This window comes from Tiliqua scincoides, chromosome 5 (genome assembly GCF_035046505.1).
Source record: "Tiliqua scincoides isolate rTilSci1 chromosome 5, rTilSci1.hap2, whole genome shotgun sequence".
Taxonomy (NCBI): Eukaryota; Metazoa; Chordata; class Lepidosauria; order Squamata; family Scincidae; genus Tiliqua; species Tiliqua scincoides.
Window position 1 is genome coordinate 68,645,411 of NC_089825.1, and position 60,948 is coordinate 68,706,358.

Below are 60,948 nucleotides of genomic sequence, written 5' to 3' on the forward strand. Positions count from 1 at the left end.
TATGGCAGCGCCTGTGACAACTTAGTGGGCAGAATTATAAAAATAGTCTGCCCAGTAGTAGTGACTCCATGGCAGAGCAGCTTAATCAGTTTTTGGGCCAGTTTGAGGTGGAGATAGCAGCCACCAACATTCCAGCTGCAGCCACTGATGGTCAGTCACTTGTCCTGCAGCCTGATGATGTAAGACTGGTTATACAGAATATTAACGTCCAGAAAGCAGCTGGCCCGGATGGAATTCTGGGACGGGTCCTTAAAGACTGCGCTGCAGAGCTAACTGAAGTTTTTACAAACATTTTCAATTTATCTCTGTCACAGTGCTCTGTCCCTATTTGCTTGAAGACATCTATTATAGTGCCAGTTCCTAAGCAGACAGTAGTTGCTTCTCTCAATGATTATTGACCTGTGGCTCTAATTTCGGTAATTATGAAGTGTTTTGAGAGGCTGGTGTTGAAACATATTAAGTCTGGTCTTCCACCCACCTTGGATCCTTGTCAATTTGCATACAGGAGTAATAGGTCAACTGATGATGCCATCTCTATTGTTTTACATACAGTCCTTCGTCATTTGGAACAACGGGGTACATACGTACGGCTGTTATTTGTGGATTATAGTTCTGCTTTATGGTCATGGTTCAGGATCACGACCTCCCTGGACTCACCTCCCTGCATTACAATCTCTGAGCATGAACTGGAGGTTGTCCATGACTTTGTGTACCTTGGCTCAACGATCTCCGACACTCTTTCTCTCGATACCGAGCTAAACAAGCGCATCGGTAAAGCAGCTACCACGTTTTCCAGACTCACAAAGAGAGTCTGGTCCAACAAGAAGCTGACGGAACATACCAAGATCCAGGTCTACAGAACTTGCGTCCTGAGTACACTTCTGTACTGCAGCGAGTCATGGACTCTTCGCTCACAACAGGAGAGGAAACTGAACGCTTTCCACATGTGCTGCCTCTGATGCATCCTCGGCATCACCTGGCAGGACAAAGTTCCAAACACCACAGTCCTGGAACGATCTGGAATCCCTAGCATGTATGCACTGCTGACACAGAGACGCCTGCATTGGCTCGGTCATGTTGTGAGAATGGATGATGGCCGGATCCCAAAGGATCTCCTCTAAGGTGAACTCGTGCAAGGAAAGCGCCCTACAGGTAGACCACAGCTGCGATACAAGAACATCTGCAAGAGGGATCTGAAGGCCTTAGGAGTGGACCTCAACAGGTGGGAAACCCTGGCCTCTGAGCGGCCTGCTTGGAGGCAGGCTGTGCAGCATGGCCTTTCCCAGTTTGAAGAGACACTTGGCCAACAGACTGAGGCAGAGAGGCAAAGAAGGAAGGCCCATAGCCAGGGAGACAGACCAGGGACAGACTGCACTTGCTCCCAGTGTGGAAGGGATTGTCACTCCCGGATTGGCCTTTTCAGCCACACTAGACACTGTTCCAGAACCACCTTTCAGAGCGCGATACCATAGTCTTTCGAGACTGAAGGTTGCCAACATGATAGTTCTGCTTTAACACCATTCTAGCTAGCAGGCTGTTTTTTAAAATGACTAGTTTGGGCATACAGCAAGACATTTGTCTGTGGATAAAGGACTATTAACACCAGCATGTTGATTTAAAAAGGCACAAAAGTGGTTATATTTTCTGAGGAAGCTTGGGAGGTTAAATTTGTCACAGCAGCTGCTTGTGTCTTACTATCGTTGCACCATTGAGAGTGTCCTAACCTAAGATATCTCGGTGTGGTACGGAAATTGCTCTACAGGGGACAAAAAAGCTTTGCAGAGAATTATTAAGATCGCGCAGCACATCATCAACCTTCATCTACCAGCTTTGGAGGACAGCTATACATCTCGCTGTCTGCAGAAGTCACATAGTATTCTGAGAGACCCCTTCCATCCGGCTCATAAGTTCTTTGAACTGCCTTTGGGCAGACGATACAGAACTATTAGAGCACGCACCACACGATTCCTGAACAGTTTTTATCCCACAGCCATAATTACGTTGAATAAGGCGATATAGTTGTTATCATGCTCCTGGGCATTATGGTCTATTATACTGTTTTTATATTATGATGCATGTTGTATAGATTGTGTGGGTGAGTGTGTAGAGTGTGATTGTTGGAATTGTAGTATATATTTATGCTTGTATCTCAAAGGTGCATAAATTTTGTTGTGCTGTAGCACAATGGCAATAAAGTTACTACTACTACTACTACTTACTACTAGATGCAGCAGTAGCCATTTTTGCGCTGCTCCACCTGGTGGAACCGCCACCTTCAGGACTCGGCTACCCTTCAATATCCGCTAATTCAATATCTCCTAGGTTTTCCAGGAACCTAACCCTAGTGGATAACGAAAACTGACTGTAACTGAATTCCAGGTGGTTGCACCAAAGACAATATTAGCAAACAATATTAGCAAACAGGCTCAGCTGATTTAGAGGTTACACACAAGCAGGTCACATTATTACTGATGCATAAAAGTACCAAAACAAAGAAGTAGCTGGGTTTCAAATACAGGAGTGAGACGTATGCCCACCACACAAAGCAAATGCTCCTAGGCAATCCAAAGTCTGTACCAAAAAGAAAACAGAATGAATATCACTGCAATGCAAATTTTATTAATGGAAACCATTATCATGTAAAAAGTCGACTAAAATTAAAAGGCAGAATTGTGTGTTTTTCATTTTAAAAATAATTTTAAATTCTGCACAGAGTGAATTATGTGATCTGTCAAAAATTATGCATATATGCTCTATTTGGATACCTTGCATTGGCATATAATTGGTTTTGTGCACAGCAAGGCACAACCCCCACCAACCACTATAATTCTTATTTAGCTACCCCTTTGGCTTCTGATATTTCAGCAGGCATTGTCCAATTCTGAGCTTCTTGTTACGACCTTAAGGACTAAAAACTTGATTGGGTTTTATTGTTTTAATGAAAGCAGATATTCTCAGGAATCTCAGGAGATTCTCAGGAAACTCAGCTGTGTACCAGGCGCCTGATAGCTGCATACCACTTCCTGATAAACTGGGCTGTGATGAGTAGAGGTGTTTGAAAATGGCGTTATTTACCTTACTCAGAAGAAAGCCCATTGTGTTCAGTAAGCCTGTAATCCTATCTTACTGGAAACAAGCACCTCCAGTGATGACACATACACAGGAGTTCACTGGATGTAACAGTGTGCAGGTCTGCAGCCAAGTCTAGGACTTTGCAACCTAGAATTCTTTTATCCTAGAACTGAGTTTTCATTTGAAAATATTTCAATACCAACTTCTACCTCATTTACTGCAAAGTAGATCACCGAGTACCATTTCACAAGCTGTGTTCCAAATGTTACCCAGTATAGATTATCAATCATAATCCACAAGACCACTATGATTTCCACACAAGCAATTTGTTTCGGACCACAAGTGTTATTTTCAGTTTGCATTAAAGCCACAAGAGACTGCCCTGAAAACAACTACCGTATACAAAAAGGCACAAAAAATCTTTTAAAATGCCATAAGAGCAATTGCTGTGAAGGTGACTACGATTTATAAGGAACAACTCTCTTTTGGTATCTTAGCCAGAATCAGATTGTTTACTTCCTAAAAATGTTGGAAAATCTGAACATAGAATCATAGAGTTGGAAGGGGCCTAAATAGGTCATCTAGTTCAACCCCAACATATTAAAAAAGAATAATCTTAAAGTTATCAAACTGTCACTGAATTGTACAAATGTACAAGGGAAATACAAACTTTTGCAAACTATTTTTGCAAAGCATAAGCTCCTTATTTTTGCATATTCCAAAATTTGGGCTTGTTGCATTTCTTCTCGACTTCAGCACTGGTTCCATACAGATGGACTTTGTGGCAGGCCGAGCAGAATCTCCATTCAATATGATTGAAATTGCTGCCTCTCTCTCTCTGCAGGATTCTAAACATTGTTTTCAAGCATGGGATTCCATTCAGTAAAAGGAAAGATCTGACTGTTCTAATTCAATCCTCAGTTTTGTTTTCTTTGACTGCATAAATAGTCCTTTCCCTATCCCTACTTCAGACTGAGTTATTTCTTTGGTGGAAGAACGTTTTGTTCATAGTGACCAGGGTTTACAATGTTGCCAGCAGGCTCATATCTGGCCACCACAAATGTGGAACCATCACTTGCTGCTGCCTTTCCAACTCCCATCTTTTTGGTGTTCTTCCAAACCATTGCTGTAAAGTGTCCTGAAAGAGAAAAAAAAATTATATACAAAAACTGCTTTGAATGATAGATAGGGAGATAACGCTGGGTAGAGATTTAATACATAAACATTAATACATATAAAAATGTGCTTTAAGCTTGGACAAGGGTTTCATGTTAGAATGAGAAAAATCATAAAGATGTTAAATACAGTAACTGTATATATTATATTTGTATCAGATAGTTTTACAGTACAGTAATGCCTATAAATGTGGACAATTTAAATGTTTTAAGGAATGCTCTAGCAAGGCCTTAGTTTGTTCATTTGAGCAGCAGGCTTTTTTATCACTGTTCCATGAAATATTCATGCAAATACTTAAATTTTGAAAATATGGTAAGAAATCAAAAGCTTCCTTTTTATTTGTATATAAATGAAGCTAAATCCACTTACCTGTACCAGAAGAAAACCCTGGACTCTGAAAGTTGTAATTTTTTATTTCACTATACCATCTGTCAGCTACTTCCTTCCCTGCAAGATAAATGAAATATAATTCCAGAGCATCAATGGATGGAGTAAACACTGGTTAAAATATTGTATCCTAATCTTCAGAGCTGTGGATTTCAGGTGCAACCTATTTATCCACGGATTTTTTATCAGCAGATTTGTCTCAATGCAAATGGGGTGGGGGAACTGAAAGTCACACACACCTTTGCCTCCTTTGCCCTGTGCTGGCTTCTCGCTCTGTTTCCAGGTAGCCTAAAACACTGCAAGAAGGCTCTGCCATGCCTAGACAGGGAAATAGCCCTGGAGCCATGGAAGAGGTTCCCCTTGCCAAGGAACAGTAATAATCTTGGAGCCAGCCAGCAAAGAGGCTGAAGAGGGGAAGGGGGGCAGAAAACCCCCAGAGCACATGCAGCAAGGTGGAGCTCTCTCTGTCACTCACTCACACACATACAGGGGCAGGTGCCATAGCAACAGAGGGGATTGCTTTAAAAAACGAAGGGAGTGTTTGCTGAATCCCCCCCCCAGATGGTGCAGGCTCCAGCCTACGGAAACAAAACAGCCCAGCAAGGCTACAATCCTCTCCACACTTTCCTGGGAGTAAGCCCCATTGACTGGAAGCCCTACTTCTGAGTAGAAACGCCTAGGACTGGACTCTTAAAAGCTCAGCATCCAACCTGTGAAAGAAGCAGGGACAGCTGGCAACGGGAGGGCTGAGTATGGTGGAGGGGAGGGGATTGATAACAGCTGCCTTAGTTTCCTTCCATCCGGAGGTGTCAGGCTCTGGAATTTAGCACAATTTTGCACGGTTTTTTGTTAATCACACCAAGTCATGGAACGGAACTAACGCAGATAAATAGGCTCCACCTGTATAGGAATTCTGATCAACAAAACTGGAATTAACATTCAGTAACAGTTCCACTCTATTCTGATTTCACAAAGTCTGGGGCACCATGTTTTTAGAAACCTATGAGGAATGGTTAAAAGAATTTGGTACATTTGGGCTGGAGAAGACTACTGTAAAAGGAAATATGTTTAACATCTTCATGTATCTGAAGGGCTGTCACATGGAACACAGGGACTTGCTCTCTGTAGCTACAGGAAAACAGATATAAGCTAGACCAGGTGGTTCAATACAAGGTCCATGAGACCCTTTTTGGCGGCCACTGAAAAGCCCCGCTGCAGCCACCACCCATCACTTCCTCCTATTTCTCCGGCTTTTCAATCTCCTCCTGTGCTGTCTGGTTTCTCCTTCTTCAAAGCATGCCAGGGAGACTGAAAAGCCCTCTGTCCCCACCACCTTCATCTCTGCCTGCTTCAGCAGCTCATAACCTGAAAGTACCTGGCAGTGAAGTCATCACATCACCACCAATTACTTCCATGTTAGCACACTTTGGGGGTGGGGTAGTGGCTCCAGGGTCCTGTAGCTCCCCACTTGTTAAAATGTAAACTGCCCTGGAGTATACATTAGGCAGAATTTCTTAAATGTAAGAGTTGTCTGGCACTGATAGAATCTGCCTCACGCAGTTACAGATTCTTATTTGAGGTTTTCAAGCAGAGACTGATAGTTGCCTGTAAATGACATTGTAGTAGGTGGCTGCACAGAGAAAGGGGTTGGACTAGTTTGCCTCCAAGACTCCTTCCATCTGTAAAATTTTACAATTCAATTAGTCTGCATCATCAAATGTAAAATGCCTCATAATTTGACCACATATATGGGACCTGAGATTGCAATTCTCACAATTTTTGGAGTAAAATGTTTGAGCACTGTAGCACTGTAAATACCTCCTTTACAGGGAAAAAGACTCATCTTACCTGACTGATCATAAGAAGCCCATGCCAGATTTTCCCCACATTTTCCACTGCTGGATTCAGGACTGTGTTTGAGGATTCTTGTGCTAGCAAGTGCTTCTGAATACCTGGGGGAAGAAAAAGACCACCTTCAGAATAAAACAGTCAACAGATCAAATTTAGCTTTGCATTTATGCAGAAAAAAATGCTTTGGTGGAAGAATAGATTATAGATCAGGGGTGTCAAACATAAAGAACCAAAGGCCAGATATGGCCCATGGAAGCACATTAACTGGCCCAGTGATACTGGTTAACTGGTGATACAAGCATCACCATCAGTTGATCTCGGTTACTAAGCTGCAAAGTGATACCTCACAGAAGTGGTGCTGCTGAAAGGGCAGCCTGCATAATAATTGGGCATTCCAATATCTTGAAAATATGATCAAGATCTGCATTTATTCTCTTCTGCTATTTGCAGCTAAGGAGTTCCTAGGTGAGAACAAAGTGCTTATTTTGGTCATCACCCACTTAACCCATTTTTGCCCAGCCCACAGGTGTACACATTTGGTCCCTGTTGTGTATATACCATGCTGGGTAGAAATGGCAGGCAGCCCAATCCTGAGTTGCCCGGGGTGCCCAGGCTTGGCTACTGCAGGAGGCACCTCGGGAGAAGGGGACTTTCATCTCCTTCCCCCGAGTAAGGTAAGCAGCCCCGCAATGGGGCTACTCACTTTACTCCTGACCAAACGTCAGTGGTGAGCTAAAGGCATTCATGTAGGGCGTGCAGCCCTACATGAGTGCCCTGGATCCTGCAGAGTGGAGCTCCTCAGACCCACCTCCCCCAGGCACGCTCCCCCAGGCACGCCTCCAGCCCGCCCCCTCCCCGCGTTACACCTCCCTGACACGCCTTCTCCCCACCCTCTCTCTGCCCCCGCCAGCCTCCCCCCTCCCCGGAACACCTCCTCCTCACCCCCGCCTACCGTTCTGCAGCTTAGCAGTCCGGGAGACCGCCGAGCCATGGAAGCTGGGCGACTGCACCGCACTAGCTTAGCACTGGCTGGCACTGGGCTAGCACTGGCGGGAGCCTGGAGGTGAGGCTGGTAAACGTGCCATACAGCACATTTGCGACAGTGCTCAGCAGTATGGAGCTGTGCCGCCGAGCACAGGATTGGGCCCTTAATGATGTTACTTTCTGTTTATTTATTTTTCACATTTCTATCTACCCTTCCTCTAAGGAGCTCAGGATGGTAAAGCTTCTCCCCTCCTTTTGTCCTCACAACAATCCTGTGAGGTAGGCAAGACTGAGAGAGTGACTGACCCATGGTCACCCAGCTTTGTAGCTGAGCAGGATTTTGAACCTGAATCTTCCAGGTCTAAATCCAACTTTCAAACCACTACATGAATGCTATCCAGCCCACTGTATAAAATAAATATGACAGTCATACTCTAGATCAGTGTTTCTCAAACTGATTGGGTTGGGACCCAACTGTAGGTTGGGACCCATTAGGTGGGTTGCAAACCAATTTCAGGTGGGTCCCCATTCATTTCAATGTGTATTTTATTTCTAATTTAGCAGACTTGAGGCTACCAAGATATGTGACTGCATTTGTTGAAATCTGGCAGATCTATACTTTTAACAAGCTACTATGTGTATTGGAATCGCAGAAGATCTGGTGAGGATGTAGGATGTGGTGTCAGCAGTGGCCCCTTTAAGGGTGAAGGCCTGGGCATTCAGCAGGGAGTGTGCTGCACAGCTGCAGCCACTTGAAGGCAATAGGGCCCTCAGGCATAAAAGCACCTGATGAAGGGAGAGTTTGGTGTGGGTAGCAGAAGGAGGAAAGCTTGAGGAAGAACAGACTGGATTAATGGACTTTGGAGACTGCTGGAACAGACTGATGGAGACACTGAGATTGGTGTTTGGTTGCCATGCCCAAGATTTGTGGAGACCAACCTGCTGCTGTAGTGACGGGAGGAGCTGCTGGCAGGAGAGGGGAGGAAGGAGGACCACTGCAGGTGGGACAGGCTAGCTACCCTGGTTGTGGGGTCCAGCAGTGCTGCAGGGCAGAACTAGGGTCATTCTTGGGGAAAGAAGGGGAGCTAATTAGCTCAAAGTGGGCATAATTCTCCAGGTGGAGCCTTGGACTGGGAATCTTGCAAAACATTATGTATATGCTTTTAAAAATGACAATCAATGGGGCTTACTCCTGGGTAAATGTGGATAAGATTGCAGCCTTTGGGATGTTTGGGGAATATTTTTTAGATCACAAACTGATTGGGAGGGTTAGGAGGGTTCTTCTTTATTCTAAATAAATATTTAAACTTATACTTTTTGTAAACTTTTAATTTACTTAATTGATTTGATTTTGTTCTGAAGACAGACTAAGCATCACTGAAACCAATGGGATTTAAATTAGTCACAACTAACTTGTCTCACTGATTTGAATAGAGCACAGCAAGGATTTGGATACAACTCCCTGAACGTTCCTCAGTTTCATTCTGGGAGTCTTCATGCCTTAATAGTATAATTACACCAATGATGCTATACTTTATCACTTCACTGGTCATCCAAAAGCCTCACTTAATATTTATTTTCATTTACATATAAAGGCTGCAATCCTATACACACTTCCATGGTGGTAAGTCCCATTTGAACTCACTGGGATTTACTTCTGACCAGCCAAGCATAGGATCATACTATAAAGCCTTTACGTCACCTTTTGAACTAAAATCACTCACATGAAATAAAATTACATCTCCTCTTTCCTAGCCCCTTCAAAAGATCTCTTTCACCAGCAGCGTTTGCTAGATTCTCTTCGCTGTTAATAAGTAAGAAAAGCAAGTGTAATAAACTCTATATTTAAGTTGAAGTGCTCCTTTAATACTCTTGGTCAACAATCATTTAGTATTTATATTTATTTCCCATGTAACTTTCTCAAAGCCACTGTAGCTTAAGCAAAGTTAGATCATTCCAAGGTGTGGTGCATAGCCAGCATTATGTGAGGCAAAGGTTACCACACTGATGTCACACCTAGTCAATGCACTTATATCAGCTGCTTTGTTTTCAGAACCTGGACAAACATCAGAATAATGCTATGCAGCTCTTGCTGGATTGTGCCATGCCAGACTGCAGCTAGGCGACTGCATGCTGATATTTACAAAACACACCTTTCATACACTTGTATGTATTCCCCTACACAGAACATAAGGTCTGCTGCTTGGGTAGCTTGATTCTTAAATTCAGAGGAACTGTTATCCATATAACATTAAAAAGCAGTTTTCTCCTTCCAGCCAAAAGTATAAATGATCATACAGAGAGATGCCTATCTGCTGCTGTTCTACTATTCTTGCACAGAAGATTTGTTAAGGCCAATGTTTGAGGCAACCTTGTGTGTGTGTGTGGTGTGTCATTTGTTATTAGATGAAATAGGTCTATGCAGTGCTTTTTTTGTAAAAAAAATAGGTGCAGGAACTCACAACTTTTTATTTATTTATTTATAAACCATTTTTTATACATGCGCGCGCGTGTGTGCGCGCACACGTCCATTCCGTGTGAGATCCCTGGTAGCAAAAGCACTCCTGCCACAGCTGGAGTGAATCACCCCATTTTTTTTTAGGTGGGGAGGTGCTCCATTGGGCTATAGGAAACTCTCTCCATTGGGCTATAGGAAAGCCTATACAGTAGTTAAAGTGTTCAGAACAAATATATACGGTCTTCAGCCCAGCTGGTGGCCATCAGTGCCTCAAGTGTTAGTTCCAAACACTTTGAACTTAAGACCTCTGGTTGCTCAGTGGTTAAATTATAGATCTGTGGAGCTGGAGGCCTGGGGTTCAAATCCCACTGAGGAATAATTTTTTTTTTTTTAAGGTGGGAAGGTGCTCCATGGCTGCAAAATATAAAGGTTGGTTGCTAGTTGCCAAAAGGGGGGCCAGTTGAGGCTGCAAAACTCCTCAAAGTTCAGTCCCAGGCAGGCTCTTTTTTTAACTTTTTTTTTTTAAGTCCCAGGTAGGACTTAACCCACAGCCTCCAGTAGGGGGCTCACTCCAGGAGCTTAATAAAAAAATTATTCCTCAGTGGGATTTGAACCCCAAGCCTCTGGCTCCAAAGACCTATAATTTAACCACTGAGCCAGCAGAGGTCTTAGGTTCAAAGTGTTTGGAACTAATACTTGAGGCACTGAAAGCCACCAGCTGGGCTGAAGACCTTATATATTAGTTCTGAACACTTTGACAACAGGCTTTCCTATAGCCTAATGGAGAGAGTGCTGGGCTGTGGAGCACAAGGTTGGAGGTTCGAATCCCTCCCTAGTCAGCAGTGCAGAGTGGGGTGGTGCAGGCAGGGGAAAAAAAGGTGGGGGCAAGGAGGAGGGGAAAAAAGGGGGCGGGGTGGTGCAGGCAGGGGGGAAAAAAGGTGGGGGCAGAGAGGAGGGGGGAAAAAAGGTGCCAAGAGGGGGAAATCTGAGAGAACTCCATCATAGTACAAAAATATTGGCAAACAGGAAATAGCTATACTCACTGCTGTGCTTCTCGGTTTAATTTTTTGCAAAGTTTTAGGGAGGGAACACCATGCTTCTTCCTGTAGTCATTGTGGGTTTGCAAAACCTCTTCAGCAAACTGTTTGGAAGCTAAAACAGTATAAAACATGAGCAGTATTGAAATGTTGCCCGCCTCTGCTGCACACAAAACACAGCCAAAATCCTCATTGCAAAATCCTACATGAATCTTATGTTCTGAAGTTTAAAATAAGAAAACAATCAATTTTATGAACTCATCAGAATAGTTATCAGAGTAGCAGAGCCAGGGATTATTCAGTTATGTGAGTGGGGGGGGGGGGATGAGGCATTTAGGCAATCAACAGTGCAAAGACAGATTTGTACTGCAAACAAAAATATCTACTCAGGTTCAACTCCAACCAATACAACAAATTCACCCTTAGCCAAATTCACCCTTTTTGCAGTGGCGTACCTAGGGGGGCAACCGGGGCAAATGCCCTCGATGCTGCACCTAGAGGGCAGCACCACCAGCCTCAACCTCCACCATCCGTATATCCCCCTCCTGTGGATGCAGGGGACGGCACAGAATTGCACCCAGAGTGGCTGAGAGTTGCAGCCACTCCTGCCATGATTCAGTGCTATTCTGGGTCACTTCCCTCCTCTCCTATAAAGGAAGAGAGGAAAGGGGTGGCTTAGAGCAGCAAGTGCGCTGGGAGTTGCAACTTCCAGCACAATATTACTCTAGGCCACCTCTTTTCTCTCCTCCTATAAACAAGGAGGAGGGTGACCCAGAATGACGCTGAATCTTGGCTGGAGAGGCCATAACACAGCCATTCCAGGTGTAATTCCATGTTGCTCTGGGCCTGGGCTGTGTCATTCATCTCCTTCAAGGAGACGAAAGATGCACCCCAGTGTGGTGCAGAATTGTGCCAGGAGAGGCTTGAACACCTGGCATGATTCTGGAAGTGATTACAGTGATATGATGCTGTCACCAAAATTACTTCAGCAACAGGGGCCAGGGTGGCAAACAGAGTGATGGCACCAGGAGGAAAAAGCTCAGGACTGCCACTGCCTTTTTGACTTACAATTCCAAATGAGTAGTTGTGTTCTGATCTTCAAGGTGCTTCAGAATTCCATGCTATTTTTTTAACCTCTGCAGTTATTTGAACAATTGTGGAAGCAATTCACAATAACTTTTAAAAAATTTTTTCATCTTGACTTGTTTGTATTTGTCACTTATGTGAAGCAAAAAGTTTTTCTACAGCCCAAATCAGAAACTAGTTTTATAAGGGGCCACTTCAAGGAAGGGATAGGACACAAGGTGGCAGACCAGGTCTCTACTATTAGTACGTAGTGTAGTAAAAAAAATCCCTGATTTTCTCCAATTCCCCCCCACCACCACCACCAATTTTGGGCCTATCCCCTAGAATGCTCCTGTATAGAATTCAATATCCTGGAGGGGCTGCTGAGTCATCCAGATGGAATATTCATTGTTTGCAAAGTTACCCAAGTTATCCAGGCTGATGGGATATAATATTCATTGTTTCTTTGTAATTGTTGTTGAGGATGACCTTTTTCAACTTCCCAAACTGGTCAGTAACAAACAGGGGAATTAGTTCATTGGGCCATGAAGCCCAAGAAATTCCCTACTGTGGTAAAATCAACAGCTCAAGTGACTCTGTCCCCCAGTATCCAATCTCACAGGGTAAACCTGGTTAATGCCCAGAGGCTCTGAAAACTAGGGTCACCCATCCCCTTTTTGTCCATTTGCCCTAGTCCAACATCTGGAGCATGTGATACTTTGATGAGCATCACTCTCCCACCTGACACTAAGCATTGTAGCAATAATCAAGATGCTTCACAAGTATGAGTCAAGGGTAGGAAAAGTACCTAAAGTACTAACGTTAGTACAATGATTTGTTTTGTTTTCAGCTTGCATTTTAACATCCTTGTGAAACTTTGCTGCCCCCTTCCCTTTTTTTCTCCTTCTGTTAGATTGCTCATGACTTGGTTTTTATCCTTGCATCTTTTTCTCTCCATGTTTTGATAACTTAAAACAGGCTAGGAATGGGTGCACTTTGCTAGGCACAGTACCCTCTTCCTAACTACTATGAACAGGTTTATATATACTAAAGTCTTCCACATGTAGGTGTCTGTGGCTGCTGCTATGTGAAAGTTGGTGATATAGTTTATATAGTTGATGGACTCCCATAACTTCCTTTCAGCAATTAGAAGGGGTGAGGTCCATGGAAAATAGTCATTACTTTATGTATTCATGTGAAGAGCTGCCAAGAATCTATATGGACCCATCAATAACTCACTCCAATTTATTTTGGGGTGGCCAAACTTGCTTAACATAAGAGCCACATACAACAAACCTCAAATGTTTGAGAGCTGCACAAGAGATGTTTGAGAGCCATAATATTTAACAGGCATTTATATTATTAAATATACTTACTCACAATGAACATTAGACTAACATTTTAAGCCAGCAGACCCCCAGTTTATACTCACTAAATAATTATAAAGCTTGAAAATTTTTTATTTACCTTCATATTAATTGTAATGTGAAAAGGAGCTCAGCCAACATATTTCCACAAGCCACACATTTTATGTCAAAAAACCACATGTGGCTCATGAGGTTTCGCCACCCCTGATTCATAAGTTACTTCTTCCACACAACTGTGGCCACAGACTTTCTTCAGAAGAAGGATTCAGCATGTATGAAAGAACTGTGACTCCCCCGCCCCCAGGGGGCTACCGCAAGCCCCATGGCTGAAATCACTGGCCTCTACATTATGCCTTTGCATCTTTTTTTTATTTCAGAGGCCAGGTGGTAACTATCAACTGCTTAAATCTAAAACCATCAGGACAATGATCAAGGAATGTTAATATTCCACAAAGCTGCAACTGTCCTAGTATTAGGAAATAATATTCTGTTACTAACAATAAGAGACCAATTCACTTCCTGTCTCTGTTCCCTCTGGAGCCTGAAAGACATGCAAACACAGAGAATGCTTTGTCAGTTTGGTAGTCTCAGCATGATGGATTTCTCGAAGACGGAGGGGGAAAAAAGGATGGGGACAGCTGGACTTTCCAGCAAACTTGAAAGCAGACTTTATGAAAGCTGCTTTAAAAAATACAAGCATTACAGGAAAGGGGCTAAGTGAAATTGAGCCACATTAACAGATATTATATAATGCATATTCACTATAAACTCTAAGAATACAAGCCTAAAACACATTTACTCAGTACTCAGTCCACTCAATTAAGAATTCATTCAGCCCCTCAATATGTTTGTGAAGTGCTTTGAGCACTTCAGAAACCATTGTTATATATCATTTGCCAAAATTCTGCAAGAATGTCTCTTCTTATAACTACTGCTGTATCTTAACTTGAGACAAAAGTATAGTAGATGAAACTTTATCCACTGCCCATCTTCAACCCAGAAAAAGCTTCACATGCTAACTTTCAACTATCTTTCATCCCAGTTTTTGAGATGAACAAACTGTTTATTTTTAAAACTGTGAAAATATTGAAAATAACTGTCCTATGTGCAATCCTCACCTTTGCTTTTTAATCTGTTGATACGAGTATGAAGACTAATTTGGTGTTAGAAACGAGGACAAGTCACCGTTTCTTGTAAGTCAGATGGCTTCCCTTCCTTTGAACTCTGACTCATGCACAGAAATCTATTACACAATCTGAAATGAGTCACTGTAACTTGCTTCTCTGCACTCAGCTTTCAAAATGTTCACATTCACAAAATGTTCACGTCCACAAAAACTAGTAGTTTATACATATTATATATCGGGTAATCAAATGTGTATACCGGGGTCACCAAACTTACTTAATGTAAAAGCCACATACAATAAACTTCAGATGTTTGAGAGCCGCAAGAGAGATGTTTGAGAGCCACAATATTTAAGAAGCATTTACATTCTTAAACATACTTACAAAAAACATTAAACTTACGTTTTAAGCCAGAGGACTCACAGTATACCATTTAAAGCTTGAACATTTTGTGTTTACCTTTTATATTAATTGTGATTGTAAAAAGGAGTTCAGGCAACATATTTCCGCAAGCCACACATTGTATGCCAAAGAGCTACATGTGGCTCTCAAGCTGTGGTTTGGCCACCTTGGTATATTTTAATGATGCAGAGTGAAACAGGGCATGGAGAAGACTTTTAGAAATCAACCCATGAATTTACCATGAAGGATCTTCAAAGACTAAGAGGGTCCAATATACCATGGACCGAGGTACATAAGTTAGCATCCTACTAGAAGCTCAATGTCAACCAACAGCATCAAACTATAACCACTACCATTTTGTCTTCCATCACAAAGACACAGAGCAGACTTAAAAATCCCATTCTTTTCACCATGGTTTTATATGTTACATTTTTATCTACTGCTGGAGCTTTTATGGCTTTTGTGCTGCTGTGCAGTGGTGGACCTCCCCATTCACTTGATGGAGCAAATGCCCCGGACGTGGAGCCTTGTGCACCTTTAGGACCCTGCAGAAGCCTCTCTGAGGCTCCTGATGGGGTTGAAAACTGTGCTTTCGGTTTGACAGAAGCACAGTTTAAAGCATTGGAGAACCTTCAGGAGGCATCCCCAATGCATCCTGAAGTCATTTGAGGCACTAGGCACTCCAAGTAAGTGGGGGGCAGGTGGATTTGCACATGGGGAGGTGGTGGCATCCTGTGGGGGGCACCATTGTGGACCTTTGCTGTGGGGCAGGGGAGGTCTGCCACTGCTGCTGCCTATGAATTTTTTATTGCTGCATTGTTTTTATTTGCCTTCCTGAGCTTTTGTAAACTCACCTGGGAAGGCCAGCCCCCTTTCAATCAGGAAGGAAGGAGGGGGGAGGAGCCAGCCAGGAGTATAAAGCTAGGCGGGCCATCGCATGAGGCTCTCTGCAGACCCGTGTGGCCTCTGGGAACCCAGTGCCTCAGGAACTAAGTGCCAGGTAAGGCACAAGAGTTTAGCATCTGGGCGAGTTCAGCAGCAGGGCAAGGAGGCCAGGGCCCCATACACTGCCCTTCCTCTTCCCTAGAGAAAAGGGCTGCTATCCAGTGTACGGTTTTTAAAAGGACCCCTAGATAAAACAACAACAACAACAAAAAAAGCTATGCAGTCAGACAGCCAGCAGCAGGGTGGGGGCTATCCAGTGTTCTGCATCGAGTGCCACATGTATGATTATATGCCTCTGTGGCATAAGTCATGGGTGTGTCCTCGGTGCAAGGAGCTCCAGGCTCTCAGGGAACGCGTCCGCTCCCTTGAAGCCTTGGTGGCCGACCTGGAGAAGCGCAGGCAGCCAGAGGAGGACCGTGGGGAGACTTCTGGGGACGATCAGGCTTCGTCCCAACCTCAGGTGTGCAGCTCCTCGGCTGCCTGGGTGGGAAGTCTCGGGACTGGAGGACGTCATCCTGGAGAGGAGGGAAACAATCCCCTAGGGGGGATCCCTTCTCCAGGGGATGGGCCCGTATCCGAGCGCACTCGGGATACTCCTCGGCGGGAGGGGGGTCGGGGGCTTCTTGTAGTGGGGGATTCAATTATTAGAAACATAGAGAGGGGGGTTTGCGACGGATGTGAGGACCGCATGGTGACTTGCCTGCCTGGTGCGAAGGTTGCGGACATCACTTCTCGTCTAGACAGGCTAGTAGACAGTGCTGGGGGAGAGGTAGCGGCTGTGGTGCATGTCGGCACCAACGACGTGGGCAAGTGTAGCTGGGAGGTCCTGGAGGCCAAATTTAGGCTTTTAGGCAGGAAGCTGAAAGCCAGGACCTCAAAGGTAGCGTTCTCTGAAGTGCTACCTGTTCCACGCGCAGGGCCAGCTAGGCAGGCGGAGATCAGGGGTCTCAATGCGTGGATGAGACGGTGGTGTAGGGAGGAGGGGTTTAGATTCGTTAGGCACTGGGGAACGTTTTGGGACAAGCGGGGCCTGTACAAGAGGGACGGGCTCCATTTGAACCAGAATGGAACCAGACTGCTGGCGCATAACATTAAAAAGGTGGCAGAGCAGCTTTTAAACTGATCCCTGGGGGAAGGCCGACAGGAGCCGAGGGGCATCCGGTTCAAGACTCCTCATCCCTATGGGATGAGGATGGGGAGGTTAGAGAACAACAAGACAAAGGCAGGGTAGGAGAAGAAATTGGGAAAGGTAGGGTGATGGGATGTGATAGACGGTTTGGCACAATGAGAGGATGCGGGGACAAAGGAGCGAATAAGCAGCCCATCCTGGGGCATTCCGTGTATAAATGCTTTTATGCGAATGCCCGAAGTCTACGAGCAAAGGTGGGAGAACTGGCATGTCTGGTGACAAGGGAAAATATTGACATAGTGGGCATAACGGAAACCTGGTGGAATGCGGAGAATCAGTGGGATACCGCAATCCCGGGCTATAAGCTCTACAGGAGGGACAGGCAGGGGCGTGTTGGAGGTGGGGTGGCTGTTTATGTTAAGGAAGGGATAGAATCCAGCAAAGTAGAGATTGAAGGTGGGTCCGACTCCACCGTAGAATCTCTGTGGGTTAAATTACCAGGCTTGTGCAGCGATGTAATACTGGGGGCGTGCTATCGTCCTCCAGACCAGAAATCTGATGGGGACCTTGAAATGAGGAAACAGATCAGGGAGGTGACAAGGAGGGACAGGGTTGTAATCATGGGGGACTTCAATTATCCTCATATTGACTGGGTCAATTTGTGTTCTGGTCACGATAAGGAAACCGGATTTCTTGACGTGCTAAATGACTGTGGCTTAGATCAGCTAGTCACGGAGCCCACCAGAGGAGAGGTGACTCTGGATTTAATATTGTGCGGTACGCAGGACCTGGTTAGAGATGTAAATGTTACTGAGCCATTGGGGAACAGTGATCATGCTGCGATCCGTTTCGACGTGCACGTTGGGGGAAGAATACCAGGCAAATCTCTAACAAAAACCCTTGACTTCCGACGGGCGGACTTCCCTCAAATGAGGAGGCTGGTTAGAAGGAGGTTGAAAGGGAGGGTAAAAAGAGTCCAGTCTCTCCAGAGTGCATGGAGGCTGCTTAAAACAACAGTAACAGAGGCCCAGCAGAGGTGTATACCGCAAAGAAAGAAGGGTTCCACTAAATCCAGGAGGGTGCCCACATGGCTAACCAGCCAAGTTAGAGAGGCTGTGAAGGGCAAGGAAGCTTCCTTCCGTAAATGGAAGTCTTGCCCTAATGAAGAGAATAAAAAGGAACATAAACTGTGGCAAAAGAAATGTAAGAAGGTGATAGGGGAGGCCAAGCGAGACTATGAGGAATGCATGGCCAGCAACATTAAGGGGAATAATAAAAGCTTCTTCAAATATGTTAGAAGCAGGAAACCCGCCAGAGAAGCGGTTGGCCCTCTGGATGGTGAGGGAGGGAAAGGGGAGATAAAAGGAGACTTAGAGATGGCAGAGAAATTAAATGAGTTCTTTGCATCTATCTTCACGGCAGAAGACCTCGGGTAGATACCGCTGCCCGAACGGCCCCTCCTAACCGAGGAGTTAAGTCAGATAGAGGTTAAAAGAGAAGATGTTTCAGACCTCATTGATAAATTAAAGATCAATAAGTCACCGGGCCCTGATGGCATCCACCCAAGGGTTATTAAGGAATTGAAGAATGAAGTTGCAGATCTCTTGACTAAGGTATGCAACTTGTCCCTCAAAACGGCCACGGTGCCAGAAGATTGGAGGATAGCAAATGTCACGCCTATTTTTAAAAAGGGAAAGAGGGGGGACCCGGGAAACTATAGGCCGGTCAGCCTAACATCCATACCGGGTAAGATGGTGGAATGCCTCATCAAAGATAGGATCTCAAAACACATAGACGAACAGGCCTTGCTGAGGGAGAGTCAGCATGGCTTCTGTAAGGGTAAGTCTTGCCTCACGAACCTTATAGAATTCTTTGAAAAGGTCAACAGGCATGTGGATGCGGGAGAACCCGTGGACATTATATATCTGGACTTTCAGAAGGCGTTTGACACGGTCCCTCACCAAAGGCTACTGAAAAAACTCCACAGTCAGGGAATTAGAGGACAGGTCCTCTCGTGGATTGAGAACTGGTTGGAGGCCAGGAAGCAGAGAGTGGGTGTCAATGGGCAATTTTCACAATGGAGAGAGGTGAAAAGCGGTGTGCCCCAAGGATCTGTCCTGGGACCAGTGCTTTTCAACCTCTTCATAAATGATCTGGAGACAGGGTTGAGCAGTGAAGTGGCTAAGTTTGCAGACGACACCAAACTTTTCCGAGTGGTAAAGACCAGAAGTGATTGTGAGGAGCTCCAGAAGGATCTCTCCAGACTGGCAGAATGGGCAGCAAAATGGCAGATACGCTTCAATGTCAGTAAGTGTAAAGTCATGCACATTGGGGCAAAAAATCAAAACTTTAGATATAGGCTGATGGGTTCTGAGCTGTCTGTGACAGATCAGGAGAGAGATCTTGGGGTGGTGGTGGACAGGTCGATGAAAGTGTCGACCCAATGTGCGGCGGCAGTGAAGAAGGCCAATTCTATGCTTGGGATCATTAGGAAGGGTATTGAGAACAAAAAGGCTAGTATTATAATGCCGTTGTACAAATCAATGGTAAGGCCACACCTGGAGTATTGTGTCCAGTTCTGGTCGCCGCATCTCAAAAAAGACATAGTGGAAATGGAAAAGGTGCAAAAGAGAGCGACTAAGATGATTACGGGGCTGGGGCACCTTCCTTATGAGGAAAGGCTACGGCGTTTGGGCCTCTTCAGCCTAGAAAAGAGACGCTTGAGGGGGGACATGATTGAGACATACAAAATTATGCAGGGGATGGACAGAGTGGATAGGGAGATGCTCTTTACACTCTCACATAATACCAGAACCAGGGGACATCCACTAAAATTGAGTGTTGGGCGGGTTAGGACAGACAAAAGAAAATATTTCTTTACTCAGCGCGTGGTCGGTCTGTGGAACTCCTTGCCACAGGATGTGGTGCTGGTGTCTAGCCTAGACGCCTTTAAAAGGGGATTGGACGAGTTTCTGGAGGAAAAATCCATTATGGGGTACAAGCCATGATGTGCATGCGCAACCTCCTGATTTTAGGAATGGGTTAAGTCAGAATGCCAGATGTAGGGGAGGGCACCAGGATGAGGTCTCTTGTTATCTGGTGTGCTCCCTGGGGCATTTGGTGGGCCGCTGTGAGATACAGGAAGCTGGACTAGATGGGCCTATGGCCTGATCCAGCGGGGCTGTTCTTATGTTCTTATGTTCTTATAACTTTAATTGTTTGAGTTTATGAAAGCTGTCTTAGGTGCTCATGGCAGTCGGGGAAAGGCAGGGTATAAATGTATTAAATTAAATGAATTTAGAGATTGGGATCATGCTGAAGGCTCACACACTCCCTCCTTTCTCCACCATGTGAATTCCTTCTTCTGTGCTTTAACCATGAAGTAGTATTGCTATCTGCATCAGTGATAATCATGATGAACACTACCCAGATTTCCCTTCTTAATCAGAGTTTGAAAGAAGGGTTTGAAGTATGTTTGCAGATCCTGGTTAAGAGGAAATATGGTCAGTGCTAACAGCATGGTCAGCACTGATGTAGATGGAAACTGCTGTTGAGGAGAGAGGAAGGTATTGCAGATGACCCTTTAAAATTTTTGCTAATGTATATTCATATGCATAATAGTTCTTCAGGTTCCCCAGGATCTCTAGAAGGTAAATTTTTTACCAGAAGGTGGTAGATGCATCTGATTCTAGTGCACGTGAATCTAAATGCATGGACATAGTCACAAAATGCCAAGGTATGCCTTCCCACAACTGTCTGTCTAAACAGTTAATGTTTGCTGAATGTGTTTGAGTTGTAGCTATTCTTGTTGGTACAAGCAGATCCATTGTGAGATTATTCTATTAAACATTGTTAAGGCTTTGAGGATTTTTTTAAGGAAACTGCTGTGACCAATTTACCAACACACCCTGCTTCAGAAGACAAATGAACAAAGCCTAAAGAGTCCTCAGCAATGTCTAATTGAGAGGGAACTCAAACAATAATCCTTGGTGTGAGCTATTTACAAACACAGAGAAGTGTCCCTATTTTCACCCATGAAATGCTAGGGGGTCTGGTAGTGGTACACCATGATGGAGAAGGGAATGATGCAACATGCAATTGCAGAACACCAATTTAACAAATTTGGATTGATTGTTTGAATATAGCCAGATTATGCAAAAAGGATGCCAGGAAGCGATCCCACTCCCTGTCAATATGTGCTCTGGTCACTCCAATGCCCTCCTGTGCTAACTTTATTTAATCTCATAGTGTTATGTCATCTTTCTATTTGAAAATGACAGCCTGAGAAAGGAGTTCTAGTAACACCTTTAACTTCCTGTTTCAGAACAAAAACAACAGCTTTATGGCTTTGTTCAAGACTAACACATGTACTGAACCACAACTTTTTCATTTAACTCCATCAGATGTATACTGTGGTCCACAAAAGCTAATAGTACAATAAATGTGATCATCCTTAAAGGGCAAGAAGATCCTTTTTATGTATTTGCATGCAGCTGATGAACATGACTCCCCTCTAAAAGTTATTCTAAGATACAGTACTCTAAATCAGGGGTGCCCAAACCCCGGCCCTGGGGCCACATGCGGCCCTCGAGGCCTCTCAATGCGGCCCTTAGGAAGCCCCCAGTCTCCAATGAGCCTCTGGCCCTCCAGAGATTTGTTGCAGCCCGCACTGGCCCGACACAACTGCTCACAGCGTGAGGGCGACTGTTTGACCTCTCACATGAGCTGTGGGATGAGGGCTCCCTCAACTTCTTGCTGTTTCACATCTTTGATGCAGTAGCAGCAGCAAAGGAAAGGCCAGCCTTGCTTTGTGCAAGGCCTTTTATAGGCCTTGAGCTATTGCAAGACCTTCATTCATTCATATAAGTTCATCTTTAATATATTCATTTATGTAAACTTATGTAAATTTATTCAAATTTTAAATGTAAATTAATTCTTTTTCCCTGGCCCCAGACACAGTGTCAGTGAGCTGATGTGGCCCTCCTGCCAAAAACTTTGGACACCCCTGCTCTAAATGCTTGAGTCAGAAATCATGTTGCTCTCATGGCAGACTATAAATATCCAAGTATGAGGAAATCCAGTCATCTTTTTGGCAAAAGGGAATCCTTCTTAAGGGAACTCCAGGACCATCTTTTAAATGGTTTGATTTGGTATAAAATAAGAAACCAACTTCAAACTGAAATAGCAGATCTATTCTTATTTGCTGGATTCATTTGAGAATATCCAGTTGTCAGGTACATGCATAGAATATTTTAATATCTGAGGCCTTTGAACCTCTCTTATGCTATTTATGGGCACATATGAATATTATCAATGTAAAACTCAGGTATTTGTGAATAAGCAAATGTGAACAAGCATTTTAGTCAATGGATTTAACACAATCACATTAGCAAGTGATTGAAGCAAGCAGCACTATAGAACTCTGTGAGCAATCTGACTGTTGGACCACTGCTTCAGCAGCTACACTGGCTGCCTGTTCAGTTCTGGTCCCAATTCAAGGTGTTGGTTTTGACCTTTAAGCCCTTCGCAATTTGGGTCCAGGCTATCTGAGAGATCACCTTCTCCCATACATTCCAGCTCACTCTCTTAGGACATCTGATGCGGCTCTCGAAGAGCCACCTCTAGGAAGTGGGGTGGTGACTCAGGGGCAAGCCTTCTCAGTAGTGGCACCACAATTCCATTCCAGGGAAACTAAGAACTACTCTCTCCCTCATGGCTTTTCAGTGAGGGATCAAAACATGCCTATTTTGTCTGGCATTTGGTTGATGGGTGGATGTTTGCCCTCTGCAACAGCGCTATGGCTTGACTACTTCCCCTGAATCAATTTATTCTCTCCCCAATGGCTTGCTGTTGTGTGTTGGTCTTGCTTTGTTTTACTTTAAGAACATAAGAAGAGCCCTGCTGGATCAGGCCAAAGGCCCATCTAGTCCAGCTTCCTGTATCTCTCAGTGGCCACCAGATGCCTCAGGGAGCACACAAGACAACAAGAGACCTGCATCCTGGTGCCCTTTCTTGTATCTGGTTTCTTTGTTAATATTTTTATGTTTTAATATATAATGTTAAAAGTAATGTTTTAATGCTTTGCTTTTTTTTACTTATTGTTGCGACACATTGTATATTTATTGTAGAGCTTTGTAAGGTGCCTTGAACATTCGCTTTGGCATGGGGAAAGGTGGGATATAAATTTTTTCAAGTAAACAAATAAACAAACAAACCTCATAGAAAGCCTTCATGGCGGGTAATACCATGCTGGCTAAGATGTGCAAGTTACAAAGATCATCATCCATCGTATTAACTTAGCTAGGGTGTGTGTAATCTGCCTTGGCCCAGAAATGACACAACCAATGTCCTGCTGAATTTTGCTAACACTTGGATATGGGTCAAGACCATCTAGATAAGGGTGCTCCATACCCTTTCCTGTAGGCCGGATCCAGTGCACGGCCAAAGCCATCCCCCGGGTGATCTGAATGCTCTGTTCCTGTGGGGATCCTCCTTATCATGCCACCAATCTCCCCTAAACTGTGCACCGGCCAATCGCTTCTGGGGTCAGTTGCCCCAGCAGGCTTTGTGCCCAGATTTCTGGGCAGATGCAGCTGGCCCACATGCAGTTTGGTGGAGATCGGTGGCACGATAAGGAGGCTTCTCAGCGGAATGGCCTGTTCATGCCAGGGAAGCCTTTCTCGGAACACAGCAGTCTCCAGTTTGCAGACCGTTGATCTAAATGACTATGGCCAAGTGCAGATTCAAAGGGCTGACACCAGACTTCCTGCCTTTGGATGAGCCAATCAGAACATTACCATCTGCTGCCAGGGGTTGTCCATAGAAGGAGCTGGCTAGTTTGAATCTGTGTACTCTGACCTAGCACTCTGCAGGGTTAACTTGGACATTGTTGAAACTGCTCCTTCCTGATATGGAAGCTGAACCACAGAATATCAGAGATGTATCCAAGTATCCCAAATCAATCAGGCTAGACAGAGAAAGTTCAGGAAGTTGCATCAGAATTTATTGTTTTCATTTTGTCTCTAATTCTAAGACCTGTTTTATCTGATTGTGTTTACTGCAGTGCTTCCCAAATTCCTATAAGGGAGTTGGAACACTGTAAATTGTTGAAAGGTGGGGAGGCAGCAGCATGATGGGGATTGTGTTGCTACCTTCCCCCCACCCCTTTAAGGGGCAGGGACAAGTGCTTCCCTGGTTGGTGGGTCATGACTCACCAGTTTGGGGATCACTGGTCTATTCTATTTTTAGCCATTTGCCCTTTCTACAAGACTTTCCTGTGTCTTTCTGCCCTGAGGAAAGAGCTACCTCCCCTCACCCCCTAACAGGCATTCAGAACTATTATCAAGTTAAGTGAGGACACTAATAAGTTGGGGGCATCCTAGTCAGTTGGCTCCCTTGGACCATCCACTAGATCAGTGATTTTCAACTTTTTTTATCTCACAGCAAACTGACAAGGTACTAAAATTGTCAAAGCATGCCATCAGTCTTTTGACAATTGACAAGGCACACCATGCTGTTGGTGGGGGGCTCACATCCTCCAATGGCCCGACTAATAAGTGACCCTCCCCCAAACTCCCATGGCTCACCTCCAGACCATTCGCGGGACACCAGAGTGCCACAGCACTGTGGTTGAAAATGGCTGCACTAGATGCTTGGGACAAGCAACAAACTATAACCGCCACCCTGATGCAGTAGTGTAGCTATAGGGGATGCGAAGTACTAAGTTTTGCATGGTACTGCACCATGGCATGCAAGCAGTCCCTCCCCTTCAGAATCCCTCCCTTTTTTCTTTACAAATAAAAGCCACCAGCCAGAACAGTCAACTTGTGCTTTCAACCTGCAGAGCCAGTATGACCTGTCTATCTAGCCTACAGACATATACAATACATCCAGATCTTGTATACAAACATAACTTCTGATTACCTAACCTCACTGGAATATAACTAACATTTACCATTCCAATGAGACCAAGGATTTAGAGAAGAGATGCTACTTATGTGATAGACAAAGCAAAAATGAGAACATCCTCTGTGTCCCACCTGGAAGCAAGACACAATGGGAGAAAGAGTTCAGGACTCAAGGTCACAGGGCATCTTGAACTGGTGATCCTAAAGACAGTAGGCAAAGCTGCAGCCTATGCTTCATTGCACCCAGCTCAAAAAGTTGCCAGCCAAGGAAGACGCCTTACACCAAAAAGCCAGGGCAGGTATGTTGGTACTCCCCTGATCTCTAGAAGGGCTGACAAGTCAAGCTTACAAGTCAGGCTTACTTGCTGGTCTGAGCAACTGGAAGACTCTGTTCTGGTTGCTCTTTGTTGCTATGGACAATTTTGTCTTGCCTTGCCTTGCCTCATCTTTGGTTCAACAAGAACTGGGTGCATACACACACACATGCATCTGCCACAATTCCTTCATGCGTCTTCTGATTTGGAAGCAGGAAAGATTGGTAATGGAGAACAAGGGAAAGGAAGCACTTCTCCCCCAACACATCTGCTTCTCAAGCAAGAGACATCAGGGGGGATAAGTGTCAGAAATGTCCTACAGTCAAGAGGACTGCACTGTGATCTCTTGTGCAACAGGTAGAATATCACTTCCCAGTCCCTCCCTACAAGGAATTCTAGCACACAAGACCGAGGCACAGAGAACAGAAAATAATGGAGGAAGCAACAGGGATACCACCTGAGAAAGGTGGTTCACTACCCAAAAACCTAGCTATATAGTGATGATATATTCATTGTTAAAGAATTTACAACCCTCCTCTCAATCAAGTATAGGTCTCCAAAGCAATTGCAACACTGATATAGCTACCTCCTATTACCAGATCATAACTAAAATTTATTACTTCTGCAAAACATTTCTGAATTTAGGTTTAAAAATTGTACTTTTACACTCTTGCCTTTATATTATTTTACTGGCATTGCATTTTGTTACATACTATTCTTTAAACTACGGTAGATAGGTATAGTGAAATTTTTGCCAAGTAATCAAGCTCCAATTCTCACTTGCCTGATCTCCGGGTCAATCAGACGGCAGAGCCTTTCAACTCTGAACAGTTTCCTTTCTCAGGCTCCAAAGTTTCTCAAGCAGCAGTCAGGCACCAGGCAGGCAGGGCAGAGATTGTTTCTACTGCAACTGGGAAATTCCAGCCAAAGTTAACCTTTTAATCTCCTTCCTTCTGCTGCAACCTGGTTCTGCTTGGCAAATGCTTGCAAAGCAGGTCTGTTTTTTTGAAACACCAGGATGGGACCCTCCTTCCCAGGCTGCAATTCAGTGCACCATTACTTCAGAACACCACCCATGGAAAGCAGTGGGTCTACTTCTGAGTAAAAAGGGTTGCAAATATATGCAGCTGCATCTCTCTGCTGTGAATTGAATTGCACACTCCCAGTTATGTGTTATATGTTGTATGCAGAGCTTCTGGCTTAACACACCAGACACCTTAAAGGTGGATTTGATTCATGGTTCAACTTTTTTCACTTGCATATCCCTTGGCAGCCCATTTCCATAAATTGTACCCTTCCTATTAGCAAAATGTTTGTAATTAATAATACAAGCCCTCATCTCCCCCATATGAAAACCCATTCTTCATGTATTTATTACAGTGTTTTCTCTTTTCATCTGTTTGAAGAACAGAAGACTCTGCCTTTGCACTGTTTTGCACCAGAAGTGTGCTGAGAAATTCTGGCTGATTGATCACTTTCCATATTATGTTTCAACTTTTTTACTGTGCTGGTTTTCAATCACTGAATTGATGACCAAAAACTAGCTATTGGTGGGGCTTTCACAGTCAACTAGCTACCTTCCTTCCTGCCTTGCTGGCCCTGTAAAGCATTCTGGAGCATTCTGGAGCACAACCTGCCTTTTTCTGCCATTATTCCATTCTTTTTCAAGTACCTCTACAGGTCCTGTTGAGTGTCCCTGGGAGTACATGAATACCAGGTTGGGAACCACTGTTTTACTGGCATGTTGTTTACAGTGCACTTACTCTGATAGTGTTTACAAAAAGGTGGTGAAGACCAGAATTTTAAAAAGAATAAAAAGAATAAAAATGTATCTTATGATCTTTCACTATGTTTTTAATAAATAAGAGACTACAGTTCTTAGGTAACAATTAGTGGTAGGTTATTTTTCAGGATCTGGTAAAATCAGACAAAACTATAGTCAGACACCCCCATAAGTTTAACCCCTGACTTATCCGAGGGTCATAAAAATTCCATGATTGTTGGCTCAAAACCTGCCCTCGGCTTATCTGTGGGGTTGACTTATAGGCGGGTATCAGCGGTATTTCGCGTTGCAAGTCACCTTGTGCCTATTTTTAAAAGGGAAAGGTAAATATAAACATCAACAATAAAATGGCCCAAACTCCGATTATTATTTGTCTGATTATACATCAGGTAGTGTTCAATTGGGCCAAAGTTATTTGGCCACTGGACTTTAAAGTTGCCATCTTTAAAAATGCTTTAACACCAAACAGCTAAAAAATGTAACATGGAACTTTTCCCATCCCATCATGGCATCTGTTATGCTAGAAAAAACTGCAGCTGTTACATTCCTGTTGGTTGTACAGCTTTCAAAGCTACAGAAGCCCTGAAGAAGTCAAGGGTGACAACCAAATGGGACCTGAGCTGGAGGCAGAACCTCCTACTTCCACTTTCAGTAAGATTGCTAGGCAAACTGGATTCTGATCTAGAACAACAATGCTTCAGAAAACAACGGGTGTTCTTTGTTTCAAGGAAACTTCTATACAGTGACACCAACTTCAGAGCTACCCTTCTTACAGAAATTTGAGTTTAACAGTTCGAAAGGGGAGTAAAGTAATGCACATGAGTGATTCAAACCAGTGATACAAATGTATAATATGGAGGTGGAAAGGTTACTCCCTCTCATTTTAGCTTGTACAGCTGTGAAGCCTAAGTTCCGGCATACAGTACAAGCTCTTTGAATTTTTGCCAAATAGTCTGATGCTACTAACTGCTTGCTTCCTGCATACCGTTAATCGCATGCTGCAAGCAAATGAATGTTGAAACCAATGGTAATACACAGTACATACATTAAAGCATCCAGTCACAAAAGGACTGTTTTAAAACCATGTAGCCTTAATAATGATTTTTTGCAAGTGTCTTGCAGATCAACTTTTAGATTACCACATATATTAGCATTCAAACAGCATCCTGTATAAAACAAAACAGTTGAATACTATATTCAGAGAGCCTTAGTTTTCACTGTCACAAAGACACTTCTTAGGACACTATTGAGATAAAGGCAGGCTGACAAGTATTTTTTAAATTTACTATAACATTTATAGAAAGCATCAAAGAATGGAGAAACATTATAGCATAAATTTGTTCACAGACAACACAGAGTACAAGATTCATATATGCATTCACCAACCTGACTTTCCCATAGTCACGTTCTTGACTGTTAACTGAAGAAATGGCTTCTCTAAATGTTGTTTCGGTTTTGCTACAAACAGCCTGCAGTTTCTGATAGTGCTCCGAGCCAGCTGCCTGCATGAAATAGACTGCAGACAATAAAAGTGCAGACACCCATTCACAGTGTGCTCAAATAGCCCAGTGATGCCTTATAAGGAATAAAGCCACATTTTTTCTTCTTCTTGACTAGGTGCCTCTTTGTGGTTAGGGATTATTTATCTTCCATGATAGCTCAGCAACGCAAGAAAACATGTGGTTTCACATACCAATTTAGTAAAGTAATCAAAGAAATCTGTGAACTGGATAGGGGAAAACCTAGTAAAAGCATCAGGACTTGAAACATGCTGGACGCATTTTTAAGACAACAGCTGTTGAAATGTTGGCAAAATGCATATTTCCCAGAAGTGGAAATTTTCTTTTATACTGCAAATCTGAATGAAGTCTTTCTAGGCAGCTGTGGCCACACATCACAATTCTAACCACAAAGGGCTTGTTCACACATGCATGTACGTCTTTTGATTTCTTATTACTCCAATAACAAGCAGCGAACTCCATGGATTTGTAAGCTAACTCCATGGAAAAGTATTGCATTTGAGGTGATATGAAAATGCTAACTACACAGATTCTACAATATCTGCTGTGGCTCACTCACAGATACAAGTTATCACCTTGATGTTGCAATCAGGTTTTGTACTTACGTGAGTTATCTCTCCAGATAAATCTGTCCTTGAGCAAGGTGAGCAAATCTCCTTAAATTTAAGTGAGCTCATATAACTGAAACTCCCTATGAATTGGGCTCTGAAAGAACCTTTAAAGATGTAGCCAGTGGATGAAAGTGAGCAGGTATAGTTAGCTAGTGAGAACTAGCATGAGGTTTACAGATGGCATGGGGGGGGAGAACCACTGTAAGTTTAAGTATTTCAGTAACATGTTAGACTCTGAATGCTGTCAAGGAAGGGTGGGGCAGTACTTAATTTTTAAAAAGGGAAGTATTAGGGGTTAAGTTCCACCATCTGCCTTGCAAGGAAACTCTGCTCTTTCATTCTGAGAGGGTGGCTTGGCTGTACTGCCCAGCAGTGGTGTCCCTAGGGGGTGTACCAGGTGACATGCACAGGGGAAGTGACACCACTACTGGCCAAAATTTTAAAAAAATCTTGATATTTTTGAATAATATTATTATATCAATCAATGCATAATTTCATGCAGAATGCAATGAAATAAACTGCGTTGCAATATCTCTGCATGTTGGCAACCTTCAGTCTCAAAAGACTATGGTATTGCGCTCTGAAAGGTGGTTCTGGCACAGCGTCTAGTGTGGCTGAAAAGGCCAATTCGGGAGTGACAATCCCTTCCACACTGGGAGCAAGTGCAGTCTGTCCCTGGCCTGTCCCCCTGGCTATGGGCCTTCCTTCTTTGCCTCTTAGCCTCAGACTGTTGGCAAAGTGTCTCTTCAAACTGGGAAAGTCCATGTTGCACAGCCTGCCTCCAAGCGGGCCGCTCAGAGGCCAGGGTTTCCCACTTGTTGAGGTCCACTCCTAAGGCCTTCAGATCCCTCTTGCAGATGTCCTTGTATCGCAGCTGTGGTCTACCTGTAGGGCGCTTTCCTTGCACGAGTTCTCCATAGAGGAGATCCTTTGGGATCCGGCCATCATCCATTCTCACGACATGACTGAGCCAACGCAGGCGTCTGTTTCAGCAGTGCATACATGCTAGGGATTCCAGCACGTACCAGGACTGTGTTTGCAATATCTCTATTCTATCAAAAATTATAGTAAAAAAACTAGCAGGGGCAGGGTGATGGTGCATCATCACGCCAACTGCCCAGGGCATTGCCCCATCCACTGCATGGGAGGAAGTTCATCACTGGCCTCCTGCACTAGGTGATGTAAACCCTTGTGATGTAAACCCTTGTGATGTAAACCCTTGTGATGCCACTGCAGCCCAGCAATGAGGGAAAGGCATGCACAGGGATACCTTTCTTAATTTAGTAGTCCTTCATATCTGCTTCTTTCAAAAATGGGGCTATGCTGAATGAGTACAGGAAAAGGTGTGGGACTACAACACCAAAACCCATAAGAGTTTTATTCTACTTAAATCACTGGACACTATCTAATATTTTACTTGCACCATGTGGTAGTTACCATTGATCAGGTCATTAAGGAATACAACAGTTTATCCCTAAATCACACATGCTACAGTATGAACAGTCCAAGCAATTTCGCCTAACTTTGATCATTAAAAACACGTGATTAAAACAAATTTAAGTGCCAGTGAATTACACTACATCATTTAAAGAATTCAGTGTTTCTCTTTACAAAAAGATATGTGTTGGTCATTAGCTACATAATTTTGTAGCAAATGTTGTCTCTTTTATTGACATTTATATGGGCAGCTTCCTGTACTATAAGTTTAATTGGAGGAAATACTCAGGCAAGTCAAGCGTCTTTGAAAATGTAATGCTTGGGAAGATACAGTTATACACAAGCAGCTCTAAACTAAAGGGTGACTTTTCAGGCAAACATACCATGCAGAAAACTATGGTTTGTGGTATCTAAAGGGCTGCATTTATATGACACATTAAATGTACTCCCAGAAAACAACAGATGGGAAGCAGAATTTCTGCATGGCAACTGCAAGCAAGAAGCCATTGTCAAGTGTATACTCAGGGATGGCTCTATTGTTAGGAAGATGAGATGACCCATGCCCATGCAACAGATTTTGGGTAATCAGAAATTGGTTAGTTATTTAGCTCACTGTGTAACTTTTACAAACAAAAAGAGGAACAGACTACCTCTATGGAGGAAGTGCTTTAGAAATTACTGTACTTTGCTGTTGCAAAATACCGTACACTGATTAAACAGAAACTACAGAACAAGTTCAACTTCTATTATGCAAAGTAATGTACTAGTAATGAGAATTTCCAGGACAGGAGCAGCACATTCTACGAAAGCATTTGACCTGGAACACAAGCAAATAGCAAGAAGTTGCAACTCTGTCTACATATCATTGAATACAACTAGACTACAATGTAAGCAGTAGTGATTTAGAATAGGATTAACTGAAGGAAGTGCCTTAAATCCCACAGTACCCACTCACTGAAGTTCTAAGGTTTTTTTTTTAAACTGCAAAAGCAAAAATGTTTTGTGTTTATTTATCACCCTTATTTATCACCATTGCCCTTGGCTGCACAGTTGATTGCCAGGTGAGTTCTAAATTACTTATCACTTGACATTCAAGTCAGAATTATCAGGCTTTGGAATGAGGAGAATAGGGGAAGGTTATGACCTAGTGCAGTTGCAACACTGCATCCCAGCAGGGCATCTAACTGGCTAATGTTGGGAACAGAATGCTGACCGTTTGGACCAACCCAGTAGGGACAGTCCTTACAACTACTTTTGCATGTTTCATCTCTTGTAGAGATCAGCTTTACCCAATATACGGAGAGAAAGCAACACAAGACAGCAGGGCCGGCCCATCCATGAAGTCAACTGAAGCTGTCACCTCATGCAGCAGATTGATGGGGGCACCTACTTGCCTCCGTTGGGCTTCCTTCTCCTTCCACTCCCTGGATTGGAAAAAGGAGAGGCAATGTGTGGCGGGAAGGAGGGTACTGAGTGAGAACAAAGGAGAGTGGGGACTGCCACACGGTGGGGTAAGGGGGCAACATTGGACATGTTGCTCAGGTGTCAGGGGGTCTTGGGAAGGCTTTGCAAACCCTTGCTGGTTTGTGTTGCCTCAGGCACAAGCTGCATCTGGAGACCCTAACCCGTGCTAATTGGGTAAGAGGCACTTTTTCAAGTGGGTGCTCCTCTTTTTAGCAGGGGGAGAGTAACTGGCCCACCTCACCCCAGCAGTGTCTTTTCTAGTGGCTGTCTGCTGGTGTTCTTTTTGCATCTTTTTAGAGTGTGAGGCCTTTTGGGACAGGGAGCCATTTAGCTATTTGATTTTTCTCTGTAAACCGCTTTGTGAACTTTTAGTTGAAAAGCGGTATATAAATACTGTTAATAATAATTAATAATAATGTGTGCGGGGGGGTGAGGAGGCAGGTGAGGCAGCGCCTCCCCACTGGAGTCCTTCGGAAAGCTTCTGCCTCACCTGCCTCCTCACACCCCACCCCCATCCCTGGGAGGCTGCCTTCATCCCATGACCCCTGCAATGCACGCCCAAGAATGTCCTCTTTGGGGGAACCAGAGTTTTCTCCAGAGTGACGTCAACCTTCTCAAGGTAGCTGACTGACTCCAAGTGAAAGGCCCCTCTTAAGAGAAGCCCCAAGCGCTCCCACTCATCCCACTGGCAGGGCAGGGCGCTCCATGAAGACGGTCCCCAAGCGCCTCACACTGAGCCTCTCAGGCCGCGCCCCGCTCCTGGCGAGGGGCAGAGCGGGGCTCGCGCCTCCACTGCGCGCGGGCGGGAGGGCGGCCATGGCGGCGATAACGGCCCCCCAGCAACGCCCGCTGGGCTGCCTGCAGTTGCTCTTGGCGCTCGCCCTCCCGCTGCTCCTCTTCCTCCCCTCGGGGGCAGCCAGTGAGTAGCGAGCGAGCGAGGGAGGGCGGGGTGCTGTGTGGAGGGAGCCCCCCGCTTACCTCTCAGTGGCCCTCGGGGGATGCGCGGGGCTGGAGGCGCCTCCGTCTTGCTCAGCCCCTTCGGAGCCAGCGCCGTCCCGCCCAGCTGGCCAGCAGCAGCAGCAGCAGCCTGGAAATGGAAAGCTGGCTGGTGCTGCTGCAGAAGGGCTGCTCGTGGGCGGGGTTGTCGCCCTCCCGGAAAAGAGAAAGAGAAACCCCCGTGGTTTCTGCAAGGGAGGCCTGCCCTAGGCAGCTCAGCTGCAGCCTTCTTCCCAAGGGAGACCAGGGTGAGGTGGGCAGTAGTTCACCACCTGTTGAATTTCTGCCTGTCGGGGGCAGAAGTGAATGGTGGCAGAGCCTGTGGAGTCTGTGGAACTCCTTGCCACAGGATGTGGTGATGGCGTCTGGCCTGGACGCCTTTAAAAGGGGATTGGACAAGTTTCTGGAGGAAAAATCCATTAAGAACATAAGAACAGCCCCACTGGATCAGGCCACAGGCCCATCTAGTCCAGCTTCCTGTATCTCACAGCGGCCCACCAAATGCCCCAGGGAGCACACCAGATAACAAGAGACCTCATCCTGGTGCCTTCCCCTGCATCTGGCATTCTGACATAACCCATTTCGAAAATCAGGAGGTTCCGCATACACATCATGGCTTGTACCCCATAATGGATTTTTCCTCCAGAAACTTTACGGGTTACGGGATTTTTCCTCCAGAAACATTACGGGTTACAAGCCATGATGTGTATGTGCAACCTCCTGATTCTTGAAATGGGCTATGTCAGAATGCCAGATGCAAGGGAGGGCACCAGGATGAGGTCTCTTGTTATCTGGTGTGCTCCCTGGGGCATTTGGTGGGCCGCTGTGAGATACAGGAAGCTGGACTAGATGGGCCTATGGCCTGATCCAGTGGGGCTGTTCTTATGTTAGAGCCCCAGATGACTGAAGTAGATATGGTGACTCAGGCTCCAATCCTAACCACACTTTCCTGAGAGTAAGCCCCATTGAACAAAATAGGACTTACTTCTGAGTAGACCAGGTTAGGATTGTGCCCTAAGACCTCTACCCCACGCAAAGGTGTGGAGCACCCTGCTGTGGGTGGGAGAACCTCCTCTCTTTCCTTTTAAAAAGGGGTCCAGGATGCACCTGTTGTCCTGCCTCAGATGGGTTGGTCTATTTTAAATGGTTGAGTCTGTTTTGCTGTCAATTGTGTGTGTTTTTCTAGTCCTTTGCCATTTGGGGGCTATCCAGGGAATGATGGGGTTGAAATAGATAGATAGGGTGCCTCTCACTTTCTTTGCTGCAGAGAAGAGGGCATTCTGATAGATGCAGTTCCGCTGCAAGGAAGTATCTTCTGATAAGAGACTGCCACCTATTGTGTAGCCCAGTGGTTCTCACACATTTAGCACTGGGACCCACTTTTTAGAATGAGAATCTGTCAGGACCCACCAGAAGTGATGTCATGACCAGAACTGACATCATCAAGCAGGAAAATTGTTAACAGTCCTAGGCTGCAATCCTACCCACACTTAATCAGGAGTAAGTCCCATTTACTATCATTGTTAAAAGAATATACAGAGTAGCTTGTAAAAGTACAGGTCTGTAACATTTCCCCAAATGCAGTCACATACCATGGTAGCATCAAGTCTAATCTATGAAAAATAAAATATTGAAATAAATGGGGACTCACCTGAAATTGGCTCATGACCCACCTAGTGGGCCCCGACCCACAGTTTGAGAAAACACTGGTGTAGCCATTTTGTTGGCTGTACCAGTATGTTTCCTGCCCTCACTCTGGGTGCTCCTAAATTATAGACCCGCCCCAAGATTTGTGATTATCTTGGTACCTGCAATAAGTCTCATAACTTTTCTAGGTACTGAGGGCCCAATCCTATCCAAATTTCCATTGCTAATACATTGCAATACAGCCCCCAGGTAAGGGAACAAAATTCCCTTACCTTGAGAAGACCTCAATGACTGCAGCTCCACCACAGCGCAAGCGCCATTGGCACGGCTGCATCAGTGCTGGAAAGTTGGATAGGATTGGGTCCTAAGTTTATTTCTGCAGGTAGTAGAGTCTTTTCAATCACTGACTATCGTAGGCATGTCTACTCAGAAATAAATCCCATTGTGTTGAGTGGGGCTTACTCCCAGGGAAGTCTGTACAGTATAGGATTGCTGCCTGAGTTTCAGAACTCCCTTCCTCTGAAGCTTTCATTTTCTCCTGCTTTGTGTTTGTTTTGTAAGCAGGCTAAGACAGCCAGTCTTGTTGGCTGTTTCTGTGCACAGTTTTGTATTAATATTTTTGGTTGTTTTAATCTGTATGTTAAATGTTCTTATGATTATGTTTTGAACTTGTTATTTTCCATTGCTTTGGGAACAGTTGTTGAAAATCAGTTTTATGCATGTCCTAAATCATAGTAGAAGAATGCACCTATTAAAGCTACAGAAGTGCTGTTCCTCCTCTGCAACTAGCTTCCCTTAAGAATGGGTGCAGGGGCTGTTATGGGCACAACTAGGGTTGCCAAGCTGTAATTCTGAGAGTGTGGAGGCCAGTTTAAACAGTTCTGCAGCAGCAGAAGATAATTCTATTCTTCCCTAGTCTCTTCAACCATCCATCTCATTTTTTCATGGCTGAATTTTGCCTTACACCAGGCTAAGGGAAAAGATTGTTAGTGGATAGATGAAAGAGAGGAGAAGGAAGTGGGGTAGGAGAACTCACAGTTGCAATATTGTTAAGTGGTGGCACAAAATCCCAAGATTCCAATGTAGCCGCCCACAGCACAGCTCACACAAAATACTTGATTGATAAAACCACATCTAAGCAAGATTATGAAGTAAATCTCACTGTATCTTTAAGAATTATGCAATAACTTTTAGATTGCATTGATTAAACATATAAGAAGAACCCTGCTGGATCAAACCAAAATTTCCACTGATCCACTATCCTGTATCCCACAGTAGCCAATCAGATGTTTCTGAGAAGCCCACAAGTATACAGGCAATAGCTCCCCTTCAACTGCTATTCCAAGGCACAGTGCCTCTGAATAAGTAATAATACCACTTAACAACTTACAATATGTACAGATATTATAGACACGTACTTCAAAACTCTTTGCATGCCATGTAGTGTAATCCTTACAGCAATTAGATACACGTAAGAATGTGCTGTAAGTTCACCAGTAAGTTCATAGCAGAGGTCCTACAACACTATACAAGCCCTTAAGTGAACAACAATAAGGATATTTAAGAGGTAAAAGTCTGCTAGATATTGTGATAACCAGAATTTCAATTATTCACTACTTCTTTAAAAGCACCTTATATTGCACACACTAGAACAGCATTTTGGAACATTTGTCCTCTGCTGTACCACCTTGCATACGCCACCTATTGGAAGTACCACTGGAAGAAACTGGCAATGACATCATGGATTGGGATTCTGGATTGGGAGGCCATATGCAATGTGTCAAACATTGACTCAGGGCGGGCTCTTCAAGCATGCAAAAAGCAATGCTGGAGCTTTGCCCACCTAGCCAAGTCTCCTATGGCTGCTTGTCACATTGCGTTGCTTGTCTCACTGCTAGGTGGTTGGGGTCTAGGAATCCCACATGTACCACCAGACTATACCTCAAGTACCATCGGTGGTATAAGTACCACTGGTTGAGCAACACTGTACTAGAAGATATGGGCCAGCTTTCCTGTCAGTTCTGATGATCATACTGCCCAATTCAGAATCTGCAATAATGTGATAATCATATGGATGCTTTCATTTTATTTCAGAATACCCATTTTTCCCTGCAGTATACTCCATATAATAAAGGAAGTATAAAATGCAGTATCAGAGATGCAAATGGATAGTTATTTTAATAGAAGAACTAATGGTTAAAATTTTTTGAGCGTTTAGTATTCTTTTGTTTTTCAAATAGTCGTTCTTTTTCTATATTGTTCTAGCCGGAAGCCCATGTTTTATGAATAAAATGTGCCGTTTAAAGAAAAGGACAATAAGTTGGAAGGTGGAAACACTAGATAGGTCATCTGATTCAGAAGCTCAGTCTGATGAAACGACTACACCTATCCCAGAAGCTCATGAAATTCCTCATCATGTACGTGGAAAAGAAGAGAGAACTGGTAATCCAAAGTGCTTCCCAAACCTCTGATTTCAGATATTTATTGACAATTAAGAGCACAATCCTATGCATGCCTACTCAGAAGTCCCATTGAGTTCAGTGGACTATACTCCCAGGCAAGAGTGCATAGAATTTACTGGGGCCCCTGTAGCACACTCCTCACTCCCTGATGGCAGATTGGATGATACTGTCACAAGTACAGAGGTTTCAAGAGTTGAGTGAGATTTCAAGGTGAGCCCCCTAACAGCAGTGGCTCTTGTCCAGTGACCCGCTTCATCAAACCCTGATGATCAAACTAGACATATTGTTAACATTATAAACATCTTTCTGCCTTTTTTGTTTGCTTTTGTCTTGTTTAAATAGCAAAGCACAGGGGGTCCTCAGTCTATATTGGGACCATAGCACTGATGGATGCTTTAACCATTCAGTAATCCTGATGAAAATATCTCCAACCCCGGATGCTGTTTATTCCAAGAAGAAAGCTGCTACAAGCAGCTTACTTCCTAGAGTAAACAGCCACTAAAGGAGAACAAATTTCAGTGGGACCATGGCAGGGCAGGGGGCTTGTAACATGTTCCCATCCAGGTCAGGGTCCCCCGCAGCTCCAGCTGTTTTTTTTTTTTTAATGGAAAGATAATGGTGCATTTACTATCATGTCTAGTTTAATCCTTAAAAATCTGCCGAAAATTTGCAGAGGCTCCAGAGCTGCCATTTGGAGAGGGTGGTTAAAATACCACCTTAACATACAGCTGGGATGGGGACTCGTGACTTGCAGACTGAAATCGTGGGGACTCAAGTCACACATGTCAGAGATTTGGGCACTGACTTGGGTCTCATAGGTTTCATCCTATAAGAATAAAGACTCATATAGACTTGAGTCACAGAGACTGGTCATTTTGGGCCAGAGACTTGGTGAGTCTGCTTCGTGTGTCTGCATGTTTGCTTACTATTTTTTTTCCACCACTTCTGCATCGTCCCAAAAGACCACATGTGCAATCCGGAAACCAGCATCCAAACCAGCAGAAGCAGCAGACTTGGTGGGAGGAGAGAGTAGGATGGCTCCAGGAAGCGGGGGCTCAGGGGGTGGAAGGGAGGAGGGAATCTGCACAAGACTAGAAGGAGGAACCAGAAGAAGGCAGGGGCAGCCTGTGGGGGAGGAGGGTCTCTTGTCCATCTTGGAAGGAACAGATGATTGATTGGCCAGTGGATAGGGAAGGGGTTCCAGCAATAGGAAAATTATGCCTGGATAGCCCAGGGAGGAGGGCTAAGAGAGCGGGCAAAGCAGTGGGGAGGCTTTTGCTTATGAAAGAAGAGGAACACCTTCCAAACTCATGGTTCACTTGAAGTGAAGAACTTTACTACATTGCTGATGGCAGATGGGATGGCAACACAAGGGCAATGTTAAATGTGAACTCCAACACACACAAACACACACCTCACTAGCACCTCCATTTTTTCTGTGGAGCCATGCCTGACTCATGGCTTGACTCAATCGGAGCCATGCCTGACCCAATTGCTTTTCAGAAAGACCCTGACTTGAGTCAAAATGACTCTTAAAAACACCCCTGGATAAATTGCATTGGCCACCCATTATGACTAGTTTGCAACTCATGTCAAGGGTGGTAGAAACTTGGGACTCAACTTGTGACTTGGTGCTGTGACTCTGGCATATCCCTGACATACAGATACAACTCTTTACATGGTTCCCTGGAAGGTTAATCTGACAAAAGCTCATGGGGACATAAGTCAAGGCAAACCTACACATTACAGGCATTGTAAAAAAGCTGTTTGACTAGCACTGTGTACATTTGCATGTAGTTTGTTCGTTCCTTCACTAGAGTAACTGATTCTTACCTTAGATGTGCAGCATTAAAATGAAAGGTTGCATTACCACTAATAGTGGTGGTGCAGCCTCCTTTTACACATACCTCAAAGGCTCCTTCGGGAAATGGAATTAAGATGAGAATAAATTTGCATTGGCCTGGACAACAACAAATACTACTAGTATACAAATATGATAGGTATATGTTTTTGGTGCCATGCTGGCTCAAGTGTACTTTCATTAAGGTAAGCTGGCTTTCGCCTGTCACTGTGTAAGTGTCATCCAGGAATAGTGGTTTGTGGAATATGGTATATTCTTTTTGTTAAGTTCCATCTAAATTCTTATGATTTTTTTCCTCTTTCAGTTGGAGTATACATTCTTATTTATTCAAACAATTTAATTCTACATTGTTTGACTAAAAAGCTATTAAGGCAGAGAATATTTGATCCAATATACCAGTGGACTGGCCCTCTAGGACAAATAACTAAAGGTAAGTGTTAATTTATTTGTAAATACTGTATGTTTGAAATCCTAAACACAATTACTACAAAGTAAGCCTTATGGAAGTGTATGTTTTGCTTCTGAGTAGACATATTTGGGATTATGATGCACACATCTTTTAATAGGTTGAACTGTGATGCACATGTTGCTTTGTAACTTTGATAGGCTTAAACAACTCAAAGGACAATTCATAGAGGAACTGTTGGTAAGCCCAGACCCCAGCAATATGGCACATGTCCTTATTTGACAATACTGTACTACTTTGGGAGCAGGACAACTAACAATGTAACAGGCTTTCAGATTCCACGATAGGATTCTACAACCTCTGTAATGCCACTAGTTATGATGTTGGCTTGGTGGAAGGATGTATGGGATTTCATTTCTACAGTGGTTACCACCCATTTCTTCTCTGAACCTGAGATATGGGCTTGACTACTAATTCTGATTAGAATGTCAGTCCTTCCTTCACTGTTTCCTTGGCAAAACATGAGGTTTATTAGCAGACTTGACACTGTATGGACAGGCAAGAGATTCAAACTCCTGCCTCAGGGAAAACCGAGAACTTGTGGGTTTTCTTCTCAGTACTGTGCCATGGGATTTGTTGTGAGACTGGTACTCAAGCATTCTCTGACTGTTTGGTTTTGGGTTATTTATGCATGGAGGGTGGCAGTATGGGGTAGGATAACATTAAGGGGACACTCAACCATTGCAAAGCAATATTAGTATTTTCTGTGTTTAACAAATGCAAGACATCATTGGAGTGCAACTGTGTGATTGGTGGCTGATGGCAGTGTGCCATGGTATTTGTGAGATGTGTTGCGATTCTGTTACTATTTTGTTTTCTACTTGCTGCAGGGGTACATAGAACTGTGACTACATCATGCAGATATTATGCCAGTATTAGTGGCTGCTAGGATAGCAGGATTTAAAGGGTTGAATTACTTATATGATTATTATTCATTAGAGCCCCCAATGCACTTCTTTTTATTTGCTTACGAAAAACTCTTGTATATGTTGTTATTAAGGTTATGTATTGATACTATATGAAAATACATGTGCTGGGTGGAATCTTACCTTGCTGTACAACATCAGGGTAGAGAACCCTCATGACCCTTTGAGCCCCACATGAGTTGCCCTGTGTGCCAGACTGCCCACTATTGGTTTGTTTTGAGGAACTACCTGGGTCTTGGGGCTCTACTAATCTGGGAAACAGTCTTTTCCAAGGCAACTTCCTTCTGTGTGAACTTTCTGGCTTTGGATTGTGGCAGCAAAGACTACCTTTCCCCAGTTCAATCCCAGTTTAAAGAGGGGAAAGCAGGAGCTAGGGTACTAGTTAGATGCTAGATGATGCACCTTGTCTTCCATCTTTCCTTTCGTGCTTTATAATGAGTTACATTATTTTACTATTAAATATCACAACAGTTATATGTTTTTATTTGTAGAATCACAACGATTTGTGCTAACTGAAGATGGCAACTTGCAGATTTATCATATTCAGGGAAGTGACTCTGGAGGTTATTCTTGCAGAGTCAACTATTTGTATAATGATGAAGAATTTACTACAGAAGTCAGTTTCATAGTCAGTGGTGAGTAAAATTGTAACTCTGAGTAAAATCTAACTTCTGCATTCATTTTTTTACCATGATATTCATTTGTGAATTGCTCATACACATGAAAAACACTATAATAGGTCATTTCAGTTGTACAAAGTACTAAAGTTGGTACAATCCATCAGTACTAAAGTCTGAAATAATTGCCTCATCATTATATAGAGAAGAAACAACCTTTGTTGGTATCATGTGCATCTATTTCCCCAGTTAGCATCATGTATATTTCCCTAGGGAATGAAAATTTAGTCAATTCTTGTGATCTGCTGGGTTTAGGTTCCTAGAAAACCCAGCATATACTGAATCAGTGGATATCAAATCATTGAGCCTATAGGATCAGTTAAGTTACGGGGAAGGGTAACTAACCTACAGCCCAATCCTGAGCTCCCGTGGCACGCGGCTGCAGCGGCACTGAAAATGGTTGCTGCCGCATCCAGCACATCCATGGCAGCTGCAGGTGGCACCTCAGGAGAAGGGAACTAGCCCCGCAGTGGGGGAAGAGAGTTCATGTAGGGCGCCAAGCCTTGCACAAACGCTCTGGATCTCCACCGGACCCACCTCCCTCCCTCCCCCAACACGCCTTCCTCTCACCTCCTCCCCGCCTCCCACCTCCCCGTCACACCTCCTCCCCGCCCTTACGGCATGTTTGCGACAGTGCGTGCCAGCATTAAACCAGAGCGTGAAGCCCAGGATTGGGCTCCTAATCAGAAATGCCAGCAGTAGATAGCTTCTGAGTTGCACTGATAGCTTCAGAATGGCTACTGTGAATGGTTTCAGGATGGCTGTGGATAGCTTCAGAATGGCAGTGATGCAGCAAATAGTTTTAGAGTGGCCATGGATAGCTTCAAAATGGCTACCACAAATAGCTTCAGGTTGGCTGCAGAGAGTATTACAATAGCTGTGGATGCAGCAAATGTATGGCAAGAACAGACAGTGGATGGTGCGATTTGGGTTATACTCTTGTTCCCACAGATAAGTGAATCCACTGGAACAGAGTGCACAGAGAGTGACAATTGATGATGTGATGGGGCTCCCTAGCCCTGGCCTGGATTTAGGAGGCTCCATCCTTATATTCACAGTGCCACCATGCTGGGTCTCAATTATCTATCCTTTCTAAGAACATAAGAACAGCCCCACTGGATCAGACCATAGGCCCGTCTAGTGCAGCTTCCTGTATCTCACAGTATCTTCCTGTATGCTCTGGCCCACCAAATGCCCCAGAGCACACCAGATAACAAGAGACCTGCATCCTGGTGCCCTCCCTTGCATCTGACATAGCCCATTTCTAAAATCAGGAGGTTGCACATGCACATCATGTCTTGGAACCCATAATGGATATTTTCCTCCAGAAATTTGTCCAATCCCCTTTTAAATGTATCTAGGCCAGATGCCATCACCACATCCTGTGGCAAGGAGTTCCACAGACCAACCACACGCTGAGTAAAGAAATATTTTCTTTTGTCTGTCCTAACTCTCCCAACACTCCGTTTTAGTGGATGTCCCCTGGTTCTGGTGTTATGTGAGATTGTAAAGAGCATCTCTCTATCCACTCTATCCTTCATAAGAACATAAGGACATAAGAACAGCCCTGCTGGATCAGACCATAGGCCCATCTAGTCCAGCTTTCTGTATCTCACAGCGGCCCACCAAATGCCCCAGGGAGCACACCAGATAACAGGAGACCTCATTCTGGCGCCCTCCCTTGCATCTGGCATTCTGACATAACCCATTTCTAAAATCAGGAGGTTGCACATACACATCATGGCTTGTAACCTGAAATGGATTTTTCCTCCAGAAACTTGTCCAATCCCCTTTTAAAGGCGTCCAGGCCAGACGCCATCACCACATCCTGTGGCAAGGAGTTCCACAGACCACCAACATGCTGAGTAAAGAAATATTTTCTTTTGTCTGTTCTAACTCTCCCAACACTCAATTTTAGTGGATGTCCCCTGGTTCTGGTGTTATGTGAGAGTGTAAAGAGCATCTCTCTATCCACTCTGTCCATCCCCTGCATAATTTTGTATGTCTCAATCATGTCCCCCCTCAGGCGCCTCTTTTCTAGGCTGAAGAGGCCCAAACGCCGTAGCCTTTCCTCATAAGGAAGGTGCCCCAGCCCAGTAATCATTTTAGTCGCTCCCTTTCGCACCTTTTCCATTTCCACTATGTCTTTTTTGAGATGCGGCAACCAGAACTGGACACAATACTCCAGGTGTGGCCTTACCATCGATTTGTACAACGACATTATAATATTAGCTGTTTTGTTCTCAATACCTTTTCTAATTATCCCAAGCATAGAATTGACCTTCTTCACTGCCATCGCACATTGGGTCAACACTTTCATCGAGCTGTCCACCACCACCCCAAGAGCTCTCTCCTGATCTGTCACAGACAGCTCAGAACCCAATAGCTTATATGTGATGTTTTGATCTTTTGCCCCAATGTGCATTACTTTACACTTACTTACATTGAAACACACCTGCCATTTTGCTACCCATTCTGCCAGTTTGGAGAGATCCTTCTGGAGCTCCTCACAATCACTTCTGGTCTTCACCACTTGGAAAAGTTTGGTGTCGTCTGCAAACTTAGCCACTTCACTGCTCAACCCTGTCTCCAGGTCATTTATGAAGAGGTTGAATAGCACAGTCCCAGGAAAATCCTTGGGGTAAACCGCTTTTCACCTCTCTCCATTGTGAAAATTGCCCATTGACACCCACTCTCTGTTTCCTGGTCTTCAGCCAGTTCTCAGTCCATGAGAGGACCTGCCCTCTAGTTCCCTGACTGTGGAGTTTTCTCAGTAGCCTTTGGTGAGGGACCGTGTCAAACGCCTTCTGAAAGTCCAGATATATAATGTCCATGGGTTCTCCCGCATCCACATGCCTGTTGACCTTTTCAAAGAATTATCAAAGGTTCGTGAGGCAAGACTTACCCTTACAGAAGCCATGCTGATTCTCCCTCAGCAAGACTTGTTCGTCTATGTGTTTTGAGATTCTATCTTTGATGACGCATTTCACCATCTTACCTGGTATAGATGTTAGGCTGACCAGCCTATAGTTTCCGGGGCACCCCTCCTTCTTTTTTTAAAAATTGGTGTGACATTTGCTCTCCTCCAGTCCTCTGGCACTGTGGCCGTTTTGAGGGACGTTGCATATTTTGGTCAAGAGATCAGCAACTTCTTCAATTCCTTAATTCTATTCACCTGTGAAAGATTCTGCTGCCTGGACTGAAGAGCCTTCCCCTGTTGCCTCAGTTTAACTTGGAGAGGGGTGGTTAATGTTGCTAGGAGGAAGCATTTTTGAGCAGATTACAATTAATTAGTCCACACCCTTAAAAGCTTATAGCAACTCTAATTGTGGGGAATTTACGATGAGGGGTGCATAATGGCACATATCTCCTGATTTAGGCTTCAGCATTTGTTTTGAAGACCTCTGCAAAAGAAAAAGACCATACTAATTTCAGTCAGGATATTCCAAGTTCTAGGTGTGCTCATTTTAAGCACCACCTACTACAACCAGTTTGAGAAATGATCAGGAAATGCTTGGGCTCTGTTTTAGAGCAAGCCCTACAATATCTCCCCAAGAAAGTCAGTTTGCACATGTATTCCTAAGGCCCAAATCCTAACCAACTTTCCAGTGCTGGCATAGCTGTGCCAATGGGACGTGTGCTGCATCCTGCAGTTGGGTGGCACTCATGGAGTCCTCCTCAAAGTAAAGGAATGCTTGTTCCCTTACCTTGGAGCTGCATTGCCCTTATGTCGGTGCTGGAAAGTGCGTTAGGATTGCACCCTTAGTCATTAGTAAGCAGACTAGAAGATAATCATTTCAAGGGTCAGTGTCTCGGCTGCACTAATTTGTAGTTAGTTGTGGGACCCAGTTCCCAGTGCTGATTATTACTTCTAAAAGCCCAAGTCTGTGGTGGTCAACTTTTTTTTGCAAGCGTGCTGTTAAGTCCAACATCTGACGTACTAATAAATTCACTAGGAACTTACTGCCCCCCGAGTGTTAAGAATATTCACCCAGGCATGTCCTACTGAGTTCAACAGGACTTAATTCCTGGTTGCAGTGTTTGGGTGTGGAGATTGGAGCTCCTAAGACTATTGAAAGCAATGGGATTCCCTGAACTCAATCTTGCTCTGTTTGTTTGTTTAATAAATTTATACCCCACCTTTCCCATGCCGAAGCAAATGCCCAAGGCGGGTACAAAGTATCACAAGAAAAAAGAAATCAAACAAAGCATTAAAACATTCATTTTAACATTGCACAAAAAATAATGTCAAAAACAGAGCAAAATAATTTAAGGGAAAAAGAGAAAAGTACTCATTTAGCCAATGGGGAACCGATGAGTCCAGGGAGGCAGTCAAGTCATCATAGTATATCAGGGAAACAGAGGGCAAAAATCCACTCAGCAACCAACTGCCTGACGAAACAGGTATGTTTTCAGTCTTCGCTGAAAAGCCGTGAAGAGAGAGAGTTGTTCTCAGTTCCCCTGGGAGAGCATTCCATAATTGTAGTGCCACCACAGAGAAGGCTTGCTCCCGCGCTGCCACCCCACTCACTTGGGACAAAGGCGGCACTTGTAGAAAAGCTCCTTCAACTGACCTTATAGGGCAGGTTGGAATGTATGGGAGGAGGCGATCTTTCAGGTAGCCTGAACCCAGGACCTGGAGGGCATTAAAGGTTAGAACAAACACCTTGAATTGGGCACCTTCAAGTGTACGGGGAGCCAGTGTAGCTGCTGAAGCAGTGATCCGGCCGAGTCAAAACATCTGGCCCCCATAACCACTCAGGCCACCACATTCTGCACTAATTGCAGTTTCTGAATTGTTTTAGCAGGTATCCCCACATACAGCACATTGCAGTAATTCAGTCTTGAGGTTACCAAAGCATGGGTCACCTTGGCCAGGTCTAATCAGCTCAAGTAAGGTTCAGTTGGTGCACCAGCTTAAGCTGGGTGAACACACTTCTAGCCACTGCTGCTACCTGATTTTCCAAGGGAGAGCTGAGAGTCCTGGAGAACTGCTAAGCTGCACACTTGTTTTTGTAAAAGAAGTGCAGTCCCATTCAAAGTGGGTAGATGATTCAGTGCCTGCATTGAGAATTTCTTGACCAGGATTTAGTTTCAGCTCTAAAACAGCCTTACCAATTAATGGGTCTTCTATTTCAGTACTTTATCTCTAAAGATAGCTAGTACCAGATAGTCTATACCAGCACAGAATTTAAGGGGATTTCAGTTGCTATTGATAATCTTTTGTTCTAGAAGAAACAAATGATGAAATTGGTAACTAAAGTTATGCTACAGTGTCACCTGGTGGATATCTGTAATTGTCTTATTTCTGCGACTGATTCATATTTCTTATTAGTAAATTGCAGTTACTAAACCACATTAAAAAATCATTTCTAAACTAGTCAATCAGAAATTTGCCATGCTTTCTCTATTTAGATAAATGTGAAGGCAGTTAGACAGCTGCTAAGTTAGAGCTTTGGATAAGGTTTTTAAAAAAGTCAAATGACACATCCTTATTTTAATGGAACAATGTAAAGCCTAAACGTAAAGGATGGAGGGGAGGGGGAGGAAAAATTCTACTAGTCCAGGAAAGCATGCCAGCCTTGCAGATTTAGTGGGTATCTTCTGCTCCGTGTGCTGCATTTTGTTCATATACTTGGCTTCATGCTGTTGTGTTCCGCTGAAAAAATGGTCGACAGCATTCATGTTCAAAATACAAGGGCCCAATCTGACACCACCACCACCACCACCACCCTGCTGATGCAGCTGTGCCAGATTTCATCCAGTGGTGGTGGGGGCAGTCACAGAGGTCTCCTCATGGTAAAAGAACTTCTGTTTGCTGCCTGAGTGGTTATCCTCAGATCTGCACCAGCCCTTTTGCTGACACCGAACTGAGGAGAGTAAGGGATAGTGTTCTGGTGCATGCCGATGCTGCCAGTATCCACCCCCTTCCCGCTCTGTTCCTCCTACTGCCTACCCCCCCCCCCCCACTGGCTTACCTGCTCTCCCACATGTAGCTGATAGTGGCAGTGGGCCGCTGACACAACCACCATTTGGTGTAGCAGTTCTAGCACTGAGACAAGTGCTGCGATTACTGTGTGCTGCCTAGCAATCTACTAGGACTTATTGTACTGTACTCATGATACTGAGAGGAGCATCAGTGCTGCCACACAGTAAGTCAACCTGGGCCAACAAACATAGGAGAGGGATGGGGGGTACTTTGCCCAGGGCCCCCTCAAACCTGGAGCCAGTTCTGGCATTTTAGCTAGGTGGATAAAGACCTGTGTATCTCTAGCACGCAAGGGACAACTTTGTAGATCCCAACTGTCTTCCACCATCTCGCTCTGACAGGGAGACCACTTCTGCCATCTTTGGAACTAACACATCTTTTGTAGCCTGGCCATTTGGGAAATGATTTCTCCTTTGGTTTTGTGTCAGCATAGTTTTGAGTCTTGGAGATAATTTTCTTTTTCATCTTCCCTGTATGCTTTTTGGGATGGTCAGTATACCCACGATTATAATTGTAGAAGTTAAAGGCTTTTGGATTCCAAGTTGTATTTTTATTCAACTGCATTACAGTGCATTTATAACAATAAATACATTCTGAAACTGGGGGAGACTCTTCCCCTGAATAGCAAAGCACAAAGTATTTTGCAATAATCTTGCCTCCAAAGTAGAAGGAGTAACTTACTCCTGCACAGTCTTCATCCACTGAAAAGAATGTACATGGTAAGTCCAACATTATAGTTAAATCTGAAAGACTGATAGATGTATTGTGGCATTAGCTTTGATGGACCAGATCCCACTTTGTCAGCTACACGAGTTGTTATCTTTAGCTGGCAAACAAGTTGCTTGACAATACATTGTACATTACAATACAAATAGCACTTAATGGAAGAAACAGAATGCATATAGTTAAAAGTTATTTTACGCAAACATGATAGAAAAGTTCCAGTAGTCATTGACACAAATTGTGGATTTATGATAGATTTCCAGGCTCACATTTTGATGGATATGGATTTTTTTCCATACCATTAGAGAGAGAAACATAATCCTATCCCTCCCTGGAGCCCAGCAGTACAGCAGCACTAAAATGGCTGCCTCTGAATCCTGTGGGACCAGGGAAGGTGCTGAAGGTCTCTTTGGGGTAAGAGAACCTCTGTCAAGTACAGCTGGCCCCAGTGGGTCTACTTGGATCTGCACCAGCCCTTGAGCTGGTAGAAAACTTAAGAGACCCATGTCGGGGGGCTTGGCTTGGGAGGGAACACAGAATCTGGCAGCAGCCTCTGCTGCCATCCCCGCCCCCCAGACCAACCTCCCCAGTGCAGTTTTGCCCCATCTCTGTCTTCCCCCTTTCTCCCCCCCCCCCCCGCTCTGAAAGGCCTCCCTGTCACCGGTGGGGAAACATACAGTGCTCCTGGCTCACGTCCTTCTGGCGTTGAGGTTCAGCACCAACTGGCACTGGCCTCTTTGCTGGTGCTGCGGGCTTGCCAGAGTGCCTTACAGCACTTTTACGATGCCTAGCGCCAGTGGTGGGGCTGGAGCGCTGGCTCTGGGCAGCACAGGATCAGGCTGTAAGCATAATTGGTAGAGCATAATTATGTGGAACTTTAATATTCCTTGAATAGACAGGAAAATAAGTGCTGTGAGTAGTTTTGCCAGGTTTTCATGTACACAAGGATCATAAATGCAGATTTGACGTTATGTTGAACAAACCTGAATGTCTGAATATGCGTTTAACACCTAAAATGTTTTGAGATAACATTTGTCCTTTAATTTTTGTAGTATATCATAAGCCAAAGAAGAGTTTGCATCTGTCATCTGAATTCACAGCTGAAAGCTGTGAAAACAATGCAGTAGCTTCATTTGAAAAACATCTCTTAGAGAAACTGGAGGCCTTAATCCAAAACTTGGGGTGTGAGATCAAGCAGTGGAGTACACGGTGTCATGCTTCTGCAGACACACTGGAAAAGCTCACACACAAGTTTACCTTTCAGTTTGCTGGTAAGGTTAACATTCGGTAGAATTTACTTTCTAATTCTGCAGAATTATAAGTGATTTTATCACTTAGCACTTATCTTTAACCTCCTTTCTGCGTTTGGACATACGCCATCCCTTATGCCCCTCAGCTGCTCAGATTTGTGGAGAAGTCAAGGCACAGTAAATGGAAGTGGGCAACTGAGATGCTGGAGCAGAGAATGTTGACAGAGGTAAAATGGAGGAGGTGGATGGGATTAAAAACCTTTTGTTTGAACCCTGAGTTATGTGGAAGTGAATCAGTGGGTGGAACCCAAACTGCAGTCCTCCATACTTTGCATAGTTCAAAGTATGACCCTTGTTAAAAATTAGGGATCTAAATAAACAAAATAAAATACCGTAAATTCTCTAGCATAAGTCAATCTTACAGATAATTCGAGATGACTGGGAGTGTGCAATTCAGTTCACAGCAGAGAGCAAGCAACAAGGAATGAGTGTGAGCAAGTGCAGCTACACATAGTTGCAACCTAATTTACTCAGGAGTAGACCCATTGCTTTGGGTGTTATTCTTAAGTCACGGTGCACTGAACTATAACCTTGGACTTTGTTTCAGATGGAAATGAGGATTACATCCTGGTGTTTAAAAACCAGACCTCTGCCAGACATTTGCAAAATGGAACAAGGGTGCAGAAGGGACAGGTGTGATCCTGCCAAAGAGAATGAGGCTTTCTTGATTTAAATGGAAGTGCTGAGCCCTGGCTTTTTTCTCAGGCGGAGCAAAAAGGTTAACTTTGGCCACAGCATACAGCCTGGAGAATAACAGCCCGCTAATTATCTCTGCATTGGCCTCTTGCTCTTCTGTGGGCCTCTTGGCTACTGTGATGTGGCCAAAGAGCCCTGACCTCTAAGTGACCCACAGATAAGTTGAGGAGATGATTTACACGTGATTTATTGGCAGAAATTTCTCGCCTTATAGGGCGAGTACCTATGGTAGATAAATGTATCTGCCATGTATTGAGTATTGATACTGTACATCAGCAGTTCCCAAACTTATGAGCATCATGACTCCCTTCTTCCACTGCATCCTCTTCCTGGGCACCACCATATTTAATTGTGCAAGATATTGCACTATTCTCAAAATCCCGCATGATCTAAGGTGGCAGTACTTGGGAAGAAGACAACAGGGACATCCCCTGATGCCCCTGTGAGTACCACTGTGAGCTCTCTTTGGAGCTGCACCTCACAATTTGGAAACCACTGCTGTACATTATAACAGCATCCAAGAATTTCTCTATTAGATGAAATCTTGGCATTGAAACCTGATTTCCACATGCTGTGGAATCACCATTTTGTGGTAATTATTCTTTGGCTTTTACTATATGGAACTACTGTCTGAAGAACTTTATCATGTACAAAATCCAATTAAAAATTTAAAAAATCTGTTTACTTTCTCTTAATTTTCAGTTTTTCCTTTAGTGCTGACTGTATCAGAGTTCTGTAGAAGTTCTCAGTGTGAAAATTCCACCAGCAGTATCAAAAAGGTGAAGTAAGATTATTCTAAAGGTTTATAGTGTAACAATGAATGTTAATATTTTGGTGATCTACATGCTATACAGGTTGTGTCTTGATAGCTGCGGGGATTCAGTTCCCAGAACCCCTGCAGATGCTGAAAATCATGTTAAATGAAATCAATTTTAAAAAACAACCTACTCAATGGTTTAAAAACAGCCTAATGCTGGAGAAAGACAGCAAGCAGATAATCAATCAACAGCTTACTTTCAGTTCACTCCAAGACAAGCGACCCCTCCCTTTCCTCTGGAACATGTGAAAGAATGCAAAGAGAATGACAGCAAAGAGAATGAAAGCAGAGGTGATAATCATTTCTGCTTTACATTCTTTCTTGCACTCCAGGGCGAAGGGAGGGCTCTCTTGTCTTGGAGTGAAATGAAACTGAGCTGTTCTAAGCCCCTGGAGAGAGTTTCATTGATTGATTGCCTGCCTGCTGCCGCTCTCCTACATTGCAATAGTAAGCAAGGCTGAGAAAAGGGGCTTTTTTCTTTTAATTTAAAGAGCCCTTCTCATCATGTTGAGGTAAAACTGTGGGTGAAAAATACATGGATAATTAGGTTATACCTGTATAACCAAAGAAGGATAACACAAGCCAATAAACATTTTCCTGTCTTAAAAGTTAGACCTATTCCTGGGTATATTTGGGGTGCTGATTCTAAAAATGCCATCAGTTTTGCCCTATATGTCTAGTTTCAGAGATACAGCATAGCCTCATTAGTGAATGGCTCAAGCAGCTTCCTCGTGAGAAAGCCTATGGCATGACTTCCTTATGAGGAAGCTGCTTGAACTATTCACTATGCCATATCTCTGAAACTAGACGTGATAGAGTAAAACAGATCCCATTTTTTGAATCAGCACCCAAAATTCACATAAAACCACCATAAGTTTTAGAAAAAATTTGTGACCCTCAATTTTGCAGGCTTGTGTAATTTATCATTTTACAAGATCATTATAAATTCACAACATTGTTTTGATTTTCCATGAGTTTATACATTTCAAGGGGTTAAAGCCTTCTAGTTTAACATACCACCTTGAGGGAGTGTAGTGGGGAAAATATTCTCCCCCCCCCTTCACTTGATGTCTGCATGTGGCATGAGAATTGACAGGATAAGTAACAGGCCTTGACTAGGTCAAGTGATGCACAATTCTCATGCATTATTTTGGCTTTTAGCATCACTTAGGCCAAACTTGCTTGAGGGAGTGATGCTACCCAAGCCAGAAGCAGCCTGGAAGAGACTTGCTTGGTGCTTCCAACCTAGTCTACCTCCAATCTTGTGACCCACACACAAAGCTGTACTCCATAATGCCTCATGCCCAAGGATGGCTGACACCCTGTTTCCTTTATTGTGATGTTACTCAAGCTGCTGTTAGCTATTGAGCTAACACACATGAATAGCTTACATCATATGTTCATGTTTTCATAGTCCCAGTTAGGTTGCACTTTGGTGTTTGTGTTTTTAATGCACTTTGGTTATTAATAACCTTTGTTACTTTTTACATTTCTAGGCATATGCCAAGATCAAACACTTTATTGAAGGCCAAAATACTGACTCCTCTCTCAGTGATAATTTAGGTTACATTCCTGGCTCTTTCACTGGTTTTAAAGAAGACCACTGCAAACCAGGGTTTGGAAAAAATGTAAAAGCCATAAACAACCACACGATATGTGCAGGATGTTGTGGTGAGTTTCCAAGGTTTGCATAGGAATGCTTAAAAAACTGTTTATGAACTATGTGGGTTCATCTTCTAGCTGTTTTGTTTTTTTAAAAAATGTTTTATTGGAGAAGGGAAAAAAATCTCAGGGTGCCAAAGAGGCAGAATGAAAATTTTAACAGAAAGAACTCATTTTTACAAGGAGCATAAGGCTGAATATTATGAATTTCTTCTTCTTGTATTGAATAAACAATGCCAGCACTGCACACACAAATTTACAACCCAATCCTATTCTCTCTCCCCCCCCCCACACCCCGCTGATGCAGCTGTGCTGCATCCTGCGGGGGGCAGTTGCTCCGCCCACCCTCACCCTGTATAATCCTACCTGGGGCTGCAGGCGCCTGGAGTCCAGGGCCATACAGAGCTGGCCACTCACTGCTTCCAGCAGCGGCTGGCCCACACATGCCAACATGGCACACTTTTTGACTGCCGGAACATGCCTAGCGCCTTCAGATTACTTGCTCCAGCAATGCTAGGTAATGTTCGAATAGCGTCCTAAGTCGTGTTCTACACTGTAATGAGAATCTGACTTAGCCAAGCAAAAATGTCAGTATTCCATTGCATTACCACTTATGGTGTGATCTGCATATAGTTTTGGCATTCTGTTTTTTGGAATAAAATTCCTGGAGTCCATGTCCAATATACAAATATGAATCGTTTGTGCACAGGACCCAGATTTATAATCTTGAGATTTGGGGTACAAATAACTCTATAGCTCAGTAAGATTTTAAAAAAACCTCTACATTCTTTTTTTTTTAATCCTTGAAAAGTCTTCTTACCGAATCCTAAATTTGGTGATGTGGGAAGCAGAGAAGTAATACTTTTCACATGGCAAATTTAGTATGAAGATTGGGAAAAGGTTTCTATTTACTATATAAGAGAAATTCTTTGTAGGTTTTTCTGGAATAGTCTTATGAACAAAGTTCCAAAACTTTTAAAATGAGTTAGATTAAGAGTGTTAAATCAATCCAATGTTGCTGTTGACCAAGGGAAAATGCTGGGGTTTTATTTTGTTTTTCACATGGTTGCCTAGTGGTGAAAAATAAATTTCTTTCTGAAGGTTCTGAAAAGTTTTGCTCAGGCTTGATTACATCAATTGCCAGGGATGGGAACTTGAGTCAGGTGACTTGAGTCTGAGTCGTGAGTATCAGTGTTTTTCACTGACTCACGTACACTCAAGTCAGCTGCACCAATGAATTGGAAATTGACTCAAGTCTGAGGGCACTGACTCGGCACTTGTTCCCCACGCGTGCAAACTCTAGTTTGTCTGAGTCTGGGTGTATTTGCTTAGACCTCGTGGGGCCATCATTCAGATAGGGTGAGAGGCAGGGAAGGGTTAATGTTTGCTTTTGCATCCGAGCAGGAGCGGGGAGGCAGAAGTGGACTCGCTTGCCCATCTCTGAAGGAACTGATGATTATTGGACGAAGGATGAATGATCTGATTTATTTCTTTGGATGAGGGAGGGCAGGAGGAGGAGCCCAGTGGGGTTCTTGCCTTGGAATTGACTGGAGAAGCCCAGGGAAAAAGGAGGCGAGGAAGCTGGGGGGAGAGGTTTGTAGGAATCACACTTTCCAACCACATGGCTGCTGTGAGCTCCATTGTTACTTGGGAGGAGGTTGCCCCATTGAATGACTGGTGCAGATGGAACTACTTCTGAGTAGAGCTGCAAAGGATTGGGTTGCCTGGCAAGCTTCGCAACTGATGCATGTCACCTTCCTCCCTCTTGCCGCTTCTGTCCCCGCTCCCATGCAGTCAAGCGGGGCAGAGACTCAGGACTTGACTCGAGACTTGGTGCTGTGGCCCCAGCACATGTGAGAAATGTAACCTTGCCACCCCTTGTCTTTGATTTTTGGATAGTAACATGCCCACCAGGAAGCTTCAGTGCGAAGTATGATACCACTTGCACTTTATGCGCTGCTGGATCTTACAATGAAAAGTATGGCCAAGAGGCTTGCAAAAATTGTCCAGAAGCTAAGAGTAGTGATGGAAAAGGTGCAATGTCAAAAAGAAATTGTCACAGTAAGTTACTTTTGTGTTGTTTCATGCACTGTAAAAATAATTCTTTGAATTTTTCCTTATCCAATGGGGTGTCTTCATATGAGGCTTAAGGTGATTCTGGCTTCAATCAGTTTGTTATGAAAATATAACTTATTTGCACAAAACTATGAATGTAACATCTGCACTGGCCAGATGTTTGTTTGCATAAACTATTATCAAATGCTTACTTCAATACCTCAAGAGAATTTCAAAGACGTTTTAAGCACCACATATAAAAATAGTGTTGTCGTTTACCAGCCCAAAATTAATCCAACATATGGTACAATCCTAACCCACCTTCCAGCACTGACATAAGGGCAATACAGCTCTGAGGTAAGAGAACAAACACTCCCTTACTTTGAGGAGGCCTCCGTGAGTGACACCCAACTGCAGGATGCAGCACACATCCCATTGGCACAGCCATGCGAGTGCTGGAAAGTCGGTTTGGGCCATAGTGACATTATATACAGCTTCTTGTTTTTCTCTGATGTAAAATCAGCCATATACCCATCTCCCAATAACCAGCAACTCTGTTAAAGCTTTGGTGCTTCCTAAAATCATTCTTGGAAGCCCCAAGGTACTGCCAGGCACACTGTGTATCTTCACAGTCTAATGCAGTGGTTTTCAAACTCTCTAGGAGAGTTTGAACCACTCGAAGTCCTTGCGGGGGCGGGGGGAGGCAGCGGGGTTGGGGGGAAGGCAGTGACGCAATCCTCAGGATCGCGTCACTGAGGGGGCTGCAGGGTCTTGGCTGTACTTACCAGAGCCTCCTGCAGTCTCCTGGGGGTGTGGGAAGCCCTGCGCAACCTTCTGCAGGGCTCCCCGAAGCTTAAGAAGTGAAAGTGGAGTGATCACGCTCAACTTACGGTTTTGCAGAGACAGGGCGCAATGGCGTCACTTTCTACTCCCTGCCTTCTCGCTGCCCCCCACCCCTTGAGGCAGCAGAGGCCAGGGCCCTCAGGCTGGAGCGTCATGATGCCCCAGTTTGAAAACCCCTGGCCTAATGGACTGCAATCCGTGATGTAGTTTGCCTTGAGAATTTGTGATTATTTTGGGAGCAGAGGCCTTCATCAAGAACTCAGGCAACCTGTACCATGGCTGATTAGAATGACCAGACTGAGCAGGAGAACCTGCCAGGGCAAGAGGGAGCATTGTAACCCAACAGGGCCAGGTGCTCTGAGAAAAACAATGTGACCCTGTTACCAGGTGATAGTTACATGCTGATGTGGTCCAGGAGGCCCAGAAAGACCCCAAAAGATGTATAGCATTATGGTTTGCACTAATCTATGAGCTGGGCTCTGGTCAAGGAGACATAGCCCAAGGGTTGAGTGGGAACCTGGAGCTCAGTTTCAGGAAAAGGATGACGACAACTATGGGTACTTTGTTGAGCTTCTTGATGCAAGGGTGGGAGGCAGGAATACTGAGCCAGAATACCCTCTTTATAGTTGTCCAGTGGAGGGTAGGAATGGCTGCCCTGCCTCTTTCTATTTCTGCCCAAAAGGAGCTGGACAAGGCTATAGGTTCAGTGGTACCCGCATAAGCAACACTATGATATATGAGCAGCCTCCCTGAAAGGAAAGTTGTGTTAATTCATGCCAGTGGAATATTAAGAAGGCATATTTAGAGATATTTTAGGGAAAACAGAAGTCAACCACACTATGCTTTATCATTTTGTGACTAGATTGTAAGATCATAGGATTTGGTACTTGACAGGCACAGAATTCAGCACAACATCTCAGCTTTCATATCTTTAAAAACCTGGTAAAAATATTAAAAACTCAATTCTAATGCAAACTTTAATATTACATAATAATTTAAATATTACAAGCCTTATTCTGTCTACTATACTCTGTCTGAAACAGAAAGGTCATAACAACAGTGCCTGAGGGTGTTGAAGCTGAATTGTGACCATCTTTCCATAGAGGCAGCAGTGTGAATAAAGGGGGAGAAGAGTGGTGTTGAGTGTGTGCAAGTTTGGTAGGCATGCTAAACAGATGTGTCTTTTTGTTCATGTTTTTCAGGAATTCTACCGGTGTGGCTTGTATGTTTAATATCTTCCACAGCAACTATTCTTATTCTAGTAGCAGCATGGCTGTAAGAATTTCAAACAATTTATCCTGTAAATTTTAGAGCACTATTAATTAAATACCTTCCCTGTTTTCCCCTTCTCTTCCAGAGGAGAGCCTGTGATATGGCTGAATTTTCACTAAAACGGGGGAAAGAGAGTTTCCACAGCAAGGCTTGTAGGTGTCATCCTGGAAGCTGCATGTGCGAAGGCAGCTAGTAGATTCCTGTTCACATCTTCTCCCCTGCCCAGAACTTGCTGTGAAGAGGCTGCATTAACTCTTCCAATTAAGACACCCCTTGTCAGATGTAGCTTAGATACTCAACTGAATTTTAGAAAACCATAGCACAAGCCAGAGTGTATATGTTATATAGAAGAGAATCACTGTCGGGGCTGGCCCATTCATGAGACCAAGTAATGCAGTCACCTCAGGCCACAGATTGTAGGGGGGCAGCCATCTCTGTCCACCTACTTGCCTCCACTGCTCCTCCTCCTCCTTCCACTCCCTGGATTGGGAAAGGAGGAAGGGGACAGAGAAGAAAAAGAAATATAGAAGGCAGGGCAGTACTGAGTTAGAAAATGGAGAGTGGGAGGAGCCAATGCTGGCATATCATTGGGTAAGGGAGGCAGCATTTGGCATGCCGCCTCAGGTGTCAGGAAGTCTTGGTCCGACCCTGATCAATGAGGTGCTGTGGCAAGGCCTGGTTCGGATTAGGCTGTTTGAAGTAGATCAGAGCAGCAACACTGGGATTGTAGTCTGAGCTAACCTTTTCCCCTCATGCCATTTTCCCTGCCTAAATCCTCTCCCTTCCCACCCAAAGCTGGTTTTAACCCAAGAAAAATATAGGTCGGATGAAGGTACTTGGAGCTCCATAGAAGAATGGTAGGATACAAACATGACTAATTGTGGTGATCATTATAGTTGCAATAAGGCAGTGGTTCCCAAGCTTTTTTTTGACTGGTGGCTCCTTTGACCTACTGAGCCATTGGCCATGGCTCCCCCTTAGGACTACAATCCTATATATTTTATAGGGCAGTGGATTTTTGTAAGTATTCTGCAGCTTCCTTTGGCTGGTTTCCAAAGTTCCCCAGGGAGCCACGGCTCACAGTTTGGGAATCACTGCAATAAGGATAATTTTGATGTAGAAGTAGTCTAATAGCGCATGAAAAAAGTGAACTCCAGATTTTTTTAAAAAAATTCAAATAGAATATAATATAAAATCTCTCTCTTGAAATCCAGCATGTTTTGGTGAGTTGCCTTCTTCTGGGTACAAAGAAGATTTCTTTTAACAGTATCGATTCTCATGGGTTGAGACTACCCTGACAAGTCTGCAGCATCTCATAGTTGTTTTTTTTTGGGGGGGGGGGGTGCTTTCAGACCTTTTTTTCTGTTGCTGCTAGGCTGGGTGCATCCCACTTTTACCTTTGCTGTGGAAGCAGGTTACCACATGCATATCCTGAATGTGGATCTTCTATTCAAAAGGGTGCTGTGTAAAATTAAAATAGCAGCATCCAGATGAGGGCTTTATATATAGATCACCAGAACAGTCAGGTTTGACAACACAGATTGCCTTGTGAGTCAGGGTTGATAGGAAGTGAACCCAGTCCTTGCATTCTCCCTTTGGCTGCAATCCTATATACCAGTGGTTTTCATACTGAGGCATCGCAAGGCCCCAGCCTGAGGGCCCTGGCCTCTGCCCCTTTAAGGGTGGGGGCAGGGGGGAAGGCAGCGGTGTGATCCCCAGGATTGCTTTGCTCAAGGGGCTACAGGGACTGGGATGTTATACACACTTGAAATAAATGGGACTTACTCCTGAGTAGACATCCATAGAATTGTGCCGTTTGTCCCAGAGGTCAGTGGATACATACAGAAAGTCTGCAGGTATGCAGTAATCTGTACACTGGGGAATTAAAAGTCCTGAATTTTATTTTTCTTGATAGAGAAATCCTGTGTTGATGCCTTACTTGTGCCGCTATTGTGTCTGGATGCTGCACTTAGCTTTCTATCCTATAAAATGACAATTTATTTTAGTTTTTTAGAATTAATTGAGGTGGGTGAAAACGGTGATAATGAAATAAAAACACATAACACCATTTTCTGCACTTCTCATTTTTGTAAAAAATAGAAACAAAAAACCCCAAATCTGTTAAAAAATAGAACTGTTTTATTTGGTTTTTATTATTTAATGGAGGGTTGCATGTGTAATAGCTGTGTTTGCATCTGCTGACACTATACCACCTATATAACCTACCTAGGACACTTTTAAAGTGATTATAGTTTATAATCACAGTGTACGTTTTGAATAAAAACACATAACACTGCTTCCTGCACTTCTAACTTTGAAAAACACCAAAATCTGCAGAAAAATAAAACCACTTTCACCCACTTCTGTTAATTAAATATGAGCTGTCTGTGCTCTTATACTGCCGTGGGGTAAATTTATCTTACAGCCAGATCCCCTTTTCCTTTTACTTCAGCAGAGCCTGGCCCCAAGGAAGTAAGCTTAGTAACAGTGTTAAAAGTTGGTTTACTTCTAATACTGAACCTGACAAAGTTTTCCACATCTCTCTCATAGCATTATAACTAAATTCTGCAAAAAATCAATAGCAGCCCAGTACATCAGAGAAGGAGAATCTGAACTTAAGAAGAGGCTGCGAACATTTGCAAATATTGCAAGTGATGCAGAAATTCAGGAGCAAAGAAGCAAATTAAGTCCCATCAAAATACAAAGGAGAAGTCTGCCAAAATTCAAAGCTGACTTTCTAGAAGAAGAATCCATGGGATTATTAAGCAATGATGAAGCCACAGAACCATCCACACCAGCTGATATAAGTCTGTCTCCTGACCAAACAGGATTAGAAACAAGCTTTGAAGACCAGTCACCACCACCCTTGGAAAAAGAAAATATTTCTCTGAAGGACTTGCTACCCAACGAACAGAGAATGACTGACGTAATGAAACACAAAAAGTCTTAAATGCTTTAAGTGAGGATTTGCAAAGCTTTGTAGCTGAATTTTATCCTAAAGGATATGAACAAGAAAGCTAAAAAATGAATCTACTTAGAGCTTGCAAACGGTAAGCACCATTTTTCTCTTAGAGCCACCGTATTCACCACTTGCTTCATGAAGAATACTGTACTAGTTCAGCAGACGTTTTGCTATCTCCTAAAAATGCTGTACATTTACATTCTGCTGTACATATTGTTGCAGACTGTCTGGATTTGCATGCAATGAACCTGAACCTTACTTTATAAGAAACTTGTGGATGTCAAAGGATGCATTAGAGTCAAAGGATGCATTAGATCAAATGTGATGTTTTAAACCAGGGGTCTCCAAACCCCAGCCCAGGGGCCAGATGCGGCCCGCAGTGAGCCTCTATCTGGCCCTTGGCCAGCCTCTTGTCCCCTGAAAGCCTCTAGCCCACTTGGCCAGACATGACTGGAACTATCCTGTGGTTGCGTCTGTAGGGTGTTCAAGGGCCAGAGAGGTTGAATGAATGAGCCATTCATTTATTCACTCATCTAAGTTCCATCTCTAATTTATTTAAATAAATTTTATGTTTAAATTTTTTTTTTCCGGCCCTCAACACCATGCCAGATATTTGATGTGGCCCTCTGGCCAAAAAGTTTGGAGACCCCTGTTTTGACCTATGGCCTTCTCTAAGCCAAATTAAAAATGTATGTTATATCATTTAGGGTGCAATCCTAACCAACTTTCCAGCACTGACATAGCTGGGCCAGTGGGGCATGTGCTGCATCCTGCAGTTGGGGGGCAGTCATAGAGGCCTCTTCGAGGTAAGGCAATGTTTGTTCCCTTACCTCGGAGTTGCATTGTCCTTATGTCAGTGCTGGAAAGTGGGTTAGGATTATGCCCTTAAGTTGCAGTAATGTGTGTATATGCTATGAAACGTACACTGTGTATTGAATTAGGAGTGGTTAAAAAAAGTCTACTGTCATAGTATTACTATTGAGAAATGTTAAACTGAAGCAGTGCGGTGTCAGCACATACTGAAAAGTAGTGTAAGGAAGAAGGGCTACATTCTCCCTACATAGGCAATTTTTTAAAATGACTATTAGCAAATATCTTTATGAAAAAGTCATTATATTACATACCCAGGTACACTGTATGCTAGTATTTACACTACATTTTATTTATTCAAAGCCTTCTACACTGGTATTTTGCTGAACTAGCACCCAAAGTGATTTACAAAGAGAAGACATCACAACTAGGGATAACAGCAATACCTTGCACTTTTGTCTGGTTAGGGACCAGAACATGGATGAAAGTCAAGAATGAATGTCAAAGCATAGCCTTTTTTAGCTTGCAAATTTATGTTGGCTGGCAAAAAACGTTAATAACTAGCTATACAACACATGTGAATACAGTCAAAACGCAAATAAACAGAAATAAAAGACAAATATAAGACCACCGACAAGCATCATGGAAGGTTGGATAAAATCAGATGGAAGAGGAAAGTATGTGGACAAAATGTGCAATGTGGTTATAATTGAAAATGGCTGAAAGAGCAAAGTGTTGAAA

General features: G+C 43.8%; 2 protein-coding genes across 5 annotated transcripts; one reads left to right on the plus strand and one right to left on the minus strand.

The window, feature by feature from the left end:
- Nucleotides 1-2,606: 2,606 nt before the first annotated feature.
- On the minus strand, nucleotides 2,607-33,101 carry GLIPR2 (GLI pathogenesis related 2). 4 transcript variants are annotated; one of them, XM_066628465.1, is made up of 6 exons: nucleotides 33,012-33,101; nucleotides 28,388-28,517; nucleotides 10,972-11,080; nucleotides 6,484-6,587; nucleotides 4,618-4,695; nucleotides 2,607-4,210 (listed from the first exon to the last, which is right to left on the minus strand). In XM_066628465.1, the coding sequence occupies exons 2-6, from the start codon at nucleotides 28,398-28,400 to the stop codon at nucleotides 4,050-4,052; spliced, it is 465 nt and encodes a 154-aa protein (XP_066484562.1). In that variant the 5' UTR covers nucleotides 28,401-28,517; nucleotides 33,012-33,101; the 3' UTR covers nucleotides 2,607-4,049. The 4 variants fall into 4 exon arrangements, with proteins under 4 accessions (XP_066484562.1, XP_066484561.1, XP_066484563.1 ...); XM_066628464.1 differs by having other exon boundaries at nucleotides 28,388-28,503; nucleotides 33,012-33,093; XM_066628466.1 differs by having other exon boundaries at nucleotides 28,388-28,499; nucleotides 33,012-33,061.
- Nucleotides 32,850-59,385, plus strand: LOC136652267 (zona pellucida-binding protein 2-like). Its single transcript, XM_066629197.1, has 11 exons — nucleotides 32,850-32,952; nucleotides 36,942-37,118; nucleotides 39,304-39,433; nucleotides 40,587-40,600; nucleotides 40,883-41,026; nucleotides 48,833-49,051; nucleotides 50,489-50,565; nucleotides 52,100-52,274; nucleotides 54,165-54,326; nucleotides 56,366-56,438; nucleotides 58,986-59,385. Exons 1-11 carry the CDS (start codon nucleotides 32,850-32,852, stop codon nucleotides 59,383-59,385), a joined length of 1,674 nt encoding a protein of 557 aa, XP_066485294.1.
- Nucleotides 59,386-60,948: the final 1,563 nt, after the last annotated feature.

Coding starts and splice junctions, on each gene's coding strand:
- LOC136652267 (XM_066629197.1), top strand. CDS start 32,850: ATGGCGGCGATAACGGCCCCCCAGCAACGCCCGCTGGGCTGCCTGCAG. Junction 41,027..48,832: donor AGTCAGTTTCATAGTCAGTG/GTGAGTAAAATT, acceptor TAATTTTTGTAG/TATATCATAAGCCAAAGAAG. Junction 52,275..54,164: donor GATATGTGCAGGATGTTGTG/GTGAGTTTCCAA, acceptor ATTTTTGGATAG/TAACATGCCCACCAGGAAGC.
- GLIPR2 (XM_066628465.1), bottom strand. Junction 6,588..10,971: donor TTAAACCGAGAAGCACAGCA/GTGAGTATAGCT, acceptor TTCTTCCCCCAG/GTATTCAGAAGCACTTGCTA. Junction 4,211..4,617: donor AGGGTTTTCTTCTGGTACAG/GTAAGTGGATTT, acceptor TTTCTCTTTCAG/GACACTTTACAGCAATGGTT.